This window comes from Cervus canadensis, chromosome 13 (genome assembly GCF_019320065.1).
Source record: "Cervus canadensis isolate Bull #8, Minnesota chromosome 13, ASM1932006v1, whole genome shotgun sequence".
In the NCBI taxonomy this organism is placed as follows: domain Eukaryota; kingdom Metazoa; phylum Chordata; class Mammalia; order Artiodactyla; family Cervidae; genus Cervus; species Cervus canadensis.
The window spans coordinates 49,581,067-49,652,910 of record NC_057398.1 but is presented as its reverse complement, the minus strand read 5'-3'; the positions used below and the strand labels follow the sequence as shown (position 1 = coordinate 49,652,910).

General features: G+C 46.9%; 1 protein-coding gene across 1 annotated transcript; it reads right to left on the bottom strand.

Annotated features, from left to right (window-relative positions):
• Window positions 1-24,170: 24,170 nt before the first annotated feature.
• On the bottom strand, window positions 24,171-64,547 carry PARP1 (poly(ADP-ribose) polymerase 1). The gene is made up of 23 exons (XM_043485352.1): window positions 64,232-64,547; window positions 58,612-58,777; window positions 51,748-51,872; window positions 50,022-50,236; window positions 48,453-48,552; window positions 46,580-46,696; window positions 45,809-45,985; window positions 43,091-43,235; window positions 41,148-41,288; window positions 40,274-40,516; window positions 39,910-39,978; window positions 39,661-39,793; window positions 37,327-37,522; window positions 35,228-35,356; window positions 32,258-32,341; window positions 30,461-30,583; window positions 29,794-29,922; window positions 28,230-28,328; window positions 27,576-27,728; window positions 26,523-26,650; window positions 25,697-25,758; window positions 24,984-25,098; window positions 24,171-24,706 (listed from the first exon to the last, which is right to left on the bottom strand). Exons 1-23 carry the CDS (start codon window positions 64,349-64,351, stop codon window positions 24,625-24,627), a joined length of 3,051 nt encoding a protein of 1,016 aa, XP_043341287.1. The 5' UTR covers window positions 64,352-64,547; the 3' UTR covers window positions 24,171-24,624.
• Between the last annotated feature and the right edge of the window lie 7,297 nt (window positions 64,548-71,844).

Sequence of the window (71,844 nt, the reverse complement as noted above, 5' to 3'; positions counted from 1 at the left end):
TTGATGGATTGTCCTTTTTGTCACCATGAAGAAATGTTTAAAATCTCTGGTGGTACTCCTTATTCTGGAATTTACTTTGTCTGATAGTAGTTTAGGTTGCTTATGATTGGTGTTTGCATTTTTTCCATTCATTTATTCTAGAATTGATGCTTTTGGACTGCGGTGTTGGAGAAGACTCTTGAGAGTCCCTTGGACTGCAAGGAGATCCAACCAGTCCATCCTAAAGGAGACCAGTCTTGGGTGTTCATTGGAAGGACTGATGCTGAAGCTGAAACTCCAATGCTTTGGCCACCTGATGAGAAGAGCTGACTCATTGGAAAAGATCCTGATGCTGGGAAAGATTGACGACAGGAGGAGAAGGGAACAACAGAGGATGAGATGGTTGGATTGCATCATCGACTCGATAGACATGGGTTTGGGTGGATGCCGGGGGTTGGTGATGGACAGGGAGGCCTGGCATGCTGTGGTTCATGGGGTTGCAGAGAGTCAGACACAACTGAGTGACTGAACTGAACTGGTTGACTTATTAGCTATACCTCTTTATTATTTCTTTTTTTTAGTGTTCATGCTAGAGTTTATAATGTGAAACTTAACCACATATTTTTAAATACTGTTATCCTACTTTACATACAATAACTTTTAATAGTATACCTCCACTTTCCCCTCACAAACTTTATGCCTATTGTCTTAATATATTTTATTTTTATATATGTTATAAAGCTCAAAATATATTTTTATTTTTCTTTAAGTGATCAATTGTCTTTTAAAGATTTTTTGAAACTATTTGGTATTTATCTATGTACTTATCATTTCAGCCACTCTTAATTTCTTTGGGCTGCTCTGAATTTTCTATTTGACATCATTTTCCTTCAACCTGAGGAACTGTTTTAAAAGCATTTCTTAATAATGCAATTCTGCGGGAAATTACCCTCTCAGCCTTTGCTTATCTGAAAGTATCTTTATTTCATTAGACTGGTAAGTTTTTTTCTTTCAGCATTTTATTATTATTTTTTTTTTGTAATCACTTTTTTTTATTTATTTTTTTTTAATTTTTTTATTAGTTGGAGGCTAATTACTTCACATCTTTCAGCATTTTAAAGATGGCATTTTGGGGGCGGGTGCTTGCATTGTTTCTGATGAAAACTGTTCGGTCCTCTAATATGTAACGTATCTTTGGTCTTCTTTACTTTTAAGAGCTCTATCGCTTGTTTTCAGCAATTTGATTAGAATGTCCTTTGGCATGTTGTCTATTTGAGTTTTTCCTGCTTCAGGTTCATTGAGCCTTTTGGATCTTTAGTGTACTTCTGCATTGCACCCCAAATGTGCATTTTTGGGGAGAGACCTAAGGTTGTGCAAAAAATAAGAGTCATAATCTAGACATGATCCTGTTTTGCCACATGTGCATGAGAGAGTATTCAAATCAAAATAAAGCTGGTTGACCTTAAAATGATCTCCTTAGTCTTTAAATAAACTTCAAGCAACCTACATCCCTGTTAACTCATTTACTCATTCATTCATTCAGCCAGAGTATCCTCAGTCCTGCCCTGATGTCAGCTACTTACTTGCTTAGACATGAGAGAACAAAGGTGAATCAGACGGTGCCCACTGCCCTCAAGAATCACAGAACAGGGTGAAGAGCATCACTGCCCAAGGCAGAATGACACTTCAGAGACCCCAATAATGAAGGTTTTTCTGCAACTTCAAAAACAGCTTTTCTGCAAATTCAAAAACATTATACATAACAAAGAGCTCAGAACACTGTACATGGACAGACTTAGAAATATATCATTGATTTGAAGGTGGTAAATTTTAAAGAAAAGTAGGATGCAAAATTGTACATGTAGTATGGTTACAACCAAAACATTTTATATAGAGAAAAGACTGGAAGGAAATATACCAAAATGTCAATAGTAGGTAACTTTGGTTATTTGGTGATTATTTCATAATTATTGGTCATTACTTTTATCTTTTTTCTGGCCCGCTTGATTTTAGGCCTTAGACTGTTTTTCATCCCTGTGATAATTGTTATTGTGCATTTATATAATAATTTTTTATTTTATAAAAATTTTATATAATAAGGGTAGCCATTCCCTTCTTCAGGGGATCTTCCTGACCCAGGGATTAAACCCAGGTCTCCTGCACCAAAGGCAGATTCCTTACAGTCTGAGCCATCAGGGAAGTCCTCTATAATGACTAGTAGCTCTTATTTAAGAATACTTAGTATGTACCAGTCATCAATCATCACTACCCACATTTTTCTCAGTTCATTCTCACAATCTATTGAGAGAAGCACTACTATTATCTTTATTTTACTGATGTTCCTAGAGTTTAAAAAACTTTTCATCATCACATGGCTAGCAAGAAGCAGTCAGGCAGCTTACACTCCTCACTGCAGAGTGACTATGACAGCTTCAATTTCTTAGTGACACAAGCACCAAGCTTAACAAAGACTGTCTTTCAGTTAAGCTTCTTTGTGGTGCCTGTTTATTAATTAAAAAATGTAAGAACTGCTAACATTGAAAAGAGTGGCACAAAGATTATATTAGTCACTCAAGTTTTTTCATACATTTTTCTGTTTGAATGAAATCCTTTTTACTTTTTAAGTTAAAAACAATTAGTCACACATTCAATTCTACTGCATTGATAATATGCTTGTTTCTGGATCATAACAATAGGACTTATTTAGACTGCAGCAACTGCCAGGCATTTATGACTGAGAATTTAATGACCCACCACAATATCAATAAGTATCTACACATTTTTCCATGCCCAAATAAATTCCCTATAAATTTCAAGACCCAGTTCATATATTCCATGGTCCCTTCCAGAATCACTCTAGCCACTCTGCTAATTTTCCTTTCCCTATACTCCAAAGACACAATAACCCTAACCTGACAATTTGCTTCTTGATCAAATATTGCTCCTAATTGATTCAAGCAATATTTATTGTATGCATCTTATGCGCAGGATAGAATGCTCTCCCTTGCTTTTTTGAGAGAAAATCTTGTACTTTGGCTGCAACTGTTTCTTGGATTTATTGTGTCACCTGCATGAGCAAACACAGAGTGGGTATCTAATAGGTAATTTTGCATTTGCTTCTTCTCACCTGGTCCTAGAACTGGTGCTTTCTCCTACTACCTTAGTCCTTTAATTCTCGTCTTTTCCCTGGGCCTCTGTGTTCAAAAACTATATTACCTCTCCACTAATCATCAGTATTTTAAAATTCCTGAAGTTATTTAGCACCTCCTCTTAATTTCTTCTTGTATCATTCTAATTCCTCTTCTAAACATAATCTCCTCTTCAACGATATATATGGGTTTTTGTCTATATTTAGCTCTTGACTTCTTATTCCCCTATCTTCCTCTGCCTTTCTGTTCTGTTTCATTTGTTCCTTAGATGTTGCTATTCCCTTGGGGCAAACACACACACATGCAAGCACACACACACACAACTTCCCACTCCTGAGCTTTCCCTCCAGTGAGGAATATCTTTTTAAAGTCCTTTATGTTGTTGTTGTTCAGTCACTAAGTTGTGTCCAACTCTTTGTGACTCCATGAACAGAAGCACGCTGGGCTTCCCTGTCCTTCACTATCTCCTGGAGTTTGCTCAAACTCGTGTCTGTTGACTTGGTGATACCATCCAACCACCCCATCCTCTGTCGCCCCCTTCTCCTCCTGCCTTCAATCTTTCCCAGCCTCAGGGTCTTTTCCAATGAGTTGGCTCTCTGCGTCTGGTGGCCTTTATGTAGTGAGTCCTTTATATATTGAGAATTCTTAATTGTATCAGTTAGCATCTTTGCAAGTAACAGACTACCCTCACTGGAGTGACTTTAAACAATAAAGTAGTATTGTCTCAGGTAGCGAGACTGCTGGAGGAAGGCAGCCTTGGGCTGGTGGGTGTGCAGTTTGGGGAGATTAGCAGGGCCTGGGCCCGTCTCTCTTCTTGCTCTGCCTTTCTCAGCACATCACCTTGTCCTTGAGAGAGCTCTTCTCGTGGTGATTGGCGGTTACGGCACATCTAGTCATCCAGACTCAGAGTACCCAGGGGAAGGCACTCCCTCTTCTACTTCTTTCTTCATTTATTTGTTATTTTTGGCTGTATTGGGTCTTCATTGCTGGAAGCGGGCTTTCTCTAGTTGCGATGACTCAGGGCTACTCTTTGTTGTGGTGCTGGGTTTCCCCTTGCAGTTGCTTCTCTTGTTGCAGAGCACGGGCTCTAGGGTGTGCGGGCTTCAGTAGTTGTGGCACGTGGGCTTGGTAGTTGTGGCTCCTGGGCCCTAGAGCCCAGGCTCAGTAGTTGTGGTGCATGGGCTTATTTGTTCCTCAGCACGTGGGGTCTTCCCAAACCAGCGATCAAGCCTGTGTCTCCTGCATTGGTAGGTGGATTCTTTACCACTGAGCACCCAGGGAAGCCCCTTGCCTGGCATTCTTATTCCACAAACACTACACAGAATATTCACTCTCTTTTGGAGCTGATATTTTCAGAGCAGCAAGAAACATTTTACTAGTTAACGGGGATCTTTAAAAAAATGAAGACAGGGCAGGGGAAAGCTAAATTGATAGGGATTGAGGAGCTGGGAAGGACAAATGAAAATACACAGGTCACCAGCCACACAGGCAGGAGCTCAGGTAGTAGATTTTGGCTCAGTACAAGTCACTGTTGAAAAAAAAAAAATGAACTGAGTGAAGTAGGAATACTGGAAGTATCCAAGTAGTATATGTTTGACCTACACTCAAGGATGTTTTAGAAAGGATTTTTACATAGGTTAGGAGGCTGGACTAGACCCAGGGTTCTTAAACCTTTTAGGGTCAGGTGCCGCCAGGAACCTGAAGAAAGGGAAGGACCTTTGTTTTCCTCTGAAAATTCACATGCTCACTGAACTGATTACTTATGGCTGCATAATAAATCACCCCTGAGAACTTAGTGGCTTATTATCTCAGTTTTTGTGGGTCAGGGATTCAGAAGCAGTTTAGCTGGGAGATTCTGGTTCATGAGGTTAAAGTTGAGAGGTCGACCAGGGCTGCAGTCATCTAACACTGTGGCTGTCAGCTGAGAGTGACTTTGCCCCTCAGGGGACATTTGACAATGTCTGAAGACATGTGTGATTATCACCAAGAGTGTGTTGTGTGTGCTATCAGAACCTAGGGACTGGAGGTCAGAGATGTTGCTAAACCTCCCATAGTGCACTAGAGAGCTCAACACACACAAAAAATGATCCAGCTCCAAATGTCAAGAGTGCTGAAGCTGAGAAACCCTGGTCCACAGGCCGGACCGGGTTGGGTGGACCCCATTCTGAGGTGGCTCACTCATGTGGCTGGTGAGGGCTGCCGGTGTCCTCACAATGTGGTGGCTGGCTTTCCGCAAGTGAACTGAGAGAGACGACAAGGAGGGCCTGTATGCAGCGCCTTTATGACTGAGTTTCTGGAAGCACGTCACTGAACAAGCCCACGAGGAAGGGGAGAGGAATCAACGTACACTGTTGGAGGGGAGAATTATCAAAGAATTTGTGGGCATATCTTAGAATCAATACACCCTCATACAACAACATTTTAACCTGTCAAATTTGAGGGCTCACAGATTCCCTTCATGGAATCCCTTAGTTAAAGGACCCCTCAGGTTCCCTTGAGCTCCAACAGGAAAAATCTAACAACCTATGGTCAGGAAATTGGCAAGGACAGGTAAAAACTGGCAAAACAACAAAACAAAACAAGAAAAAAAAAAAACCCTCAGTATTCTACCCCCTGTTATAGTTCAAGCCCCTGTTTTTACATTATGCCTTTTCTTACCTCCTTCTGGGTTTTTAATCCAAAGTCCTTGTAATTTACTGTCTTACATTCTATTTCATTCTAAATGTAACATCACTCAATTTCATTCTAAAGCAAAACAGAAGTACTGAGCCACTATCATTTGCAGATTGGAGAGTTGAGACTACATTTTAAGAGAAAGATTGGCTGGGATTTCAAGACCTCCCTCACCATGAGATAAAACAAGTAGGACTAGGCCTTGAGGGTTTAGTGGTTAGGACTCTGCCTCCATTGCAGGAGGTGCCAATTCGATCCCTGGTCCGGGAACTAAGATCCCACACGCTACTAGGCTGGGCCAAAAACTAAAAAACAAACAAAACCCCCCAAAACCAACTAGGACTATTAATTTTGCAAATAAAGGTAGCTCTCATTGTCTATCAGAGAAAATGAAGGACAGCAGGTTAAGTGATTCATTCATATCCATTCACTGATTTCCTGATGACTTATTTAATGTCAGCCCATAAATTTATTTGCTTTCCATTAAATAAAGCAACTTCCAAGATAGTGGTTCCAAGAGTGTTCCTTGGAATAGAACAGGATATGTTTTTCTACTTAGATTTTTAAAAGATTTTCTACAAAATAACTTTTTGGTAACTATTTTCTGCTTTCAGAACAGAGAGGCATATAGTTTTCTGGATATAAAATGACTTTCCCAATCCTGTGCTTTGATAGATGAAAGGGGAGAAGCTCTAATACACTTGGTTAATTTGCCCTTGAAATATCTCAGCTGAGCACCTTGGGGCAAATTATCAATGGAGCAAAGGCTTTTCAAAACAGGGTCCAGGTGCTTTTCCTGGCCTGGAAATGCTGCCAGCTTTGCTTCTTGCTGCTTCTTTGATCAGCTTTGGAACAAACAGGGCCTGTGACAAGAACAGTCAGACTCAGGTCAGGCCCTGTGGTTTCCTCAGAGATCTGATTTTTAATGGGAGGAGCTTGCGAAACTGCATCTGTGGGAGGGGGGCGTCCCTTCACAGGCTTCTTGAGATAGAAGTGGACATCGTTTGTGGCATGAAGGCGCCGTGGAAAATGGACAAGGAGCCCACTCCTCAGGCATCATATAACACCTGTTAATCTCCTGTCCATAGGAAGTTAAGCCTCTGTGTGTCCCTGTCATGGGGGCTCAACCTCTGCTCCCCAACTGAATGGTGGGGCACCATCCACTACCAAGCACAGCAGGGCCTGGAAGGTGAACTGGACACAGAGCATCCTAAAGGGGAGGTCCTCGCTGTTTCATATACTTCTTGAAATCTGTAGGATGATTGATAGATAAGTTGGCTGAGTTTCATGCCTAAAACAGAGAAATGCCACCTACAAAGAGACACCGTCAATCTAGTTGAAAGCACCTATGGCCTTGAATTTTGTGTAAAAGCCAGGCAAAAAAATATTTATTTTTCTCTTAAAAATTACAAAAAAATATGGAGTGAGATTTTTAAATTAATTACTTTCTAGTTTTAAGATAAAATACAGTAGTTTCAATGTATTGATCTTTTTCTGAAGGACTTAGAACAGAACCAGGCAAATAAGACATACTATAGCTAAGTGTTGGTTAAATGAATAAGTAAACAATGAAGACATCATAGACAAACTTAAAAGATGACATACTACGAAGAAGTATCTTTGGCCTCTAAAAATTCAACAAGTTACTATTAATATTTATCTGGGTTTTATTTTATTTTATTCTTTTGGCTGGGCCTCGATGCACATGGAATCTTAACTCCCCAACCACAGATGGAACCAGTGTCCACCTGCAGTGGAAGTGCAGAGTCTTACTGGACCAGGGAAGTCTCTATGTGGGTTTTAAATCAGGCTTCCTGAGCTTCACTTAGGATGTGGGATTTATAATGTGAAGGTGAGTTTTGCTGGGGGCTCCACCCTGGACTTCCCGATGCTCAGCCCAGAGTCCCCTGTATCAGGACCATCCTCCCAGAAAATCTCCCCCCTCTGCAGGAGGGCTTGACCCACCCTTCACCCTTCTACTCTTTGGATTGCTGAGGAGGGCTGCCCAGAACACCCTGCTTCCCTCTTTCTTTCTGCTATCAAAGGCAAGCACATTGACCCGTTTCCATTTCAAGAGTTTTCCTGCTAATCACTACGGAGCAGGCGACTGTTAACAGTCAAGACCCATGTGGAGAAGTTCCTGAGGTTCCAGAATTTTACCACTGTTTTACCTCCGCTCCATAGTTCCTCATTCCCTTATCCTTAACCAGCCGTCAGAGCTTACCCTCCCTTTGGAGACCACCTTGACCAAGTGGACCCTTTCCTCTGTAAAACCCAACTTCCCAGTCAGAAAAAATGGTCAGTCCCTTGGAAGTGCAGAAAAATGAGTGCCCCTTTGATTCTACCAGTGGGTGGTTATAACCCACCCAGAGGTGAAGCCTGGAAAAAGTTTTCTCAGAAACCAAGGCCAGCAGCAGTCTTGCAGGCCTGTGTTCTGGAATTGAAGGCAGGAGCATCTTGGAGATAAACAGCCCCAACTAAGGTGCCTGAAGAGATGGCTTTGGAGGGGGGCTCCAGAGAGTCAACCATCAATGCCTGTGCCCCTCTGCCACAGTGCCTTCTGTTTCCAGCTAAGGGCACCCAGGATCTCTCAAGGGGAAATCTTAGAAAAGACTTCAAGGGGACTTCCCTGGTGGTCCAATGGTTAAGACTCTGTGCCGCCAATGCAGGGTACCTGGGTCTGATCCCTGGTCAGGGAACTAGATCCCACATACTGCGGCTAAGAGATTCTGCAGGGTACCATGAAAGTGCCACCAAGTAAGACCTGGTATAGCCAAATTAATGAATTAATTAAAAAACAAAAGACCAGTGCTTATCTGTAGTAAAGAGCAGAAATAATGAGCGTGTGACAGGAAAATTGACTTTCCAACTATATTAAAAAAGATTTGCTTTTATTGCATGCATGCATACTTTGTTGCTTCGGTCATGTCCAACTCTCTGCAACCCCATGGACTGTAGCCTGCCAAGCTTCTCTGCCCATGGGATTCTCCAAGCAAGAATACTGGGGTGGGTTTCCATACCCTTCTGCAGGGTATTTTCCTGACCCAGGAATTGAATCCACGTCTCTTGGATCTCCTGCATTGCAGGCAGATTCTTTACTGCTGAGCCACTGGGGAAGCTGATTGTTTTTATTTTCTGATTGTTAAGGCTTATTGTGGGAAAATGTGAAAAACGTGAACATAAAAAGTACCTATAAGGCTACCACATAGACACTGCTACTTTTACATTTTGGGGGTTTCTTCTCAATCTTTTTTGTTTTTTCTATGCTGGTATATTTTTAATTTTTCTTATAGAATTGCTTCATGAATATAACTTTTAAATATTTAAAATATAACTTTAAAAAATTTAATTTGTTAACTAACTAAATTTTAAATCTAATTTCAACTTTAATGAGATGAATATACATAGATAGTGGGATAAGCAAGTGAAATGTAAAAACAAGTGTGTTTTAAGATCTTTCAGCAAGACTTTCATGTCTTTAAGCAAGTTGAAGTGTTTAAAATTGACAGAGGTGGCTGAGAAGAGGAGGGGTGTTTGGGCTAGGGGTGGGTAAGAAGAGCTTGGTATTGACTGTCAAGGGACTTTCTGAAGCCATGTAGTCCTTGCTGCTGTGGCCACAAAATCACACTGATTAGGCACTGATCTAAGTACTTCACATTCTAACTCATGGAAACTAAAGAAACAAAAATTGTCCCAAGCCTTCAGAACAGCTCCATGAGTAGGTGTGCTGTGATCCTCACCTACAGATGAGGAATATGAGGCAAAGAGAGGTTTAGTAACCTGTCCAAGGTCTCACAACTGGTAAAGCCAGGACTGAAGCCCAGACAGTGCATCTGGAGATCATGCTCTCCTGCCCTGGGCCTTGGCTGTGGGCTCATCACACCAGGCCCCCTCCTGTTCAAGCTACAAGGGTTCAGAACAGTCACACCAACCTCCTTCATTTGGGCAAACCAGTGCTTTCCTCATTTCAGGCATCATCGGCTCTGTCCTTCTTGTCCCCCTCACGCAGAGAGTGGGCTCAGATGCTCCCTTTGACTAATCTGCTTGGTTAGTTTCTATGGCTTCTCCCTGCCTCATTCCTCCAAGCAGGAGCCACACCAGCAGACAGCAGACTGGGTCTGGCCTCAGACAGCCCTCATACATTTCCCTGTTCATCGGCCCTTTTCCCAGAGAGGCCCTGTAGGCACTCTGTGGGGATGTGAGGGTGAGCTCATCAGGTGTCAGGGTATCTGGATGAGTATGCAGTCCCCAGAAGAAGAGGGCCAGCCCAGCAGAAACGTGGCAGTTGGGAACTCAGACAGGGATTTCGGGCCCAAGAACCTGCACTGGGGCCCCTTTGCTGCACACACTGGGGTGGAGAGTAGCCATCCACTTGGTCTGGCTCAAGAAAAAGGGAAACCTTAATGATAAAGCTACAGAGGACTTGGGAGTCCAAAGGAAGGAAACAGAAGGAAGAGGAAAGTAGAAAGTCAGGAGCTAATGTCTTCTCTTCCCTTTGAGGTGGGAGCCGAGTGACTTCTCTGGAACTCTGCTGGGCACCTCCCTTCCCCTTGATGACTTCCACTAGCTCTCCATGCAGAGTCCAGGTTGGTCCCTAGCTCCATGTCTGCATAATGACATCTCAGCTCTAGTCCCTCATCACTGAGGGATCAGAGGATATTATTATTGTTTAATTGATTGGTATTTAAAAATCAACTTCAGAGAGGTATAACTTAATAATGTACCTGTTTAAAGTGTGTAACTCAATGACTTTGACCTCACAATCAAGATATATAACCTTTCCATCACCCCCAAAGCATTCCATGGGGGAGCAATCATTTTTTTATTTCTTTGTACAGATTACTGAACATACTGATCATCAGTTGCTGGCCTTGGGTTAGGAGAAGGGGACTGTCACGTGGTCTACCCATTCAGCAGGATTTGTGTAGCGGTCAGGACTTCCACGATGGTCCAGTGAGTAAATAATCTGCCTGCAATGCAGGAGACAAAGGAGATAAAGGTTCGATTCCTGGGTTGGGAAGATCCCCTGGAGAAGGAAATGGGAACCAGCTCCAGTATTCTTGCCTTGAAAACCCCATGGACAGAGGAGCCTGGTGGACTACAGTCCAAAGGGCTGCAAAGAGTCAGATACGACTAAGCACACAGAAATGGTATGACAGGCAAAAAAAGGCATGTTGAGAACAGTCATCCATTAGCTTAGGACCTTGGACAAGTCACTTAGCCTCACTGTGCCTATTTCCCATCAGGAGAGTAAGGATAATAATGTCTACCTCACAGGGTTGTAAATAGTGTGCAAGAGGGCATTAGGACTGCAATTCTAATGGAAACTCCAAAATACAATTGACATGAACAGGAAACAGTCTGAAAAGAGTTTTAAGAATCTTAGAACCCTCAATCAGGTCAGGGATATAAAGGAAATCAGCATGTAGTGGGGGAGCATCTTATAAGAAGCTATGCTGAGAGCCCATCTTTCTCCCCCTGGAAGGGGAAGTGGGTGACTTTCTTGGAAGGCTCGTCTGGAAGCCCTCAGCCTGGGGCATGCTGGACTAGAGTCTGTCTCCCAGGCAGATTATTTCAAGGCAAGAATACTGGAGCTGGTTCCTGTTTCCTTCTCCAGGGGATCTTCCCAACCCAGGAATCGAACCTGTGTCTCCTTTGTCTCCTGCATTGCAGGCTCGAGGGGCCCAGGAGGCACTCCCTGAGAGCCGATGAAAGCACGCTAAGAAAGTCAGTGTCACAAACCTGCCAGAGACAGATCAGCCAGGTACCTGTGCAAGGGGGACCTGTCCCAGCCTCCAGCCTTTGCTTCCCTTCCTTCTCCTCTCCGGGACCCTAAAAGGGGCCAGAAACTCAGACAGGAAGAGGAGGGCCTGACAGAGAACCATCGTGTCCCTTTCCCGTCTCAGCCTCCAGCCTGAAGCCAGCCCAGTGGAGCCAAAGGAGGGAGAAATGGTAATGTTAAAACCAAGTCTGGAGATTTGATTGTCATCTTGGATTGGGCTGAGTTGAAATGGTTGAATCTTAGAGTCACCATGGGGTGTAAAAGACCATCTGCCTTTATAGAAGGGAGGTCAAGGGCCTCCCTGCAGAGTTTTTTTTTTCCCCAGTGGCAGCAGAAAAGTTCCTTCACTGAACAATTTTAAAAGGGTGTTAGGAGAAAAATATAGTAAGTCCCCTGCATACAAATCTTCAAGTTTCGAAATTTCAAAGACGTGAACAAGTGTTCCATCAACATGGTGATTTCACATGAGTGAAATTGCAGCTTGCCCTCCGTCTTCTATTGCTGATGATCCTTCTGCTCTACTGGCTCCCACCTCCTCTCCCTCCTCCAGTCAGTAACTCTTTTTGCCTGTTCACTGGATGCCACTCTCTATATGCCACCTGTTGCCCTGCACTACTGCACTTTTCAGGGTACTATTATTGTTGTTCAGTCGCTCAGTCATATCCCGACTCTTTGCGACCCCCTGGACTGCAGCACACGAGGCTTCCCTGTCCATCACCACTCCCAGAGCTTGCTCAAACTCCTGTCCATTGAGTTGGTGATGCCATCTAACCATCTCACCCTCTGTTGTCCCCTTCTCCTCCTGCCTTCCATCTTTCCCAGCATCAGGGTCTTTCTTCCCATCAGGGTCTTGATGTGAGTTGGCTCTTCACATCAGGTGGCCAAAGTATTGGAGCTTCAGCTTCAGCATCTGTCTTTCCAATGAATATTCAGGGTTGATTTCCTTTAGGATTCACTAGTTTAATCTCCTTGATCTTAGAGTACTATACTTGAAGATTAAAACGGTTTTCTTTACTTTTTGCTTTTTATGTATTATTTTTCAGAAAAGTATTATAAACCTATTATACTACAGTGGCTACCCTGTGGCTCAGACAGTAAACAATTTGCCTGCAATGCAGGAGACCTGGGTTTAATTCCTGGACCAGGAAGATCCCCTGGAGAAGGGAATGGCAACACATTCCAGAATCCTTGTCTGGAGAATCCCATGGACAGAGGACCCTGGTGAGTTACAGTTCATGGGGTCACAAAGAGTTGGACCCGACTGAGTGACTAAAACATACTACAGTACTACATAACTGATTGTGTTAGTTGGGTACTTAGGCTAATTCTGACTTACAAACAAACTTATGAATGCATTCTTAGAACAGAACTCATTTGTATATAGACTTAACTGTAAGTGGTTTCGATCACAAGTTGTGCTTGTTCAACATAATATAGACAAGATGTGTTTTGTTTGGCAGGGGTGTTAGGTGTGTTTCCACAGTTGTTGCCATAAATCAGGGCTTTCCAGAAGGGATCCCCTGCACCAGTGTTAGTGGGGGCTGGTAACCGAGACGACTAGGCTGCAGTTCACCAGGTTCGAGGCAGCTCTCGGTGCCTGTGACCCACTGGCCCTTGTCCCTGCTGCTGCTAAGTCACTTCAGTTGTGTCCGACTCTGTGCGACCCCATAGATGTCAGCCCACCAGGCTCCCCTGTCTCTGGGATTCTCCAGGCAAGAACACTGGAGTGGGTTGCCATTTCCTTCTCCAATGAGTGAAAGTGAAAAGTGAAAGTGAAGTCGCTCAGTCGTGTCAGACTCTTAGTGACCCCATGGACTGCAGCCTATCAGGCTCCTCCATCAAAGGGATTTTCCAGGCAAGAGTACTGGAGTGGGGTGCCATTGCCTTCTCTGGGCCCTTGTCCCTAGGGAGTCACTAACCCAGTGCAGCAAGATCTCCTCAGACTGGCCCAGCCAGTTGGAGCTGTTTCCTGGTGTCCTGGGCACCACAGTGGCTGCCCCGACCCAAGCGGGAATGGAATCACCACCAGTCCAATTGGAATCCAGCACCCACTCAGACAAAGGAGTTCAGCTCCAGACAAGCAGAGCGTGATCATCTTCTGGGCAAGGACCCTGGGGTTCACAGCAAAAAATAAAGCTAAAGTGGAAAAGAAGAGCTTGGCGTTCCCACGGGTTGCTGACCATGACCTCGACAGTGTCAGCCAAGCCTGACTTTGTGAGATAAGCACTGTGCTGTGCTTAGCTACTCCATCGTGTCTGACTCTCTGCAACCCCGTGGACTGTGGCCTGCCAGGAACCTCTGTCCATTCTCTAGGTAAGAATACTGAAGTGGGTTGCTGTGCCCTCCTTCAGGGTATCTTCCCAACCCAGGGATCAAACCCAGATCTCCTGCATTGCAAGCTGAGTCTTTACCATCTGAGCTACCAGGGAAGTCCAAGATGAGCACACAGTACTTCCATTTAAACTATCCCGGACAACTGTTTCTATTTCTATGATGGTCTGTATCTTTCTTCAGGAGCACCACAGAATGTGACAGCAGCTGAGTGAGGTGTAATTTCTCCACAGCTATGGTTCAGGGAAGGCCTTGCATTCATGAACTGCTGAGAATCTGATGGGTTCTATGGACCCATGAAACTAAAAGACCCTTACTCCTTGGAAGGAAAGTTATGACCAACCTAGATAGCATATTAAAAAGCAGAGACATTACTTTGCCAACAAAGGACTGTCTAGTCAAGGCTCTGGTTTTTCCAGTAGTCATGTATGGATGTGAGAGTTGGACTGTGAAGAAAGCTGAGCACCGAAGAATTGATGCTTTTGAACTGTGGTGTTGGAGAAGACTCTTGAGAGTCCCTTGGACTGCAAGGAGATCCAACCAGTCCATCCTAAAGGAGATCAGTCCTGGGTGTTCATTGGAAGGACTGATGCTGAAGCTGAAACTCCAATACTTTGGCCACCTCATGCAAAGAGTTGACCCACTGTAAAAGACCCTGATGCTGGGAGGGATTTGGGGCAGGAGGAGAAGGGGACGACGGAGGAGGAGATGGCTGGATGGCATCACTGACTCCATGGACATGCGTTTGAGTAAACTCTGGAAGTTGGTGATGGACAGAGAGGCCTGGCGTGCTGCGATTCATGGGGTCACAAAGAGTTGGACACGACTGAGCGACTGAACTGAACTGATGGACCCATTACCCAGAAAAAAGTGTGGCTGGGCCTCACCTTCCTTCCCGTCCACTTCCCAGGCACTGAGATGCACTTGACCACCATTCTTGACCCCCTTGGTCCTTGCTGGTAGAGCCCACTTCCCTCTAAACAGGCTGAAAACACCAGATATTCTGTGTCTAACTTCCCTCACAGCTGTGTCCCAGCCCTGGCCAGTGAGACCAGGTCTACTAGGAGTAATAGAGAAAAGTCTGTCTTGGGACTTCTCTGGTGGTACAGTGGATAAGAATTTGCCTGCTAATGCAGGGGACACAGGTTTGCTCCTTCGTCCGGGAAGATCCCACATGCTACAGGACAACTAAGCCCATGCGCCAAAACTACTGAGCTTTCACGCCTAGAACCTGAGCTCTATAACAAGAGAAGCTACCACAGTGAGAATCCAGCACACCTAAACTAAGAGAGTAGCCCCCACTCACTGAAACTAGAGAAAACCTGGGAGCAGCAACAAAGACCCAGCACAGAAGTAAATCAATATATTAAAAAGTGAAAAATCTTTTTAGTAAAAAGAGAAGGATGAGGGGCCAACTCTCTTCTCCTTTGGATGTTGATGCTAGGAGTCCAGCTGCCACTTTCTCACTGTCTAGAGAAATAGCTGAATTAAGCAATCCTGCCACTGTCCACTTCTGGACAGTTCAGTTCAGTCGCTCAGTCGTGTCCAACTCTTTGTAACCCCATGAACCGCAGCACGCCAGGCCTCCCTGTCCATCACCAACTCCTGGAGTTCACCCAAACTCATGTCCATTGAGTTGGTAATGCCATCCAACCATCTCATCCTCTGTCATCCCCTTCTCCTCCTGCCTTTAATCTTTCCAAGCATCAGGATCTTTTCAAATGAGTCAGCTCTTCGCATCAGGTAGCCAAAGTATTGGAGTTTCAGCTTCAACATCAGTCCTTCCAATGAACACCCAGGACTGATCTCCTTTAGGATGGACTGGTTGGATCTCCTTGCAGTCCAAGGGACTCTCAAGAGTCTTCTCTAACACCACAATTCAAAAGCATCAGTTCTCCTGCGCTCAGCTTTCATTATAATCCAAATCTCACATCCATACATGACCACTGGAAAAACCATAGCCTTGACTAGATGGACCTTTGTTGACAAAGTAATGTCTCTGCTTTTTAATATGCTATCTAGGTTGGTCATAACTTTCCTTCCAAGGAGTAAACGTCTTTTAATTTTATGGCTGCAATCACCATCTGCAGTGATTTTGGAGCCCCCCAAAAATAAAGTCTGCCACTGTTTCCCCATCTATTTGCCATGAAGTGATTGGACTGGAGAGATGACATGCATTATTATTGTTGGAACTGCTTTCCTTTTCTTTTTTTTTTTTAAAGATTTTTTTTATAGATTCAATGCAATCCCTATCAAGGTACCAATGGTATTTTTCACAGAACTAGAACAAATAATTTCACAATTTGTATGGAAATACAAAAAACCTCGAATAGCCAAAGTAATCTTGAGAAAGAAGAATGGAACTGGAGGAATCAACCTGCCTGACTTCAGACTCTACTACAAAGCCACAGTCATCAAGACAGTATGGTACTGGCACAAAGACAGAAATATAGATCAATGGAACAGAATAGAAAGCCAAGAGATAAATCCACGAACTTATGGACACCTTATCTTTGACAAAGGAGGTAAGGATATACAATGGAAAAAAGACAACCTCTTTAACAAGTGGTGCTGGGAAAGCTGGTCAACCACTTGTAAAAGAATGAAACTAGAACACTTTCTAACACCATACACAAAAATAAACTCAAAATGGATTAAAGATCTAAATGTAAGACCAGAAACTATAAAACTCCTAGAGGAGAACATAGGCAAAACACTCTCCGACATAAATCACAGCAAGATCCTCTATGACCCACCTCCCAGAATATTGGAAATAAAAGCAAAACTAAACAAATGGACCTAATGAAACTTAAAAGCTTATGCACAACAAAGGAAACTATAAGTAAGGTGAAAAGACAGCCCTCAGATTGGGAGAAAATAATAGCAAATGAAGAAACAGACAAAGGATTAATCTCAAAAATATACAAGCAACTCTTGAAGCTCAATTCCAGAAAAATAAATGACCCAATCAAAAAATGGGCCAAAGAACTAAACAGACATTTCTCCAAAGAAGACATACAGATGGCTAACAAACACATGAAAAGATGCTCAACATCACTCATTATCAGAGAAATGCAAATCAAAACCACAATGAGGTACCATTACACGCCAGTCAGGATGGCTGCTATCCAAAAGTCTACAAGCAATAAATGCTGGAGAGGGTGTGGAGAAAAGGGAACCCTCTTACACTGTTGGTGGGAATGCAAACTAGTACAAACTAGTACAGCTGCTATGGAGAACAGTGTGGAGATTTCTTAAAAAACTGGAAATAGAACTGCCATATGACCCAGCAATCCCACTTCTGGGCATACACACTGAGGAAACCAGATCTGAAAGAGACACGTGCACCCCAATGTTCATCGCAGCACTGTTTATAATAGCCAGGACATGGAAGCAACCTAGATGCCCATCAGCAGATGAATGGATAAGGAAGCTGTGGTACATATACACCATGGAATATTACTCAGCCGTTAAAAAGAATTCATTTGAACCAGTTCTAATGAGATGGATGAAACTGGAGCCCATTATACAGAGTGAAGTAAGCCAGAAAGATAAAGAACATTACAGCATACTAACACATATATATGGAATTTAGAAAGATGGTAACGACAACCCTATATGCAAAACAGAAAAAGAGACACAGAAGTACAGAACAGACTTTTGAACTCTGTGGGAGAAGGTGAGGGTGGGATGTTGCGAAAGAACAGCATGTATATTATCTATGGTGAAACAGGTCACCAGCCCAGGTGGGATGCATGAGACAAGTGCTGGGGCCTGGTGCACTGGGAAGACCCAGAGGAATCGGGTGGAGAGGGAGGTGGGAGGGGGGATCGGGATGGGGAATACGTGTAACTCTATTGCTGATTCATGTCAATGTATGACAAAACCCACTGAAAAAATAAATAAATAAATTAAAAAAAAGTTTTTTTTAATGTGGACTATTTTTAAAGTCTTTATTGAATTTATTACAATATTGCTTCTGTTCTATGTTTTAGTTTTTTTTGTCTAAAAGGCATGTGGCATCTTAGCTCCCTGACCAGGGATCGAACCCACGCCCCCTGCATTGGAAGGCAAACTCTTAACTATTGGAGCGCCAGGGAAGTCCCTGCTTTCCCTTTCTTACCGCTGAAAGCAGCTGCTGACTCAGTGGATTCCCTGATGACCATCCAGCACCTTCTAAGAGTTCACAGACCCAATGTTGGAAGCTGTGAACTAGAGCCTGGTCTCCTCATTCTAGTGATTGTCTTCTCGAGTCCTCAACTTTCTCAACTATCAGCCCCCAGAAAGGCAAAGGCAGGCTACATAAGGGGTCTCCAAGCCACACTGGGCTGTCTTAACTTTCTGAGAGAATTTGTAGGCAAAGCAGTCTTCATATATGGGAGATGATGTGTAAGAAACATCATGCTGGAAAACACAGGTTCTCAACCTGCTCAATTCCAATCTGTGGTAGGAACTTGGACAGTCTCACCTCTCTAAGACTCAGTTTCCGTATCTGCTACTTCACACTACCTTGTCTTAAGGGACTGTATGTGTGTGCGTGCTAAGTTGCTTGTCACATCTGACTCTTCGTGATGCCATGAACTGTAGCCCGCCAGACTCCTCCGTCCATTAGATTTTCCTGGCAAGAATACTGGAGTTGGTTGCCATGCCCTCCTCCAGAGGACCTTCCTTATCCAGGGATCAAATCCAAGTCTCTTATGTCTCCTGCATTGGCAAGTGGGTTCTTTACTAGCGCCACCTGGGAAGCCCATTCTTGTTTACATCTGTGGTTAATTTCTTCCTGATCACAGTCCTTCCACAGCATCAAAATACAGCCCATAACCAGAAGTGGTTCAGGAGATGAACTGGGAAGCTTAGGCTTTCTGCTTGTGTTTTGACAAAGACAACATTGAGGGGTAGGTGTGCCCCGGATACTGAGGCCCGGCCACCTGCCTGTCGCTGGGGGTGCATGGCAGGAGCCCGCACCACCGTCTGCTTCTCATGTCCCTCCATCCTCACTCAGTCTCCTGGCTAGTTCCCACCACACCGCAGGCTTGACTGCCTGCTGGTTTTTTACAGTTTGGGCTCTTGTTGGTTTAGAGAAACAAAATACTTTAAAAATTATATTTCTGGAATGCCTGTAAAGCACGAGCAGACACGGATCACAACAACTCAAAGCTCTGTTATTGGCTCCAAACCAAAGTCGCACACTGGCTTATTCAAATCTAAACAGCCCAGCCTGGTCTCTGGGTGAGCACCACATGGCTAAAATTAGACTGGCCATCTGCTGAGACAGCAGCTGGGCTATTCTGAGCCCCAGTAGGCCTGGCTGGAAGCAGGGCTGGGCCTGGGGGGAGCACTGTCCCTTTAGTAGGCGCATCTGTCCCTCTAGTTAAAAGGGTGACAGGGAGCGATGGAGAACGAAGGCACAGTGAGGGGAGGCCGTCACTGAGGTTGCACAGGAGACTGAAAATGTGGGCGTAAGGTCACCTTTATGACCTTGGGCTTTTCTTCCTGATGCCTGGGTGGGGAAGATCCCTTGGAGAAGGGAATGGCAACCCACTCCACTTTCTTGCCTGGGGAATCCCATAGACAGAGAAGCCTGGAGAGTTACAGCCCATGGGATCACAAAGAGTTAGACACGACTTTGTGACTAACACTTTCACGTTTCTTTCACTTCCTTCTGACTGTCCAATGGCTCCCAACAAGCATAGGATTTATTCCTTACTCTTGTTCCTTGGTTTCTCCTTCTTTTTTTGGTTGTACTTCATGGCATGAGAAACTTCCCCACCTGGAATCAAACCCATGCCTTCCTATAGTGGAAGGGTGGTCTTAACCACTGGACCACTAGGGAAGACCCAGTTTCTCTTTTTTTTTAAACTGGAGCTTCCTATTTCAACTTACACCCCGGGCAAAGGTATCCGTTAGGATTTCAGTGATAATGGCTGAGGTTTACTGAGGGCATATCAAGGTCAGGAACCACGCCAAGTACTTTATAGGAATTAGTACACACATTCTCAGAGCAATTCAGAGGTTGGTACCAACAGATTTCAGGCATTCAGAATGGCTATATTTTTCCTTTTTTTTTTTTGACATTCTCTTTTTAAAATTTATTTATTTATTGCTGCATTGGGTCTTGGCTGCTGTGCACAGGTGTTCTCCAGTTGTGGCGAGCGGGGGCTACTCTCTAGTTGCAGTGCACTGGCTTTTCATAGCGGTGGCTTCTCTTGTTGCAGAGCATGGGCTCTTGGTGTGCAAGCTTCAGCAGCTGTGGCTCACGGGTTTAGTTGTCCTGTGGCATGTAGAATCCTCGCAGACCAGGGACTGAACCCATGTCTCCTGCATTGGTGGGTGGATTCTTTACCACTGAGCCACCAGCAAAGCCCTGATTCATCTTTCTGCAGTCAAGAGAAAAAGCCCTGATTGAAAGGACTCACATGACCCTGGGAAGTCAGGGGTCCTCTCCTTTGGGCCCTGAACCTTGTGACCCCCAAGCTGAATCCACCACCAGTTCTCAGGCAACAGCATCCGAGTTCAGGATCTACTGAATTATGTATGGAGTGGGGAGCTTGGGGGTAAATATGTAACCTATACTGACATCTGGCTGTGCTGTGCTTAGTCGCTCAGTCGTGTCTGACTCTCTGTGACCCCGTGGACTGTAGCCCTCCAGGCTCCTCTGTCCATGGGGATTCTCCAGGCAAGAATACTAGAGTGGGTTGCCATGCCCTCCTCCAGGGAATCTTCCCAACCCAGGTCTCCCACATTGCAGGTGGATTTTTTACCATCTGAGCCACAGGGAAGCCCAAGAATACTACCCAAGAAGTGGGTAGCCTATCCCTTTTCCAGGGGACCTTCCTGACACAGGAATTGAATTGGGGTCTCCTGCATTGCAAGTGTATTCTTTACCAGCTGAGCTACCAGGGAAGCCCCATATTGACATTTATAGACAATTTATAAACAATTTTACATTTATAGCCATTCTAACCCATCATCTCAAATCCTAGGCTCAGGCCACTTAGGCCAGTTGTTTACAGCCCCCTACCTGGTTATTTCAGTTGTTTATACTCTGGTCATAAAACCACAGTTGTTACCTACAGCTTCTTCTTTCCTATTACTTCTGCCCTCAGTCTGAACCTTAGCTGAAGTTTCTGAACTGGTTTAGTGCCCAAAGCGTCGTTCCTGAGGGTCAGGTCCTCAACAGCCCCACCACTGTCATGGGCTGTCATGGACTTCCACCGACCGCAGCTCCCCCTGCCCCCCAACTACATCATGGACAAGGTGATGCTGAGAAGCCCCTGGGCTGCAGGCTGTCCTTCCACCTCCAAGGTCCAGCATCCCAATCTCCCACTGGGTAATCAGTCACACTAGCTAGTAGAGTAACCCCTTTCTCTGCTTGTGGGGATGGTGGTTTTTAGAGCCCTAAGGTGGCAGCCTTATCTTCCAACTCTGTGGAACCACTGTTGTGGCCCCTAGGGAAGCATGTCTCCCTCAGGCCTTGGACTTCCAAACCAGCAGAGCTCCAGGGGAAGTCACACGTGGCAAGAGTCAGGAGCTATGCCCACTCCCTTACTTCTAGGACCACAGGCTGGTATCTGATCTAAAGCATATTCTGGGGAACTTCCCTGGCAGTCCAATGGTTAAGACTATGCTTCTAATGCAGGGGGCGAGGGTTTGATCCCATTGGGGAACTAAGATCTCACAGGCCCTGTGATGCAGCCTCACCCTGTTTGGCACACTGGCTCAACTTTAGGAGCCATTCCACCTTCAGTGAGGCCACTTCTGGGTGAAGGGACATGTGGTAAAACCAGTTGACTTATGGGCACGAGCCCATTGCTGCAAGGTGAGACCCCCTGCCCAGAAAGGCACAGTGGTGGAATAGGGCTAATGCCCAGGTGTCCCCATCACCAGCACTGTCCCCCAGTCGGCAACCTCTTACCTGAGGAAAACGTTTGTAGGCCATTATCTTTTTATTTTCCAAAATGAGTCTCCAAAAATATACCTGCTTATAACCTAGATCCTGGCCTGGCCTTGCTCTCTAAAGCCAGAGAAATGCATATAGGAGCTGCCTGATGATCTTTCAGGCAAAGTTTAAGGGGCAGAAGTGAGGGGGGGTGGTGGGATGCTGGTCATCACTGCTCTGGACCCCACAAAACCAGCTATAAGCCCTCAGGGAGCCACAGTATGAAAAGCCTCACTTAAAACACCATTCCTTTAAAAAAACAACTCCCAGTATTTGGGGAATTGAAGAGGAAGTGATGCTACTTTGGAAATATGAAATCCTTAAAGTAGTTGGGTGTCAAGGAGAGTAATTAAAACCAGCCCAACAGGTCAGAGATAAACCTATCCCTGATATTCAGATCCTCATGGAGAGAAGACACAGGTGTCTGCAGCAGGTCAAAGGGCTTTCAGCGTGAACACTGAACACACACTCTGCATGTGTCAGGGGCCAAGCTGCCACTGGGCTCAACTCAGGGGACCCTAAAAGCACAGTGTTTTGGGGTTCACCCAGTGCGAAGCTCCAGTCATCACATCACTATAGCAGCTTCACAGGCGTGCTCTGGGTTGTTCAAGGAGCTGTTCTCAGCTTCCAAAAGGGGGTAGCAAGAGAGAACTGCCAATGCAAAACCTGTTGGTTAACACACTGGAGTAATGGGTGTGCTTCTGCTCAGAACATTTAAACCATGGGGGTGCACCACGCTGTGTGGAACAGTGTGGACTGAAATGGGAGCCAAATGCTGTTTCCGGCAGCCGCTGCCGTCCAAGGGCATTTCCCGGCAAAGGCAGGAGGGCGGGCAGCTCCCAGCAGAGGCCCAGGGCTGTACCTTGGCTCACTAGGCACTCTGTGCTTCTGTATGATTTACATTTTAAACTAACTACACACATTTTAGCTGCTAACCTGAATTTTTGTAAAGTGAAGAAAGAAAATAAAAATGAATACTGAAACATAACATGGCAAGTTCCCTCTTTTAGCAGAAAAGTATGGAATCAGAATCTCTAAGAAAGAAATCAGCTGATTATAGAAAACCCATTAAGCAATCACTCCAACCTAAAAATACTCTTGTTTAATCAGATACTGTGGTGGGGGAGGGGTGGGGGCTAGTAATTGCCCATCTCTGTGTTGATAAAAAAATGGTGAAGAATACAGAATATTCAGGATCTAGGGAACCTAAGAGCATTACTGAGTGGCCAGCTAACCAGGAGAGGGGCCTCAGGTTGATTTTGCTAAGGATTTTCATCAAAAGTTAAGGACACCAAACAAAAGATAAAGACTCTGTTATGAAGCTGGTTTGCCCGTTTCTGAAATCTGACACCCTAACGTGGGTTTGTACGGCCCTCAAATTTACTGCAGAAAGCCACAAACATGGCTACCATTCATAAACTGTACCTGCCGCTACCGTCACTTCAATGTAACCCAACTCAGAGAAAATGTGTTTTTCTTCTTTCCTCTCTGGAATGATGTCTGCTCTTTGTTTGTCTGACCCAGAACACCTGTGTAAGTCTGGGGCTGCGACAACAGCTCATTCTGAGGTGTTCTCTTGCCTGTGGCTCTACCTTCTAGCCCTCACTTCCCATTCTCTTTCTGTAGAAGGTTAAAAGTGTCATAAGATACCATCCCAGCTTTCAGGGAACTTAAATGTAAATATTTAATAAGCACCATGCTCAAACACACAGTAGTGGTAGGAGGCAATATAGTATATGTAAGACAACACTCCACAGAAAGGAAGAGCATGCTGATACGGGTTTTATCACCGCTAACCATCTGATAAACTGAAGAGAAAGAAGCATGGTCTTCTATGCTTAGCTTTCTGTTACTCAGATGGGGCTTTCCTTCTGGGCATTGCTATTATGTTGCCTGGCACATTCTGGGGCTTCATGGATACGAGTGCAAACAATCCCCCTACAATCTCTGTGGACCTTGCACTGTGAAGATTAATAGATCCATGGTCAGAATGAGACCAAACACACATAAGGACAGAAGCCATTTCCATTTTAATCCAGAATTACTATTAGCCCTTTGGTATTTTGGTGATGCTAGTCTTAATTTAGAAGACAAAATTGCTCAGAGGAAAACTGAGAATTTCAAATGCAACCTAAAACTACTACGTATTCCGAGAGCTTCCACGTTCAAGAGTCTCTAGAAAAGGAAAGTGCCTTTTGTTTCTCAGTATGAGAAATTGTTAAAGCTCCTCCCTGTGGTCTCCCAACACTTCTCACCGAAAAACAAGAGGCTGAAAGGGTGACAACAATTACAAAATAATAAAAAAAGGAAATTTAAATAGTATGAAATTAGTTTTTATTTGACTTCAAAATAAACACTTAACATTTTTCCAAAACTAAAGATGAATACTTAGAAACAAGGGTAGAAGATTATTTTTTTCCTTCCCTGGGGAAACCAGTAAGGCAGACGTTCTAACGTGGCTTGCAAGGCTCTTTCATTGGACTAATCTAGACAGTTAAGACCCTCCCCAACTTTCCCTCTATTGTCAGTTGTACCTACCAGGGTTATGGCTGGCAGGAGAAATACCCCAAAACAACCCCCCGCCCGCTCCCCCACCCAACACAATCAAGGGATTTGAAAAGCTGGGAAAATTGTTGAAACATGTGACCAAGTGTTCATATAAAATCCTTTCTAAGGAGACTGAGTGAAGCTACTATGCCTCAGCAACTCAGCTGAGGTTTCTGCCTGGTCAGTGCGAAGCACGTCAGTCAGCGGGCTGTACCCCTCACAGCTCACCACAGGGATGTCTTAAAGTTGAACTTCAGCTTCAGCAGGTACTTCAGATGGACCTGAGCAATGTCATAGACGATGTACCTGGAGGGGAAGTGTGTCAAGGTACAAACGCTTCCACAATGGAGGGCGTGCTTGCTGCCCATCAGCTGGCCTGCGGCCACACCCCACAAACCCTCCCAGGTTGGGGGCTGGGTCTCTCATCCTGACCAGGGAGACCGCTGAGCAGAACTATTCCTCGTGAGACCCACCACGGGACCGTCCTGAGCCAGCCCGCCCCCGGGTGAACGGGCTGCATTTAAGTGGCTCCACAGCCCCAGACCATTGCTCGAGGCGCACACAGCACACATGTAAAGGATACTCGTTATATAGCAGACAGGTGTCATTAACACCAGACGAAATCCCTGTCCCGAGAGGCACCTCCACACCATCCATGGTAATACTAGCCGATGGGTCAGGGGTAGTTTTGCCTAAACCTGCAGGAAAGAAGGCAGATGGGATATGATTTGTGGAAACATGCCGAAAACGCTTCAGAGAGATGAGATCTGTGTATACATAGAAAAGACATACAAAACCCAATACTGTGTCCTCCTTCCAGACATAAAGCTGTAAGTATATACCAAGTTCCAGTCTAACTGATTTTCATCAGCATAGTAGTGCCCCCACCCTGCTTTCTGTTAAGTAGAATCCCAAAGCCCTCGCTTCAACTAGGCAGAAGGAAGTCCTAAATCATTATGGGATATGAACTATAGCAATTCAAGAAGCTCCAGGTACCACTATGCCACCAGAAGGCCCTCAAATACTGAAGCTTAAAAAAAAAAAAAAATACTGAAGCTAAGAGTCAGGTTAGAACCCAAAGCCAGTGCACCTGGTTATTAGGAGTTGGAACCAGAACTCTTCTATGTGGCATTTGTAAAACCAGGGTCATTTGTGGCCAGAGTCAAACATTAAAAAAAAAAAAAAAAAAAAAGAACTTGTAACAGCTAGCCACAGAAACTATGATTTTGGGGGAAAGAAAGCCCCCTCCCTGTGCCATCTGGGGTATCTGCAGCAGCAGCTTCCGAAACACATTACCTTTGACACTGTGCTTGCCCTTGGGTAACTTGCTGATATGCGAAGCGTGTTTCAGTTCATACCTATATAAGAGAAGGTAGTTTCAGAAGAGCCTCTAAGGTCACTGGGCTCTCAGACCAACAGTACGAACAGCAGAGCAAGGCCACGGAAGCTGCTGAGACCAATACTCAGAAAGCCCAGTCCACCTTCCCTGCTAGGAGCTCCCCTCTGCTCTGGTTCTAGACATGGAAGGTGCAGCCCCCTTTGAACAGCTGGTGCCAACGATCACTGCCAGAAGGCCAATTCCAGGAAAGGGCCTGATTAGAGCTATGGTGTAGCTGCTATTCTGGAACTTTCTGTCCAGTCCATGACCCCGAGACCCCTCCTGGTCTATTACATAACCCTGCTCTCTTTGGGTTATGGTCAATAAGGCCAAGGTGGACAACCAATCCAAGCTGGGCCAATCAGTTTTCTCTGCAAGGAATCTGCAACTAGGATTAAGATTCCAATTCAACCTGAGTTGGTCTCAGACAGGAAATCTGAATATCAGTAGGGGGACAGGGGCTATGAAGTGACCACCCTCTGTGCTTCTCAGTCCACAGGAAGAACACAACTGCCAGTTCCTGAGTTCTGGCTGTCTTCCTCTCTTGGTTTCGTGAGGCATTTCTGTGCCTCCCTCATTCACTTAACTTGCACTGGTGTCTGACACCCACTGCCGAACTGGTGGGTCCTCTTAACCGTGGTGGGGAATTTCCAGGATGACCCCTAGCCAGGGGAAGCTCCTTCCTGCAGCTCACCCCATCCACCCCCACCAAGCGCCACCAGCCCCAGAGGTGGGGTTACTCACATGTTTCCAAGGGCAACTTCTCCCAACAGGATCAAGCCTATTGGGTCTCCCTGGGATGTGTGGCAGTAGTTGGCACTCTTGGAGACCATGTCGGCGAAATAGATCCCCTTACCAAACATGTAGCCTGTCTGGAAGGATGGAAAAGGGACAGCTGAAAACCTTCTCATGGGAGCGCTGACTGCGAGCCAGGCGCCAAGAAAACAGCTGTGACAGGTTACTGGCGCCCCCCACAGCGCTCCCCACAGTGGGCAGAGCCCTGCGCTCTGGACCAGGTTGTTTGGATACCAGCTCCAACTGCTGCCTAGGGGCTCTGAGAAGTCACTGGATCTCTCTGGATCCCCCTTTCTTCGCTGAACTGGGAAAAAGAACCCTATGGGACTGCTGTGAAAATTAAATGAGCTACTAACGGCTTCTTAGACCAGGGTGTGGCACATGTGAACACCTGGTAAACACGGCTATACTTTTTATTCCTTTAAGGGAAAATGGGGTTAAGAGACGTGAGAGTGTTTGCCGCCGCACAGCACAGTGGACTCTGCCACACTTGAGTCTGGTCCTCAAGCTCCTCGCTTTCTGCAGCTACAGAACAAGGGGCCTGGCAGACCCTTAAGTTCCTGCCTGGTAGGTCATGTCTGTAACTGAGCAGCTGACACAGCGGTCTGACTTGAGTCTGGGTCGGGCTCTACCGAGGCAGACTGGAGGTCCCTGGCTGGGAGGTGGGAGAGGCAGGTGGGGACTCAGCCTGGCCCGTGGCCAAAGTCTGTGCTCTCTGCCAGTCAACACACCCAACTGTCATTCACAGCAGGATCTGGAAAACACTTCACTTCCTCTGTTCCAGAAACTGTGTGCAGCCTGGTAGTCAGGCCAGGAGAGGGATGTGCAGCAACGCTCACCTCAACCACCACGGCTACACCTACGTCTTTAAACAAGGCCTCATGGTCACAGAGGCACACAGAGGCTTCCCACACAAGTACCCCCAGGACTCAAGTGGAGATGGCTGCAGAGATGGGCAGAGCCCACCCCTCTCCTGCTGTGGCTCCCAGGCCAGGCACGTACCACAGGCGCTTCAGGTGGGGCTATCCGGAGACCCTGGGATAGGATGCCTGCGAAGTTGGTGGTCCTGGACCCGTGCCACAGGAGCCTCCGGTTATGCAGCTGCTTAAAGGGCTTGTAACGCTGGCTCTCCCCTTCGCGCTCTATCTTGAAGATCTGGTCAGAGTATTAAAAGGAGAGAAGTGGAAGGAGTCACAGTTACTGTGGGGAATTGGAAGATCCGATGAGACACAGAGATAGAGCTGGGACATGTGAGGCCTTCTGCAGTATGTAAGGTGTTCCAATCAGGCTGGGATGTGGCAACAGGCCCCACTCAAGGTCTCGTACAGCAGGGACCAGCAGCTAAAATTCATACTGCGTGCAGCAGAGGCACACCTGAGGCACTTTATTTTGAATCTCTCTTAATAGTTCTGATTCCAAAGCTAGGTTAGAACTAGGTTTTTGGAATGGTAGGGAGGAAATGTCCTTTAAAACAGAATAAAAAGCTAACCTCAACCACAAGACTATGGACTTTTGTGTCCCACAAACAACTGCGTCATTTCTTCTGGTTATTTAAAGCAAAGCCAACCGCTCTTTTCTACCCAGGCCCAGGTCGGAGGAATGGGCCGGGAAGAGCTGGGAGAACACAAAGGGGGCAGAGGGAGGAGACAGCCTTACGTCGACGACTTCCAAGTCGTACGCGTTGTGTGTGGTCGCGTGAGTGTTCTTCACATACTTCCTGATGATCTCGGCTTCTTCGGAATCTTTGTCCACAACCTAGAAGTAAAGCGTCTTGGAATCAGAGCAAGGAGAACCACACAGAGGCAGGGAGAACAACGCTAGGCTCAGCTGATGCACAAGTAATACATGGCTCACGTGGAGCCCAGGTGGGAGACAGTCAGCCTGTGTTCCAGGCCCCCCACCTCCTCGGGCATCAGCTTCTTCATCACCTGTTTGCATGATCCCAGCCTCCCTCCTACTTAGAACCCTATGCTTTGGGACATCACAAAAGCTAGGAACATGGGGCTCGCTGTCTGGGAGCAGGGAACCTCTACAATGAGGAGCTGGCTGTCAGGTAATAGTCTCCCTAACCATAACTTAAGCAGGAGATCCTGGGTTCAATCCTTGGATCGGGAAAATTCCCTGGAGAAGGGAATGACAATCCACTCCAGTATTCTTGCCTGGAGAATTCCATGGGCAGAGGAGTCTGGCGGGCTACAGTTCATAGGGTCACAAAGAGTCGGAAACGACTTTGCTTGTGTGTCCTGAACTGAATCATGACTTAAACCCCGGGGGCCAGGAGACACCCTGCAGCCAAGACTTGCAACCAAAAGCAGCAAGGATACGACAGACTCTAGGGCTTTTGACGATGGTGATGGGTGCTCCATTTGAATCTTCTGGGACAGGCACATTGTGGCTCAGAGCAAATGTACACTAAATAACCGTCAAATAATGCAATCTCTGCCGAAATCTATGAGTGTGTGATGGGACTTATATTTTCACAGTCTAATCCAAAGTTCAGAGAATGCAGAAATTCTAGTTTTCCTCATTGCCTCTTAATTAAATGGCCTCACAATCATTAATGGAGACATTAACAACCCCCTTCATGAAGAACCAGGCTGTTTGATATCCTACCCTGCATACACCCACACACCACATAAAACCTATACTTTGTCCTAAGCACGGAGCAAAGGCTCTTTTTAGTTATGTAAACATAGGACACCAGGCTGAACAGATCCCAGTGTACTTGAACCTCCTCACACCGCAGGGCAGGACATGGGCTGTGAAATGAGGCACACGCGAGGTGTGAGACCAGGCTCAAATCCAGGGCAAGCTCACAGCTAAGGCAAAAATTTCTCTGGTTGGCCAAGGCAGGGTGATTTCTGCCCAAGCCTCCAACAGACCCAAGTTCAAGAACGTGCGCACCAACACAGCCACTCTGACTCCAGAGAACATGAACCTAGGCACTGCAGCTTTATTACGGCTGCCATCAGGCACTTGGAAGTGCCCTGACTTGGAAGCCTGCCTCGCAAACGAGGTGCTTCTTTACAGATGAAGGCCCTGAGGTTCTCGGAGGACCACAAGCAGAAACACCTGGGAACCTTACCAGGATGGTCAATCCTTGGACCCCGGCAATCTGTTTTAACAAGCTCTCTAGGAGATCCTGATGCATGCTTAAGTTTGGGGACCACTGTTCTTGGGACAGAGGGTCTGATGCTTCAGAAAGGGCGGGCCCTGTTACCTTAATGTCAGTTTTGAGCTTCTCATAGTTGACATCAATGGGGTCCTTGCTGCTGTCATCAGAACCACCCCTGAGTAGACTGTAGGCCACCTCAATGTCCAGCAGGTTGTCCAGCATTTCCACCTTGGCCTGGAGGAAAGGAAAACCTTGAGCTAAGTACAAGGTGAGAGAGAAAGACCCCAGAACCCAGACAACGTCCAACACAGACAGTGACGAGGTCCCTCCCAGGTGTCGAGGGACAGCCCGTTCTCTCTTCATAGGGAACACGCCTAAGGATTCTGGAATGCTAAGGAGGCTTGCTCCCTAGGGCAGAAAAGGCAGAAACCACATGGCCATATGTGTGGGGTTTCTCTACTATGCACTGGTGACTTGTGGAGACCTCTCACTGGCTCCCTAATGAAGGAGAGAGGGAAAGCAGGGACAAAGATGCTCCCCCCTCTCCTATGGTTCCTTTTCCCCAGACTGATGTGGTTCAGCAAGGGCAGGAAAACCCAACTCTCCTACCCATGGTCAGGCTCCCAATATGGGGAGAAATCCTACTTTGAAATGAGAGCCCAGCAGCTGGCCGCTGCCCTCGGGGATCACAACACAGAGGGGCAGTGATGAGGGAGTGACGCCCAACCCTGCAGAGCCCAGACCCGTGGCCACCCCTGGACCGTGGCGCTACCTGCACGCTGTCTGCATTGTTCAGGAGCGGGGGCTTCTTCATCCCGAAGTCGTGGGGGATCAGCGTGTAGAAGCGGTTGGAGAGATCCAGGATGTGGGAGTCACTGCTGCCCTGGGACAGTGCCTTTGTGGGGAGGAAACAGAGGGAACGGCCTGAGGCACTGCTGAGCTCCCAGCACCTGGCCGGGCTTTCTCCTCTGGAAGCTGGATGCTGCTGCCAAGCCTGTGTGGCCAGGCCAGGAAACCACCTTCCTGCAGTGTCTGTCACTCAGCCAGGCAGCGGCAGGATCCCATCCTCAAACTGGGTGGCTCAGGACACATGGGCTTCCTGTACACGATTTCACTTGTACAGATACTTGTGCACTTATACACCCATAAACCCTGCACCACTATGCAAAATGTTCACTGGGGCATCTTGGTGGTGGGCACGTTGGCTGTTGCTGCAGAAGTCTTTCAACTTTCTGCATGTTTGAAAAGAGTTCACAACAAACTGTTGGGGACTTCCGTGGTGGCCCAGTGGTTAAGAATCTGCTTTCTAATGCAGGGAATGTGGGTTTGTTCCCCGTTTGGGGAACTAAGATCCCACATGCCGTGGGGGCAACTAAGCCCAAGCATCACCAACTACAGAGAAGCCTGTGCACTGCCACAAAGAACCTGTATGTCACAACTAAGACCTGGCACAGTCAGAAAAAAAGTTGAGGGGGAGGAAAAAGCCCCTTGCTATAAAATCCAATCAGGCACCCTTGGCCATTGACCTTCATCTTTAAGGGGGGGTGGGGAGGAATTTGTCTTGAGCGCCACCTAGAGGGCCAGGGTCAGGCACACGAAGGCGAGCCCCTCCCCACGCCGCACTCCTAGATACTGCTCCATGCAGAAGGTGCTCAGTAAATGCACAGAGACGAGGAGCTGGACCACTGGTCAGTACATGCTTGGCCGACACTCTCAGTGCCGACAGGAGGGTAAAGGGGCAACAAGTCAGCACCTGAAGCCCTAGGTGGGCTTCTCACGGTGACACGGGCTTGTCCTCATTGTAAACCTCTGCCTGTGCTACAGGCTGGTCTGCGCAACAGGCAAAGGACACCACCCCAGCCCCTCCGCCTGGACGTTCTGGAAAGCAAAGAGCTCGGGCTGAGGAAAGCCTTTCAGGTTTCCGGCAGCGGGTAACAAGGAAAGAGGTCAACTGCTCAGGACTGGCTGTAACCGGATTTAACCGCTACGTTTCAGGGCCTCCTCTCCAGTACCAGCCAGAGTCCACTGCCCTGGCCCGACTTCAGTGTCCTGTGTGGTTTTCCTCTTTCATGTGCCACTCCCAAACACAGGTGGAACCCTCCAGCCCCATCCAGGGAAGAGGATGGAAGGCACTGGGGACTAGGGGACCTTGGGAGATGCTCAGCAAGTTGACATGGAATGAACATGAACAAGAGCAATGCAGATATTTAACTTGCTACTTGATGATTTCCTAGTAACTGCAAAATAAGCTCAGCCTCTCTTAAGGACACACAAAATAAAATCAGAATATTTTTACGAGGCAGGAGAATGAAATTCCTCATCAGGCATACAGTGTTTACTTCATATCTGACAACTGAAAACACTGCCAATTCATTAGAATTGTGTCCATCTTACTTTCTCTTACCATACCTGGTGAATTGAAAACCATCTAAATCAGCGGAAACAGTACGTCTATTTCCTTAACCTTGAGTAAATGTACTGCTGCATTGCCCACCCAAGGATGAGAGGCAGCCCAGGAGACACCCCTGCCCCCCACATTGGGCAGCTGGAGGAGAGGTTGATGTCTTACCTGCTGGACCTCGCTGAGGATGGAGTATGCAGCCTGGATCTGCCTTTTGCTCAGCTTCCCTAAGGGCATCTTCTGAAGGTCAATCTGAGGAGACAGGGGGATTTTTTTCCCTTTGAAAGTTGGGCACTGTCCGGCGCGATGACGGGAGAGCTGGGCTGAACATCACCCCAGGCCTCCTGGGCTCCCAAAGCAGCAGCCACAGTCTGGTCCTCCGAGGGCGACCTGGTGACCCAACTCCACAGGCTCTGCAGCCCCGCCCCCAGTGCAGTGAACGGGAGTCTGTGAGAGAAGATTCTTGTTCATTTCATTTATGGCAGAGACTAAGCCAAGCCCCCACCCCTGGATTGGGTTTGAAACAGTCCCACACTTCTGGAAGACACAGCAGGACTCTCATCTAATTTCCAAGTGAGACCCTCCCTGCGGTCTCAGAGCCAAGGCCATCCCCGGCCAGAAAATAACCATAAAGTGGTGAAAGTTATTTTTAGAAGGACACGCTCCTGTACATACATACTGACATCAATATAACAATGTACCCCTCAAATCAGTCACCCCGAAGGTTAAACATCTGTCCCTACAACAGTGCTGCTCACAACACCCTGGCAACCAGCAGGAAGGCAGGGAGCTGGCTGCAGTGGGAGAAGCGTGAACTCTGTGGCCAGAGGTCTGGTTACCAGCTAGCGAGCGAGGCACCCACTCCCTATGGGAGCGACCTGCCTGAATGCTGGCTAGGTCCCCTCCTCTGTCAGCCCCCCACGGAGCCCCCTGCTCTGAATCCTGAGCCGCTGTCTCTAGGGTTGTTCCCAGCAGACCCCCTGAGCTCCTGGCCCCGGGACTGCACTTAGCCCATCTTTGCGTCTCCAGCACCTGCAGGGCCTGGCACAAAGATGAAGCTGGACAAGTCCTCAAGAAGTGGAACTGCTATCTGATTAGATGAAATATTAAGAGGATGTGAATGTGCTCACAGCCCAATAGGCACCAATCAGGGACCAGTAGTGACAGCGTCTGCAGCCTCAGTACTGTCCGTCCATCCCCAGGGAGAGCTGGTTTCTGGGAAGAGTTAAACAGTTGGAGTGCAGTCCAGACAAGAAGGTGGATAATATATTCTGAGCCAAGGACACAGTACAGTAAAAGAGCAGAGTGACCCGAGCATGGACTGTGAGTTGGCTCTAACGCAATTCTAGAGAGGGAACTCCAGAAGATGCTCCAAGAGCAGAGTGACCAGAGTGAGAGCAGAGACTCTGAGGGAAGCGTCTCCCGGAGCTGGGTAATTCTGGTGCTGGTTTTAAGAAGACCTGGTCTCTCTAACCTACACCCTACTGCACAGACACAGCCCACAAGAACAAGAGAAGGGCTCAACCAGACCAAGCCACCCCCACTCCTGACTGTGGGCTGCAGAGGGGAGGAGGCTGCAAAGCTGGAGCGCGGGCTCTGGACTCAGCGCACACCCTCCCCGCCCCAGCTGGGACTCTGCTCTGGGCTCAGGGCTCACACAGTGAGGGAGCACACAGTGCCCCTGGTTACTACGTTTCCTTACCTACCTGGCCACCCGACCCCACGTGGAGTCCACTGGGCTGGGAGTGGGTGCCCCACTCTCCACATGCTCAACCCACTTAGTTCCCTGTCTCTAGGTTGTTTTATAGTGTGTGTGCGCGCTTAGCTGCTCAGTCGTGTCTGACCCTTTGCAACCCCATGGACGACAGCCCACCAGGCTCCATTGTGCATGGGGGTTTTCCAAGGCAAGAATACTAGAGTGGGGTTGCTATGCCTTCCTCCAGGGCATCTTCCCAACCCAGGGATTGAACCCAGGTTTCAGGCATTGCAGGCGAATTCTTTACTGTCTGACCACCAGGGAAAGCCCATTTTAGAGTGTAAGACAATCTTAAAAAAAAAATTCATTTCACAGAAAGAGACTGGGTCTGATGACAGCTGAGAAATTGTATGAATCACAGAGAAGCCAGAAAGGATATATGCAACCTTTCTTTTAAAAGATTCATGAAATGAAGATGCCCCTGCCCGCCCCAGCACACCTCTTCTCTAGGCATTCTTGCTGAGCCTGCCCATAAGCTGTTCAAACTTGTCAGACCTCCCAGCCAGAAGCCTGGTTGTATATCTACTTGAATAAGATATCTGCACAAGCCCTAGCTATCGTCACATCTGTTAGGGGTTGTCTAAGACATGACCCAACAGTGTAACAACAGCAGAGCCCGAGCAGTCCTGCCAGGCTGGGCTCAAGACAGGGAGATGCAGGGCTGAGGAAGAGAAGCTGCTAGTGGTCTCTACAACCCAGATTTGTCTTGTCTTCTCCAAGGCTGGCTGGCAGCCTCTAGGAAGGCCCTGGGAAGAAGCAGAGAGGAAGCAAGCTGGTGAAGGGGCGGAATGGTCAAGGCTAACAATCTGCAACTCTTGCACTCAGTGGGTCCCTGCTTCTTTTTCAAAGCAGCCCAAAGGTTCGAGGCAGCAAGAACAAGGAGCCCTTCTACATCCATCTCCCAGGGGAACAAACAGAGAATACCTGTCCCTGGCTGGTGGTCCCCACCACTCTTCCTTGGACAGAAACATGACTGATCCACTCATCACTTCCCACTGCCCTCCACCCCTATAATTGGCTGGTATGAATTTTATCTGATGAAGCAAGTGTCAGAAGCTCTCTGCTGATCACAGCAGCTCTTTCACTGTAAATGGGCTCCATCTTGGACTTCCCATGACAACTCTGAGTGGCCTATTTGGTTGAGCCACAAAAGAACCATGCCCCACACTCCATTATGGCAACTTCAAGGGAAAAAGTGCAACGGGGACAACATACCATCTATTTCACAACAGGCCAATGATTCTCTGTGAAAGTTAGGTACCTGAGGCCTCAGCGCTCCTGTGTGTCTCAGGCTGAACACCAGCCACTGAACTCGTTGCCAACTCAGCACTCCAATCATCCACCCCAACAAATGTTCACAAATATAACAAAAGTGCAATAACCTCATACTCCACCATGGCTTTCTTCATACTTTCCACATCAAAGATCATTTTAATGAGGTTCTGCACTGGCTTGGGGAGCTTGGACTTGGTGCCAGGGTTTACCGTCAACTTCTTCACCGCCTCTTCATCCTGTAGGGAAAATCAGGAAGAGACCCAATTAAACCACAAAAGCAAAGTTGCGGCAGTGTCACCTGGCAGAGAAAGGATATAGGATGGAGTGCCACCAGCAAAAAAAGAACTAAAAAAGAAAAGGTTGTGTGTTCTTCAAAAAGGTTTAGCGTTAGTTGCCAGGAGGAACATGTAGAGTATGGACAGGATGAGACTGCCTGTGCACCCCAGGTCCTCGTGGCTGCTCCCAATTCTTATTCCAGACACCGCCGAAGCAGACAGTTCTGTATAGGCAGACCTGCAGGCACCCACACTCTCTTCATGCCCGCATGCCTCCCACACTGGGGGGGTTGCTGGTGCCCTGTGCCTGGGAACCTGCCCAGAGCCCATTCATGCCCCACGTGGACGTGCTGGCAGCTACAAGGGCAAACCGTGGACCCAAGGGACACTGGACTGATGGACAAATTCTGCCTCCTTTCTTCTTACACTGCCTCACCCAAGACTGAATTCACACAGCCTTCTCTATAGTGCCAAAGGATCAAGCAACCAGTCCCACTTCCTGCAGGCAGCTTGAGAATGTTAAAGCACATACAAGCATCATCCCTACCCCTCACCCCTGCTCCCTGGGATTGCTCTTCCTAATATACTAACAACTGCCAGCTGGGGATCCCAGGCTGAGCCAAGACCCTGCTTGAATGAAGGTGACTGGCGCTGGGCCTTGCTCCCGGAATCTGCCTGGCTTAACGAAGCAGCAGAGAAGAACCCGTGTGCTAGTTTTCAGGGCTCACAGTGGCTCTGCTCTCAATGCTGAGACACAAGTCTTCACATGCTTTCTCATCTCCTAGCTGTAACTTTACTTGAAGGCAAACTATTAATACGTTAGAAAGCCTTATTTATATGCATATACTATAACCAAGTATGTCCAACACTCAAGTCCAAATTCTCTACCCCAACATTAAACAAGAGTTAATTTCTGTTTTTAATGGTAAAGTTCATGACACTCTATAAACTAGAGAACTTACAGTTTATAAATTCTTCAAATCCCCCTTTGAGACATGTTAGACCTCAAAGATTTGGATTAAAACCTGTACCACTACAATAAACCTCTTTCCCTCTGCATAATAAATGTGCACCACCCCTCATTATAAAAGCAACAGGTTTTCATACAGAAACAATGTAAGAATTTTGTCAAAACAAATGGCCTCAACAGTATCAGTCAAGAGACACTGGAAGGTTGCCTGGTAATATACAGGGAGACGATCAAGCTACAAATAAAAATAATGGGAAATTATCAGGAAATAATTTAGGACTAAAAACTGTGACCCAGTGGATCATGTAGCCACTATAATTCTATCTTGATGATAAAGCAAGTCATGTGACCTTCAGATAAGAAACCTCACTATGAATCTATGAATTCCTCCTTTGTGTTTAAGGAGCAACTTCAAAGACCGCTCCTTTGTGACAGTCTTAAAAATGCTCACACTGTTCTTACAAGCTTCACTTCACACTTCATGGAACAGATTTTATTCATGAAAGGGCATGGTAAATGCTTTTCCCGTGTTCATTAGGATGACTGTGTAGCTTCTATCCTTTTTTCTACTCATGTTATATTACACTGATTTGATTTTTGCATGTTGAACCAACCTTGCATTCCTGGGATAAACCCTACTCAATCATCGTGTCTAAATCCTCGTGTGCTGCTAGATTCAGTTTGCTAGTATTGCGTCGAAGGTTCTGCATTTATATTCATAACTATATTGGTCTGTGGTTTTCCTGTGATGTCTTTATCCATCTTTGGTTATCAGGATACTGGCCTTGTATAATGAGTTGAAAAGTGTTCCTTCCTCATCTGTTTTTTGGAAGAGTTTACGAAGGACCAGTATTAACTGTTTAAATATTTGGTGGAATTCATCAATGATGTCATCTGATTCATGGCAGGTTTTTAAAAGAAAACCTTTTACTAGCACGAGCAAGTGCCGGAGCATGATTACCTGGCCATAGTCAATCTCCAGAGGGTAGAACTTTTTGGGATGCTTCGTAAAGGTTTTGGAGTGCCAGGCATTTCCGGTTTTCTCTTCATATAATTTCATAAAATGCTCAATGGCATCCTCCTTGGATGGCATCTGCTCCAGTTTGTTACTACCAATCACCGTGCCCACACGGCCCCAGGACCTGAATATCCAGTACCTGTGGGAAGAGAAGAGTAGCATCAGATACAATTTCACGGGTCGGCCAGTCATATTTCAGGATGAGCTTCCTCTCCCTGCCATTTCCCTTGAGGGAGAAGAGTTGCAAACACTCCGAAATGACGGTGACTGACAAACAGGGACAAGAGGAACCAGTATTAAACCTTTATTTTAATTTCTATTAAACTGAGAGTTGTTAAGTTTAAAGTAATTTAAAAATGCCCTTCCATATCATAGTGGCAAGTGAGCTATTAAAAGTACCAAAGAACAGTTTAACCCTGGATCTGGCAGCTGAACTTGAGGAGTAAATCCTGAGGCCTTTATGTGGTGGTGGTGTAGTCACTAAGTCATGTCCGACTCTTGCAACTCCATGGACCGTAGCTAGCCAGGCTCCTCCGCCCATGGCATTCTCCAGGTAAGAATACTGGAGTGGGTTGCCATTTCCTTCTCCAGAGGCCTTTACATAAAAACATCCAATTCCTTTTCCCAAATAAACACAGCAAGTATTGCCTGGAAGTCATGCATTCATTAACGACAGGTACTAAAAAGAATGAAGAACCTTTGGCTCAGATCAGAGGCTGAGATACCATGAAATGGGAAGGGGCAGGAGAGTGGTCCACAAGGTCAGCCACCTACAGACCTAGGCTAACATCCTCAGTTTCCATCTCAAGCTAGAGCTAAGTCCCAGGTACTCTAGGGGCAGGGCTGCCTAGCTTTGGGGGAGTCCATTTTTCTTAGTGAAAATCACGCAGAAGTTAAATCTCACACCACAATAAGTACAGATACAGCAGTAAAATCGGAGATTTCAAAGAAAAGCTGGTGCTTCCTGCTGGTTTTCTGGGCTACTGCCCAGAGGCATAAAAGTTCATTCTCTGTTGGTTTTTTTCCCCTCTGGAAATGTTTGGAAGATACCACATAGACCTAGCTTGAAAAAAAATCTTCTAACAACCCATAATGTCCTTTCCCTATAAAAACCAATAAATCGAGGCCACCAGGATAAGCCACCCATGTGAAATCACCAGTGTAACTTCCTGTGTGTTGGTGGTAGACAGCTCTGTTCTCACTGCCTGTGGTCAACGAACTACAGCACTCAGAGTGTTTTTACAAAAACCCTCCTCCTCCTCCTGCACTAATACACAGCTAGCTTTTGGAAGGTTATGTTAACAAGCAAGAAACCCTATCTTCAAACCTCCAAGAGTCGCCAGTAAACTAATGATATAGGATTTTATTTCTTTACAAGCTTTAAATAGCCACATGGATGTTATGTGCCCTTGTAAGGTCAATTTTGAGGTTCACGTTTTAAAACCTTGTTTTATTCAAATGGATAGACATGGCAGTCTTTTGCCTTTTGGTTGTGTTGTGTGGCATATGGGATCTTAGTTCCTTGATCGGGGATGGACCCTACATCCTCTGCATTGGAAGCATGGGGTCTCAATGACTGGACCACCAGGGAAGTCTCTGAGGTTCACGTTTTAAATGACAGGTTTGTGAGAAGCTGAAGAAATGGGAAGAGCCTGAGCCTGCCAGTGCCCACAACTTGCAGCTGCCGAGATTCGCCAGGTGCTGACGCCTCTCCCCGGGGCTGCCCCTCTCTCAGGGGTCTGCCTTTCAATGAGTAAAGCTCTTTGAATCTCTTGGACTTCAACGGGTAAACTGTTTCCATTTGCTAAGAAGAAAAGGTCAAGTTCAAAATACAAAGTGCTTTTCTGCCACCATAGGGTTTAGCAAGAATTCCTTTCACAGCTCTCCCACTTACACATAGCTCCCATTCCACAGTGGCTGTAACAAGGGCCCATCCGCTCAGCGGAGGACCACTCCGACTAGATAAGTACGGGCAGTCAAGCCAGCCCAGTCTCTCAGCACCCCAGGACTGGCTCTTACCTGGCTCTATGACGTTGAAAATAAAAAATAAGCAAAGAAGCAAACGCCTTTGGTAACCAGGTAGCCTGAGGCGACACGGATGACCGAGGACAGCAAGGCTGTGCAGGGGCCACGGCCTCTTCCCTCCCTCACTGAAGACCTCACCGCACACCTATGACTGAGCGGCGGCTGGTCCCCAGGTGCGTGGACGGCCCAGCTCCGAGGGGCCTTGCTCTCAGGAGCGTGCTCCTCTGGACACTTCCCCACCCCCAGGCGCACCTGCTCTCTTTGTCATCCTCCAGGAGCTGCAGCTTGTAATACGAGTTGGTCCCTTTGACGATGTCCACGAGCCCGAGGGTGGCGCTGAAGACCTTCCCACCTTTCTCGAGGACGTGTGCGTTGTGTTCCAGACCTGTCAGGACAGAGCTCCTGGGAGTCTGCCCCCATGGTGGGGGAGGGAGGGGACCCTGCTGGTTCCGCAGGACCAGGGAGCCCTGCAGCCTGCTCTGTTCACTCCCATTTCCTCACCTGAATCAGGGTCGACGGCTGCGCCTCCTTTAAGAGTTAATTTCATCCTCTTTTCAGATTTGTTGGTACCTTGGAAGGAAACAGAGAAATGCAAACATTAAAAATAAACCAGAAAGGGGAAGGTGGCAGGCAGGGCAAATAAGTCATCTTTGCCTGTATCAGAGTCAACAGGAGATGTGTGCGTTTCCTCCCACCACCCAAAGTTGCTGCCATTCTGGGTCAAGGGAAAACGAACTGAGGAGGCTGGTGTGGGCAGCACTCATCAGACCACAGCACTCATCAGACCGTCGGCGCACAGAGGGAGAGGCTCTGCACCGGTGGACCCGATGGGGCCACAGGAGGGCGGGGCTGCCTAGGGCCTCACCTTCCTCCTTGACGGGGCCCTTGCTCTTCTTGCAGGGCGCGGCCCCTGACTTCCCTCTCGGGGCCACTGCTTCAACAGGCTCCACCTTCACCTCAGCCCCCCAGGGGGACAAGAGGTGGGTGGAGAGCAACTCCTGAAGGCTTTTGGTGGAGGCAGAGATGTCCTGGAGGAAGTCCTCAGACACGACGCGGATGTTGGCTTCTTTTACTTCCTCCATCTTTTTATTCATCTTGTCCACCTCCTCTGTTCAAATTGGAAGGAACAAAACGTGAAATCTCAAATTATTCCAGGGTGGTTACTTACTCAGTACTTTCCTCACCACTCAGTTTTCTTTTCCTTCAAAATCTAGCGCTCAGGAACTTTGCTCACTTTGCCACTGGCAACAACTCTCCTTTTCTAAGGTGTGATGAATGAGAGCTGCTTTCTCCAAACCCTTCTACAGAACAAGATGTCAACAAGGATTTCACAGAGAAGGCGAGTCAGGTTTGTATGGGAAAAGTGGTGTAGTGCTCTCCACTCTTGGAGACTTAAGACGGTCATCGGTATAATAAGCCTGCAAGAAATCTGTGGACCTTGAACTCTGCATTTCAAGCCTGCTTAAGCTGTGAACTTTTGTTCTGGTGGAAGATCTACCAACATCTTGTGAACCATGTTAAGCGACAAGAAGAGTGGGCTGGTCTTCAGACACGTGAGCACAGACCAAAACAGGGAGCAAGGCCAAGTTATGAGAGCCCAGGCCCCTTCACAGAGAACCTGAACCATGCCCGCAATGAGAGACACACTCCTAGGGTCCCCCTGTGTGTCAGACACTGGGCTCAACACAATCACGAGAGACAGACAGGGTCCCCCTGGTTCTCAGGCCAGTGAGACTTACTTTTGGTGCTGATACACAGGGAGGCCTTGTTGGCCGTCCCTGTCAATTTCCCCCCGAGTTTCTCGATCGTGGCCTTCACTTCATCCTTGTTCTGGGAGAGCTTCCCAAGAGTCAGGATCTTCATGTTGGATAATGGCTTGTCTGGAACGGAAAACAGGATCATGAGACAGGGCTGCTGCCTGTGGTGGGGGAGAGTAGAAAACTAGGCAGCAGCTCCCAGGGAAAAGTCAGACAGGCTGCAAGGCCCCTGAATGGCCTCAGCACCTTCTCTGATCAGGGAGAAATGGGTCTCCTCAGGGAAAAGGCCACGTAAACAGCAAAGAGCAACAGGAAAGCAGAGGACAGGACAGCAAACCACACCAGTCCTCGGCACAGAAAGGGCCAGCTGGTAATGAGCCATGCACTGACACTGTTCTACGATTAGGCCATGAGCAGGGATGTCTGGGGGCGTCTGGGTCTGCACCACAGATAAGGAAGGACCAGGGGTCTGGGCAGTGGTGGGCAGCCAGAGTCATCATATTAACTCACAATTCCTTCTGTTATTTTTTTCCCCCCATTCTACAATTAAAAACAAACTACAATCCTCAGAGGATACTTATTAATCAACCCCATTTAAAAAAATCAGTCTTGTCCATGACAACCACAGGAAGCTCTGGTCAGCAGGACCACACTGAGTTGAGATGGATTCAGGCACCAAGAACCCTGGCGTTTCAGGGGTTCAGCACTAATGCCCGGCCAGGAAGACCTGGATCAGGAGTGTGCCTTCTATCTGTTGCAAATGGAGACATATAGAGCTGGTGACACATTTCCACAAGTGATGCTGTGGAATCCTTTAAGCCACCCCTGTGAGAGTCCCTTGGAATGCATGGAGATCAAACGAGTCAATCCTAAAGGAAATCAGTCCTGAATATTCATTGGAAGGACTGATGCTGAAGGTGAAGCTTTAATACTTTGGCCATTTGATGTGAAGAACTGACTCATTGGAAAAGACCCTGATGCTGGGAAAGATTGAAGGCAGGAAGAGAAGGGGACAGCAGAATGAGATGGTTGGATGGCATCACTGACTCAATGCACATGAGTTTGAGCAAGCTCCGGCACTTGTCGAAGGACAGGAAAGCCTGGCGTGCTGCAGTCCGTGGGGTCGCAAAGAGTTGGACACAACTGAGCGACTCAACCGAACTGTGAGGGGGGAACAACCAGAGACACCCACAGGGTTTAACTGAAAGCTGGCCGAGGTTGCCACAGGGAACAGAACCACTGAGCTGTGAACTGCGAGTGAGGGGGAAGCGGAGGGCACGCTCAGCGCGGCGCCCGGATGCCGACCCCGCCCAGCCCACAGCACATGCTCCTGAACCCAGCTGCAAACGGCAGGGTGACTGGGGATGACCACACGACCTCTCCCCAGGGGACAGAGGGAGGGCACTAGTGGGCTCACATTCACAGATGAATCCTCACCCTCCACCTGCCACACGGTGGTCACAACCATGCCACGTGTCTCTTGAGTAAACAGACAGCGGCCCCTTTCTGCCAGGAACACACAGACTGATCTCACTGTCTTTGCTGGTGTGGAATACCTCTCATGTCGACCACAGTGTGTACAGCGGGTCTCTGAGGGGACAGAGCCCCAGTGTCACATTAGGCTTGGGATGAATGGTGGGGGTGGAGGTGGGGGGCTGCTCGGAGGCGGAAAGGTGAGACCTGGACTGACTCTGCCTAGCAGTGCAGACTCAGGCAGGCAGGACAATGTCCCCACCGGTAACCGTCTCCCTGATCCTACTCAGAAGCCCCTCCCCAGCCTTTCTCCTCCTGCTGGGGGTGGGGTGGGGACACAAGGGCAGAGTTTGCCCATGGGATCGGCCAACAGGAGAACCCAGCCGGATCCCCTCTCCCCGCTAAGCTCAGGGCCCCAGCCCTCCCCACCCAGGCTGCGCCCGGAGCTGTACCTGAGGGGCCGGAGGGCACAGCGGCAGGCGCTGAAGCTGCGGAGGGCAGGGGTGCCGCCCCCACCGGGGCGCTGCTCTCTGGGGGGAATATGCGGTCCTGCTTTTTGATCTTCAGTTTCTTGAAGTAAGAGATTTCTCGGAATTCCTAAAAAACGTAAGTTGTAGTTAAGAAACCAGTTCTCCCTTGAAATGACCAACTGACAAAGCAAAGAATTTGAGAATCTTTTTCTTCTCACAATAAAGAATAACAAAATAGGAAAACTAGAGGCCTTTAGTATGAAATACAGTTGATACAGTATTTCAACAACAACAGTTGGAATACTGTTAATATAGTACTTATTACCAGCACTTCTATATTTATAATAGAACTGGTACTATGACGCTTTAAGAGGAAAAATATTTTTCTTAAAAAACAAAACACAAAACAAAAAACCCTGCTGATTATCTGGTCAGGGGACCCCTGCTGGAACCTGATTACAACCCTCGGGCCTCACTCTTGAGTTACAATCCTAAGGGTCAAGAGGCATCTTCCTAGGGTCATATGTCCTTTCCATGACCAAAAGCCCCCCCGACTCTCCATACCCTGGGAGAGAGGTTATTACCTGGAAGGAAATCAAGGCAATTCTCTCTCCTTCCTAGAAGTGACCATGGATGCAGGCGGCCTGACAATGGTCAGCGTGCAGCAAAGTCCCCCTGCACCCCAGGTGACCCCTGTGGGCTCTGCTCTAAGTAGTCACGCAATAAACATCACATGCATGCGGCTCAGGGGTACCGGGTCCCTACTCTCCTAAGTCTCCATCCCATTAACAAACAGTCCTTCCTCACTGTATCGCACACGGACCTCTGCTCAATGTTATGTGGCAGCCTGGATGGGAGGGGAGTTTGGGATAGAATGGATACGTACATATGTATGGTTGAGTCCCTTCACTGTTTATAACATTGTTAACCGGCTATACTCCAATACAAAATAAAAAGTTAAAAAAAAGAGAAACGGTCCTTCCCTGCTAGATCCATGGTCAATGACCATCCAGTGGATAAAACACATGCTGGGCATCTAACATGTACCACACGTCACAGTGGGTTTAAAAGAGTTTTGGTCTTTGAGAAACAAACTCAGCCTTGACTGAGAGTCAGACATGAGAAGGTAACCTCCATATAGGAGCTGGCTTCTAAACCAGAGGCGTGCTAAAGTGATGCAATGCTGGGAACGTTGGGAGGGCTCCTCAGAGGCAGTGACCTGCTCAGCTGGCTGGAAGCAGACAAGTAGGCAGTTAAGTAAATGCATCGGACGGGTATTGTGATGTATTGGGAACACACAACTGTAGTTGGTTCCCCACTGCTGAGTGTGTAATGAAAGAGATACAGATGAGGATGGACTGGGGAAGGGGTAAGACGGTGACAGAGAGAACGTGTATGTCAAGTGGTGAGAGTAATATATGAAGAGGAATAAAAGAGCCAAAAGAGGGGCTGCAGAAGGCAGCTGGAGTCAGATCATGGAGGGCTTTGGAAAAGGGGGGTTCAAGTTAAGGAGATGCCCTTGATTCTGTGATCCAAGCCCCTGGTGGCAGCCCAGTCCCTACACAGGGCCTGTAAGTCCATGAGTTCGCCTGGGCAGCAAGCACTGTTGACCTGACAAAATGTCTTTGCACACCCAGGTATCCTTTTATAACAACCTTTAAAAAACTACACATAAAAAAAAAAAAAAAACTACACATAGATGCAGCGCAACCGACATATCAAGAACAAAACAGTTCATGCAACAATCTTATCTTTTCCCCAACCTAAGATACTGAAAGGGATACAAATACCACAAATGGGCTCAGTTACATTGACATTCTCAGAAGAAATGGGAAATATTTCTAGAAGAAATGGGGAATCACTGTGAGGTTTTAAGGGTGGGGCAGCAACAAAGTCAGATTTGTTTCAGAGCAGCTGCACAAGAGGTATTCAGTAATTACGGTAGGAGACAGAGAAGGCAGGAAAAGAATGTGTGCAAAAGGGGAAATGTGGGAAAGTGGCGATCAGCCCCGATGCAGCTGACAGTTACACACGCTGCTGGTCCAAACGCTCCACCCCAGGGAGAAGACACAGGCAGTGAGGGAACTTGACAGACACCGACCCCAAAGCCCGGTGAGTGGCAGGGCCACCGACCCAGGGGGTGCTGGGTCCTTCCAGCAGCCAGCCCCCTGACATTGCTGGTTCCCCAGCAGCACGGCTCCTGACAAGGTGCCCCAACTGAGGCTTTCTGCATTCTGAGAACTCAGCAGAGAGAAGGTGACAGGGGACACGTGAACCCTGGGTCCTACTCCTCCTCCAGCACCTAGGCAAGGAAATGTCTTTGAGAAGCACCCTCCTGTCATAAAGGCAGGAATTGCCACTGGTTCACCACTGTGTCCCGTGTGCCTAGAACAGCGCCTGGCAGAGGGTAGGCACTTGAGAAACAGAAATTAAAAATGACTCACAGTCTTCACAGTTCACACCAGCTAGACAAACCTGTGCTCCAGCTGGAACTGCACTGGTTCTCCATCTGTGTAGTTTGCAAATGTACAGAACCAGTGACATAATTTTGTATTCCGATTATGAGGAAGGCCCCAATGTAAAGAGGTCTGAGACACTGTACTCTGCAGTCGTGGTGGCCTCGAGTGTGGACAAGCACGCACACACTGCGTTTTTCTGTAAAAAAATCCCAGGATTGCTCCTACCTCCCACCTCACTTACCTTTGGGGTCACCCACTCCTTCCGGTTGGGTGTCTGTGTCTTGACCATACACTTGGTCCAGGCAGTCACGTCCCCGGTACAGTAATAGGCGTCGCCCTTGAAGACCAGCTGGCCTGAGCATTCCTCACATGGAAGCAGGGCGCCAAACACCAAACCGTCGGCCACTCGGTCCAAGATCTGAAGCCAGTGAAGAAACACGTCAGGGAGGAAAGGAGGGGGGCCGTGAGAGGACATTTGCCAATGTGGGATGAAGAGTTTGCACAGACTTCACTTGCTAAAAAAGGGAGTGCCCTGAGGCTCCCTAACATTCCCCAGGGGAGGCGGTTCATGGTTGGAGCTTGGATCTTAAGTCCACGCACAAAGTGTTCCTGCAGCTACCCCTTCCCTCGGTGACTTAGAAATAGAGGGAGAGCCCAGAGCACCCACTATTTCTGAGTGCACTGGAGTGACGGCAGGGCCTGCTGGGGAAACAGCCCCCGTGGCCCCTGGGGAGTCCGGGAGGAAGGCAGCGGAGAGCTCCTCGGGCCCCAGTATGCGGCATGAACACATGAGGCAGACGTGCGGCCCACCTCAGTGCTTCAGCGCCTGCCCCTTCCTGCCCCCGAAATGGCGACCTCGATGGGGATGACCATGCAACACGACTGTGGAATGTCGCTCCCAATTAATACCGGCAGGTGCTCAACCGGAGGGCCTCCCACATTCCACCGGGACAGTCACCGCACACGGCCTGGCCGCCTGGCTCGCGACTCCCGAAACACAAGGGCAGCTCACCGCCGACTCCCCGGAGGGCACTTGCTGCTTGTTGAAGATGAGCAGCTCTTTCAGGTCGTTTGTCGAGCACGCTTTCTTTAGCTCGTCCTTGACGTTCCAGATCAGGTCGTTCTGGGCCTGCGAGCGACAGTCAGCAGCTGAGAGATCGGCTCTTCTCAGAGAAAGAAGCCCAACCAGAGGAAGGGTCCACCCTGGCCCTGATTCACAGCCCTGCACTGAGCAGAGCTGCCCTATCCCAGGACTCTGCTCCCTGGGGTGTTCCAGAGTCCCTGGAACCAGCCCCTCAGAGACAAATCCCAGGACATGCACGCAGGAAGGTTTACCTGTCCAGCACCGAAGGGAGGAGGGACGGCTCCCCAACTACCTGCGATCAAGTGGGGGCAAGCCCCAAACACCCCAACCTCCTCAATCGTGAGTTATACTTGCTCACTATCGTGAACAGACTTCAGCTCTTCTGAAAACAGAACTGTAAATCTCTGTGGTAATATTTATGCAGTGCTTACTCTTCGTGGGCACTTTTCCCGTCACTATTTATTCTCACATCTGCTTTGCTTAGGAAGGCAGTGGCCTCCCCACAGCAGGGGAGCACTTCCTTCCGCTTTAGGGGACTGGGCGAGTCATGCTCGGTTAGGCCTGAGACCCCACCTCTGCAAGACAGATGGAAATGCCAGCCCTCTCAGCACCGGGTGAGGAGGACTTTAACGTGACAAAGCTGCATCACACACACAGGTGGGACTGGTTCCCCTGCCCCATGTCCGTAAGGGCCTCTCAGTAATACTGACCGCTGGGACTTCCATGGTGGTACAGTGGCTAAGAATCCGTGCCTCCACTGCAAGGGGCACAGGTTCAATGCCTAGGTTGGGGAGTTAAGATCCCACATGCTGCACAGTGTGGTCCAAAAAAAAAAAGTAAAAATAAATATAAATATGCATCACTTTTTAAAAATAAAATACACAACTAAAAATATCCACGCCTGCAGGACCACGTAGTGAGCCTGGAACGAGAGAGGACGAGGAAGAAGTCTAAGGGTGCATGGTGAGAAGGAAGCAGCAGAAGGATGTCACCTACGTGACCAAGGACGGGAAGCCAGCACAAACGGATGTGCCGGGTTGGGGAGCGCGTGGAGCACGGAAGGAAGAACACCAAACCCACCGCAGGGGCCCTGAAGCCAGGGATGGCACAGAACAGACACGTTTTAAACTGAAGGACAACTCACACCGAATCTGTGATTCATATTAAGCATGGAAACCACATCCCCAAAAAGAAACTGACTGCGCCCTCCTAGTTTCCCAAACACTCGCCATTTCCTGGTTGATAATTCTCACTTTGCTTTGATACACGTTTACCAACACGGTAATGAATATCTCTGGTCAATGACCACTGATCTAATGGGCAGTTTTCTCCTTTTACTATATGCCTTCTATTTTTTTCCCCCAAGAAGAGATTTTCAATTAAAAAAAAAAAAGCCGAATTTTATTTCTTTCAGCCATTCTCTGTGCCAAGAACCTTGAGTATCCTTGAACTCAATACCCAGTTTCCAACGTGCTCTCGGTCTGGGATGCAGTGATGCACTGTGTGGCTGAGGCATGACACGCCTATCCCAGCAAGAGGCCAAGTGGGAAGCGACAGCTCGGCGCCCACCAGCCTGGCCACTGGTCTGACGCTGAGAGCCCACTGTGGATGCTTTCACGTTGCTTTGGGAAGAGGGAAGAATGTCTCGGGGGAAAGCCAGGCTATTGAACAACAGCTATCGATTTGGGAGTTTTAAAAGCTCTTACAAAGCACGACACCCGCACCTCCTTGAACTTTCTCCCCAGCATGAGGAAGAGAATTAGACTCAACGGCGAGAGGAGACATGCAGCTTGGGACTCACCTTGAGGGCCTTTTCAAGCTTAATCTCCTTGTCTTTTTCTTTTTTAGATTTCTTCTTGGCCACTTCATCTAGTCCATCCACCTCATCGCCTTTTCTCTTTCTGAAAGAGACGAAGGATGTGAGAAAAGAACCAGAACCACTGAAACCCTGAAAGCCAATGCCTCGGGTGACGCAGCATCCTCTAACACCATCTTCACGCCACTCTAACGCGGCTCGGCCAGGTGCTGCCCACTCAGGAGCTCGCCATCTGCTCAGGCCTGCAGCTGCCACTTCACGACATACTCCGCTGCAAGGACGGGCCAGCAGTCGCTCCAGAGCCTTGGAACAATCCGGCGCAGCACCCAGGGCTTAGGCCCCATCAGACATCAAAATGCTACCCATCTCCGGGCATAGACACGATGGCCTGGAAGGTCTGGCAGGGACTATGCTAGAGGTTAAGGCCACGGCTGAGGGCAGCAACCGCAGAAGACAAAGGACCAGGGTCAGGCACTGAGTCTTCAAGCTAAGACACGGGGCTGCTCCTGAGGCCAAGAGGCTGTTCTCAGATGTGGGAGGCTGTGCTATCATTTAAAGCCCAACAAGAAGCAGCAGTCTAGGTGCTGCCAGCTGGCCTGCCCCAGCCAGGTCAGCAAACGCTGCTGACCACGTCCAAGAGCATCACCCCTGACTTGACAGAGGGCCCCGAGGGTCATCAGTAGCCCCCAGAAACAGGGCAGGTCAGCCACGGTGGTTAATGCTTTCAGCTCTCACAATGGCCTGAGATGGAACGCCTGCATTTCCCCTCATTCATTAAAGTGGGAAAAAGTATACCCTCTACTTTGTAGGATCGTGGTGATGGTTAAATGAATTATCCTGCAAGAGGCTTAGCACAGTGCCCAGCACACCAGAAGTGCTCAACCAATTCTGGTGGTTACGGCATAAATGGAAGCTTATACATTCTTCTTACACCTATACCGAGTGTCAAAGCACTCTTGAGGACTCTAAAATCCATGCCTTTGACTTTCTAGTTTTCTTTAACATTCCAGAGCCACATGTGCTGTACAAAAAACTTGTGCACTTATTTCATTTTTAAAATTTACTATTGCTTATATGGCTGCTCAGGGTCTTTGTTGCTGCATGCAGGCTTTCTCTAGTTGCGGTGCGAGGACTTCTTTATTGTGGTGGATTCTCTTGTGGCAGAGCATGGGCTCTAGGGCACACGGGCTGCAGTAGTTGTGGCACACAGGCTTAGCTGCCCTGCGGCACGTCGAATCTTCCCAGACCAGGGACTGAACCCGTGTCCCCAGCATTGCAAGGCAGACTCTCGACCACTGGACCACCAGGACGTCCTAAACGCGCGCATTTAGAACTGAGATAGTGCTTGAAGGCTGCGTCTACACTTGAGGATGCCACAGGGACGTGAGAGTGGGTCATGGATTGGTGAGAGGAAAGGTGGTGGTGGACTCCAGTCAGGGGAATGCTCAGACGGGCTAGTCAGGAGGGTGCAGCGGTCTGATACAGACTCTGGGCCTGTGTGAAGCTCTTCCCTGAAGCCCCATGGACACCCCCCACCCCCAGCCCTCTACCCACCTTTCACCCTTGATTTCCGGGAGCTGCTTCTTGAGGGTTTCTTGGTCCTCTGCAGTGAGGCAGCTGAAGCCCATGAGCTGGCTTGCACTGAACTCAGGACGGAAGCCCAGCTCCTCCCGTTTCTGAACAAAACACTTTGGGTGGTACCAGCAGTCAACCATGCCCAGCTGGGGCTTATCGGGGTACACCACCTTCTTGGACAGGCGCACCTGGCCCTGTAGGAGAATCCACACGTGTTACCAGAGAGAGATAAGGAAGGGTGGTCAAACATCGGGGCAGCCCAGGGGCGACCAGGTTCACACTGAAGGTGATGGGAGGGCTGCTGGAAGGTTTTGGCTGTTTTATGCCATTAAGGATTGTGTTACCCTAAAGTCTCTGCTCCCCATTTTTAAATAAAGTTAAGTCCAACTAGCTACCTACCCACCCAGCTGCCTGGGCAAGTGACAAAGTGGTAACATCACCCTGAGGATGCTCTGCAGACCCCGGTGTAGAGGTAAGCACAATGCCTGGGACGCTATACTGCAGGCTTGAGGGAGCCAGAAGTGGAAGTGTTAGTCACTCAGTCATGTCTGATTCTGCAATCCCATTGACTGTAGCCCGCTAGGCTCCTCTGTCCAAGGAATTCTCCAGGCAAGAATACTGGAGCGGGTTGCCATTTCCTCCTCCGGGGGATCTTCCCGACCCAGGGATCGAACCTGGGTCTCCAGTATTGCAGGCAGATTCCTTATCATCTGAGCCACCAGGGAAGCCCCCTGAGGGATGCAGAGCAGGCCCCAATCCTAGCAGGGATCTTCTGCAACCTCCTCCCCAGTCTCCTCAGTCTTTTTATGCAGATGAAGGCTCCCTAAAATGCGGTAGCAAACCCGTAAGCCAGCATCCAGTCCTGCCATCCTGCCCAGGTCTGACATCCCCACTGAGTTTCAGGCCCGTGGGCCCCAGATGGGGAGGCTTGGACCAAGTGGCACTGATACAACGCCATCTCAGGCCTGGCCACGCTCTGTGACAGACGGCCTTGGGCGCCCTGTGACACTTTTAACTTCTGCCTCAAATTCTTGTGGGAGAAGGCAGCTGGAGAAGATCCAGCAATTTCATGTTTTTCCTTTCTGAACACTCACTGACTCGCCTTAATTTCCTGTACAATACTGAGGAGGTAGAAACTTTCTCATCAGTGCCTTGAATTAATCAACCAGCATGTTTGCCCAAGATGAGAGGATCTCGGGTAACAAGGCTAAAGGGCACAGGCCGACCCCTCGACCTGCGTCTGAGCTACTCAAGACAGCCGTCACTCCACCCGACCAGCTGTCATCCTACAGGGGTGAGAGCTGGAAAGGAAGGAGGGTGGACGAAGTGCCCGACTAAGTGGAAGAAAGCCTGGACGCTGACGCTAGGGAACAAACGCACTCCTTAAACTGAGTCTACCATAAAACACAACCAACAGCTTCCTGCAGCCCTGTGGGGGTCCAGAAGAGACCCATTGTGTACATGTTTTCCAAACTCTCCCAGGTTTCCTAAGAGCAGGTTCAGAGACACACACAAGGATGGCACTGTGGATAACCAGGGCTAGATCTGCCCACAGGAAAAGTCATTGTTATCTCCTGTCTCCACTAAGATGATTCACTTTATTTTTACCTAACACCTAAAGCCCTATTCTCTTTTTTTGAAATATCCAGTGACATCCTACGCGAGAAATCCTGAAAGTCAGACAGACCAGGCCCCAAGCTCTCACCTTTTCTATCTTCTCCATGCAGCTCTTGCACGTGCTTCTGTTGGATTTGGCGTACCCTGCCCCAAAGTCAATCAGCGTCTTCTCTGTCTTGCTGCCAACTCCATCTTGGCCTTTGCCTGAAACATCTAACAGAGCCACACTCATTTCAACAGCCTTAGTGTAGTTCCAGAGAGCCCTGTCCTCCTCCTCTACCTCTTGGGATTTCTCTACCAGGACACCTTGTGTTTTGGGCAACCACAGGTGGTCCATCTCATCTACGTTTGCTTCTAACTACTGTGGTTGGTTAACAGTTTCTCCTCTGGCAATAAAATTAAAAAATTTTCTCAGGCTCCTAGAAACAGCACAATGTTAGCTGGTGCTGGTCTTACCACCCCCACCCCCCGGCTCCTCCTCTGCAGCCCCCTTCCTCACTTTGGAAAGAACTTAGTAAGTGCTTACTATGACGTATAATAGTAGATCAACAGGAGATTGAATGAACAAACTGAGACACTCTTCAGTAATTAAAAAAAAGAATTGATGACACACAAGACAACCTGGATGAGTCTCACAGACATGCTGAACAAAAGCAGCTTTCAAGAGAATAAGATACTGTTCTTTTTTCTCTGAAATGTTAAATCACACAAAATTAATTCAAAGGGACAGAAATCAGAACAGTGGTTACCTTGATGAGAGAAAGGATAACTTGGAAAGGGCATAAGCGACCTTTCTGGGGGCTACTTATTGACGGGTAAATGTTAGATGTGTGCATGCATTTGTCAAAATTCACTGAATTGTACATGTAAAGTCTGTGCATATAACTGTGTATTATTTTAAAAATTCTGGATGAAAAATTTCCAAATACCAAAAACAGGTACTGTGAGAAAACAGATATTATCACAAGAACACTGACTCAAAGATGAAGCCTCATTATGATGAAACATGTGTCCAGCAAAATGAAAAGTAATGAAAGTACTTAGGGATGGTGTGGAAGTGGAGAAATGAGTACATTACACATTGCTGGTACAGGTAGAACTGATACAATCTTTCTGTAAGGCAGGTTGGCACACACACCTTGAAACAGTTCATCTCTTTCAGCAGCATTTCCTCCTCTTAGAATTAAAGAAATAACTGGACAGATGCCCAGGATATATGAGAAATTTGTTGACAGTTCTGTTTGTAACAGAGCTAAATAGTTTACAGCCTCATTTCAAAAGCAAAAGAGTCTGGACTTGAATCTCGCCTCGGGCGTTCACCACCATGCTAACCTTGGGCTACTCAACTAACCTCCAGGTGTCTCAACTCAATTGGAAAAACTGATAAAGCAATGGGGCAAAGATTCAAACTACCATAATATATGCCAAATACTTGAATGATGCACAAAATTTAGCACGATCTGAATAAATGAATTCAACATTATCTTAAACAATAATGATGGAAATGTGTAACTTTTAATGTGAGAAGAGTAAATATTAAACTGTAAAATGCAATGTGTAGACCACAGGGAAATACAAATCAAGATTATGAGGTATCACTTCAAAACATTAAGAAGGATATTATTTATAAAAATCCTGAAAAACCAAAAAATCCAGAACACAAAAGTGTTGATAAGGGTGTGGAGAAATAAAAAACCCGTGTGTTTTTGGGGGGATGAGTAATCCCACAGCTGCTGTGGCAAACAGTACTGCAATTTACACAAAAAACTGAACGTAGAGTATTGATATAATTCCACTTATGATAATTCCACTCGTAACTCCACTTATGAGTATATAGATAAGAGAACAGAAAACAGGGTCTGGATCAGATAAATGCATACCAATATTGACCAATTACCAAAGGTAGAAACAACCCAAATGGCCACCGATGAATGAACAGATAAATGATATGTGGAACAGCCATATTACAGAATTCTTATCCGGCCTTTAAAAGGAAGGAAATTCCGACAGATGCTACATGAATGAACCCTGAAGACATGATGCGGAGTAAAATAAGTCAGACACAGGTGGACAAATACAGTATAGGCCAAACACAAAAGGATAAATACTGTGTGATTCCACTGTATGGGGTACTTAGAAGTAATCAAACTCACAGAGACAGAAATAGTGGTTGTCAGAGGGTAGGGGGAGGAAAAAAGAGGAGTTAATGTTTAATGGGTATGAAGTAATAGTTTAGGAAGATGAAAAAGTTTTGAAGAAGGATGATGGTGATGGCTGCATGGCAGTGTGAATTGCACTTAACGCCACTGAAATGTACACTTAAAGTGGTAAGCACTGTGTTATGTTTATTTTATCACAAAGAAAAGGTGATAGAATATTAAAAAAGAAGTTAGTATTATACTTAAGGTAGAATCCTTTTTCTGCAGGAGTAAAAACACATAAACACACAAGCATCAATATCTGAATAGAAAACATTTTCTAATAGGACACCCTGCAATATTAATGATAGTTCTTTCCGAATTACAGGATCTGGGACAATTTAAAACTTCTTGTTCTCAACAACAGCCTGGAGTCACAATCATAAGTTAAACTGGGCCAGTTCACAGGAAGGCAGAGAAATGAGAATACAGTCTCAGGAGATCGCCTTCAAAGGATGATTAAAAAAAAAAAAAGAATCAACCATTTAAAATTTAAAGGCATCTTTATGGAGAGGCAGGAGACCCAGAATAGCCAACACAATATTGAAGAGGAACAAAGTCAGGGAACTGACACTGCGTAACAAGACTCATTATAAAGCTATATAGTCAAGCCAGTGTGATACTGGTGAAATACACAAATCGATAAATATGCCAGAACACAGTCCAGAAGCCACACAGATACAGTCACTTGATGTTTGGTAAAGGAGCAAATTAACACAGCGGAGGACAGCTTTTTCAACAAGTGGTGCTGGGACAATAGGACATATACGTGCAAAAAAAATTTAATCTAGACAGATTACACCTGTCACAAATATTAACTCAAAATGGATCACAGATTTAAATGTATTGATTAAACATAAAACTATAAAACTTCTAGAAAATAACATGGGAGAAAATCTAGATGACCTTGGGTATGGTGCTAAGCTGCTTCAGTCGTGGCTGACTCTGTGTGACCTTATGGACTTCCAGGAGCCTGCCAGGGCTCCTCTGTCCATGGGATTCACCAGGCAAGAATACTGGAGTGGGTTGCCATTTCCTCCTCCAGGGGATCTTCCCGACCCAGGGACTGAACCTGTGTTTCTTAAGTCTCCTGCATTGGAGTCTCAACCACTGTACTGCCAGGGAAGCCCCTGGTGTAACTTTTTAGACTGTACCAGACCCAGTACATAAAATAAATCATTGATAAGCTAGACTTTATTAAAAACAAAAATGTCTACTCTGTGAAAGATAGCACCAAGAGAATAAAAAATATAAGCCACCGACTGAGAGGAAATATTTGCAAAAGACATATCTGATAAAGGACTGCTGTCCAAACTATACGATGAACTCAATAAAACAAAGTGCAAAGATGCTCAAAATCACATGGTACTTCTTGTTATTCAGTTGCCAAGTTGTTTCTGATTCTCTGTGACCCCATGGGCTGCAGCATGCCAGGCCTCCCTGTCTCTCATCATCTCCTGGAGTTTTCCCAAGTTCATGTCCATTGAATCAGTGATGCCATCCAACCATCTCATCCGCTGTTGCCCTCTTCTCCTGCTGCCTTCAATTTTTCCCAGCATCAGGGATCTTTCCAATGAGTCGGCTCTTTGCATCAGGTAGCCAAAGTAATGGAGCTTCAGCTTCAGCATCAGTCCTTCCAATGAGTACTCAGGGTTGATTTCCTTTAGGATTGAATGGTTTGACCTTCCTGTTGTCCAAGGGACTCTCAAGAATATTCTCCAGCATCAACTTGAAAGCATCAATTCTTCGGCACTCTGCTTTCTTTATGGCCCAACTCTCGCATACATACACGGCTACTAAAAAAAGACTACAGCTTTGACTATACAAACTTTTGTTGGCAAAGTGATGTCTTTGCTTTTTAATACACTGTCTACGTTTGCTGTAACTTTCCTGTCTTCAAGAAGCAACTGTTTTCTAATTTCATGGCTACAGTCACCGTCCACAGTGATTTTGAAGCCCAAGAAAAGGAAATCTGTCACTGCTTCCACCTTGTCCCCTTCTATTTGCCATGAAGTGATGGGACTGGATGCCATGATCTTTGTTTCTGAATGTTGAGTTTTAAGCCAGCCTTTTCACTCACCTCTTTTACCCTCAAAAGGCTGAGTTTCTTTTCGCTTTCTGCCATTAAAGTGGTATCATCTACATATCTGAGGTTGTTGATATTTCTCCCGGCAATCTTGATTCCAGTTTATAACTCATCCACTCTGGCATTTTGCATGCTGTGCTCTGGATATAAGTTAAACAAACAGGGAGATAATAACCAGACTTATCATACTGCTTTCTCAATTTTGAACCAGTCAGTTGTTCCATATAAGATTCTAACTGTTGCTTCTTGACCTGCATAGAGGTTTCTCAGGAGACAGGTAAGATGGTCTGGTATTCCCACCTCTTTAAGAGTTTTCCACAGTTATGAACCACAAAGTCAATGGCTTTAGCATAGCCAGTGAAACAGAGGTAGATTTATTTTGGAACTCCCTCGCTTTCTCTATGATCCATGAGTGCTGGCATTTTAACCTCTGGTTCCTCTGCCTTTTCTAAACCCAACTTGAACATCTGGACGTTCTCGGTTCACGTAATGTGGAAGGTTGAAGGATTTTGAGCATAACCTTACTAGCATGGGAGATGTGTGCAACTGTCCAGTAGTTGCAACATTCTTTAGTACTGTCCTTCTTGGGAATTGGGTCAGTCCTGAGGTCACTGTTGGGTTTTCCAAATTTGCTGACATACTGGGTGCAGCACTTTAACAGCATCATCTTTTAGGATTTTAAACAGCTCTGCTGGAATTCTATCACCTCCACTAGCTTTACTGGCAGCAGTGCTTCCTAACGCCCACTTGACTGTACACTCCAGAATGTCTGGCTCTGGGTGAGTGACCACACCATTGTGGTTATCCAGGTCATTAAGATCTTTTTTGTCCAGTTCTTCTGTGTATTCTTGCCATCTCTTCTTGATCTCTTATGCTTCTATTAGGTCTTTATGTTTCTGTCCATTATTGTGCCCATCTTTGGATGAAATGTTCCATTGCTATTTCCAATTTTCTTGAGGGGCACTCTAGTCTTTTCTCTTCTGTTGTTTTCTTCTATTTCTTTGCACTGTTCACTGAAGAAGGCCCTCTGATCTCTCCCTGCTATTCTCTTGAACTCTACACTCAGTTGGGTATACCGTTCCCCTTCTCCCTTGCTTTTCGCTTCTCTTCTTTCCTCAGCTATTTGTAAAGCCTTCTGAGAAAACCACTGTGCCGTCTTGCATTTCTTTTTCTTTGGGATGGTTTTGTTCACTGCCTCCTGTACAATATTATGAACCTCTGTCCATAGTTCTTCAGGCACTCTGTTTACTAGATCTAATCCCTTGAATCTATTCATCACCTCCACTATATAATCATAGGAGATTTGATTTAGATTGTACTGGCCTAGTGGTTTTTCTCGCTTTAATTTAAGCCTGAATTTTGCTATAAGGAGCTGATGATCTGAGCCACAGTCAGCTCCAGGTCTCATTTTTGCTGACATATACAGCTTCTCCATCTTTGGCCACAAAGAATGTAATCAATCTGATTTTGGTTTTGACCATTTGGTGTTACCCATGTGTAAAGTGTCTCTTATGTTGTTGAAAAAGAGTGTCTGCTATGACCAGTGCATTCTCTTAGCAGAACTGTGTTAGCTTTGCCCATATGGTACTAGGGAATTGCAAATTAAAACAAGATACCACTACAAACCTATTAGCTTGCCAAAATCCAAAACACTGGTAACAAACATTGGTAAGGACATGGAGTAACAGGAACTCTTGCTCATTACTGGTAGGAATGTAATGGTCTGGCCACTTTGGAAGAAGCTTGCTGTCTAAAGATACTCTTAACCATACAATCCAGCAACTGTGTGCCTTGATATTTAGTATTTATCCAACCAATTAAAAAACTTATGTCCACACAGAACCCTGCATGGGGACATTTATAGTAGTTTTATTCATAATTGCCAGAACTGGAAGCACCTGGGGTGTCCTTCAGTAGGTGAAGGGATAAACTGTGGTACTTCCAGACATTTAGTGCCCCAGTACTTCCAGAATATTTAGTGCCCCTAAGAAATGTTATCAACCTGTGACAAGATATGCAGGAACCTTAAATGTATACTACTGAGTGATAAGCTAATTTGAAAAGGTTACATACTGTATGATTCTAATGACACAATATTCTAGAAAAGATGAAACTATGGAGATAGGAAAAATATTAGTGGTTGCCAGGGGTTGGGAGATGGAGGGATGAACAGGTAGAATGCAGAGGAATTTTACAGAGGGATGGAAATACTCTGAATGACATTATAATGAAGGATATAAGTCATTATACATTTGCCCAAACCCTTACAGGAAAGATGTACACCACCACGACTGATGGCTAATATAAACTCTGGACTTTGGATGAACCGATGTGTCAACGTAGCTTCAGCTGCTGGGAGAAGCTGATGGTGGCAGAGGTCATGCCTCTGTGGAAACTCTCCACGTTCCATACTTTTTGCTTAATTGTGCTGTGAACCTGAAACTACGCTAAAAGAGGGGCTAGTAAATAACAACCACAGCAAATTTAAAGGCTACATGTCAAGCATCTGGAAGTAACATACCCTGCACCCAACAGGACAACTCTGGGTCACCGAGATGCTGCTGGAGTAACGGGAGAGTGAGCCGAAGGGCCTACTCTCTGCTCTCACAGAACGGGCCCCTGGCTCCAGGGTTGGGGCGACCCCCGCGCCTCCCCACTGCGCACACACCTGTTGCTCCTCCAGTCTCGGCCATCTTCTTGATCTTCTGCTGGTCATCCCAGCGGAGCTCGGAGAACCCATCCACCTCGACATCAGGGTGCCAGATGGAGTGGCCGACCTTCCAGAAGCAGGAGAGGTGGTGCCAATGCGGGATTTTCCCATCGAACATGGGCGACTAGAAGGGCGGAATCAAAGGCGGAAAAAGAGCTGTGAGCCTCAGGCGTGGCCCTCAGCACCAGACATCCCAAACCGCCCTGCTTATCTGTAAACAGAGGACGCCACCCACCCCTCAAGTGAGGAAGCTGCCTTGCCTGCCCTGGGGACGGGCACCAGGACATCCCGGGGGGCTGACCGGCACTTCAGCTTTTAGCTCAGCCCTGAGCGTGGTCACCAAACTTGCCACTGCATTTCAGTCGCAGACTCAGCTCAGAGCTGGTGAGGGTACAGGAGATGCCAGTCCTGCTTCCCGTGGCCCCCCAAGCAGAAGAGACCCCACCATTGCCAGGACCCGCATGGCCCCCAGGGCTCTGTGCACTTAGGACAATGGGGAATGAGTCCCCGATAAGCGCCGGGCTGAGCAGATGTCAGAGAAGTGTCATGCTGGCAGCAGCCACGCAGATGTGCACGGAATGAAGGACTTCGATGAGGGACCGGCAGGGGGGCGCCCCACCCCCAGGAGCTGGAGGGACCCTGCTGCCCACCAGCCACCATGGGACTCCCCGCAGCTGTCTCTGAGGAGCCAGCACCCCCATTTCGCGGTCTCATGGGGGTGGGGTCAGACAGATGACTCAGCCCCAGGTCTTTCCACTACACTGCTCTACGTCGCTCGGCAGGAAGAGGTACTTAAAAATATACGAACGGTTCTGACTGAAGGCCCCAAACATCTGCTTTGATAGGACAGAAATCTAAATGTCAAGCAGATGGCATAAAACTGCGTTAAAAATAAACACCAAACAGAACGTTGAGGATGGAGTCATGCAGACTCGGAAAGTGCTCAGGAAAAGCAGGGACAAGCTCTCCCAACCGGCCTCTCCTACTAGGTGAGCAGCCTCTCTCTGGGTTCTATCGACAGCACTGAATAAAACACAGTTAACGGCTGGGGCACAGAAGCTATGGCTGTCCCCTGGGATCCCCAGCTCTAACCAGAGCCAACAGCACTTCCTCAGGTCCCATGACAGACGCCCCTTCCCATAGCTCCCCAGAGTTAAGAAGATCCATTTGGGTTATTATTTGATCAAGATCTGTGTCCTGCATCAGGTCTGGAGCTGCCAGAGAGGCGCCAAGCGATGCCTGTCTTGCCAGCACAGTCACGGCAGGCACTCAGAGCATTTGTGGGGTGCCCCAGGTCTGGAGGGAAGAGGAAGAAAGGAAGGATGGAGGGACTCCTGCTGTGGGAAAGATGCTCCCTCCAAGACAGCCCTCCCCACCCACAACCAGACAACAAATGGCATTCAAGAACAGACTTGTGTCCTGGCTTTCAAATGTTCACCAAGGCAGCCAATATATCCTTAAGCACCTGGACGTCTTGTGACAGCATCTGCAGTGGCCTTGACCTGGCTCTGCCTGCCCTGGAAACCCTCGCTAAGCCTCCTCTAGGTGCAGAGAGGGGGCCTCTGGCTCATGGCTCTACCCCCACCCCCACCGGAACCTACGGCCACAATTTCTTCTGGCTCTCTGAGGCCCCCACACTTGCTCCTTTTAACTTTGGCCTGAGTGCTGTGTCTCCAACCACCGGCACAGTGCCAAACATGCAAAGCCTCCACCAGGGTATACTCAGCACAAACTCCGGGACTGTCGAGGCCGCTGGTCTCCCTCCAGAGGAAAGAACCCTTGATCAACGCAAAGCCTTATACTTAAGAACTCAGGACTGAGGATGAGATGGCAGGAAAGTAACCAGACCAAGGTCACAAGACTACTGCCTCACCAGGCAGCCGCCCAGCTCCAGTAAGGAGTAAAATCCTTGGCTGGAGACTCAGCAAACATGAGTGCCCACCATGCACCAGGGTCCTTACCCAGCCACTCTCAGGCTGCTTCCTGAGAAATGGGCCATAAAAAGAGGCGACACCAGGGCCAGCCTAGCCCACAGAATGCAAAACAACTGTTACCGTGAGGAAAGTCACCAAGCTGTTTCCTGCAGGCCCTTCCAAGAACACCAAGGTTGGGTTCATTTCCCTCCAGGCTGTCCCAGGGCCTGCCAGCTAAAGTATCAGGTATTTGATACTCTGAGAACAATCCTCCCACACAAATGTAAAAGAAGGTATTTAAATCCAAAGCGGGTGGGGGAAGAACCAGCTCAGCCTACAGGACCTACAAAACGTTTGTGTTAAAACTCCACCCTCAATTACCATTAGAGAAAAATCACACTTAATTTTAATAACAAAAATTTCCTTCACTACCAAGTAAGCAGAAGGAGAGCCCAGAATGTTAGACTTTGTTTAGTTTAGGAAGCGATTACTCAGTGCAACTGCCTGGACTAGAGCCAACCAGCCTCTTCACTGCTCACCCGCGTCCCAGGAGAACAGGGTCCTCTCTGACTGTCCAGTGAAGCCTATGGATGACGTCCCTTTCTCAGAGTAACATTTTTAAATGCACAATAAAATACGTAAGTTCACAAAGGAAATCAATGGTATTGAAATAATTATGAAAACATTAAAAAAGTTTGCTGGGATACAGTAATCTACAAGTCGCTCAGTCTGACTCTTTGCAACCCCATGGACTGCAGCACGCCAGGCTTCCCTGCCCTTCACTCCAAACTTTAAAGCATTAAATAACAAGATACAGTACCCACTTCAATAACTACTATAATCTTATTGCTAACAACTACTGTAATCTTTCTGGAGAAGGAAATGGCAACCCACTCCAGTACTCTTGCCTAGAAAATTCCATGGGTGGAGAAGCCTGGTGGGCTACAGTCCACGGGGTCGCAAAGAGTCGGACACGACTCTTTCACTTTAATATTGTTGCCACGTCATGCCATGCTTAGTTGTTCAGTCATGCCCGATCCTTTGTGACCCGAGAGGCTGTAGGCTGCCAGGCTCCTCTGTCCATGAGGATTCTCCAGGCAGGAATACTGGAATGGGTTGCCATGCCCTCCTCCAGGGGATCTTCCCGACCCACGGATTGAACCCAGGTCTCCCACACTGAAGGGGGATTCTTTGCCATCTGAGCTACCAGGGAAGCCCACAGTCTTGTTGAGATGAGTATAAATGGTTATTTAAAAAATCCCCAACAACTATAAATGATATGAAAATAACTACTACTGATGACAAAAACTGCAGTTACTGTTAATGTGCCTTTGCTTTGTGGCTTACATTCATAACTGTAGGAAGTAATGAATTGTAACCGAAGTCCAGGGAAGACAGGAATCTTTTCTCATTGAAACTCATGGACCTCTCGAGTTCTATGTGCCATCCCACAGACTCCAGGTTAAGAGCCCCTGCACTAATGGGGACTTCATGAGATCAGCCAGCCACCCAAACGTTAGGATGAAATGAAAAGACGCTTCTGGGGGCGATAAGGCTCCTCAAATAGTAGGCCTCGTCTACTCCTCCATCCTTAACTTTCTGCCACTTCTGTGGTGAGCTCCAATTTGGCACCCACCATGCCAAGGGCACAGCTCCATCAGGTGGCACCCACCCCAGCAGAGCAATGTTTACCAGTCATCACCCCTTTAACCAAATTGGGAGCTCCCAGAAATGGAGTCTGTCCTTGCACCCCTGGTACCTAACACCATGCCTAGAACCTAACTGGTGTTCAGTGAGTGTTTACTAAGTGATAAGTGTTGGGTAGTGAGCTAGGTGACCCTGAGAATGATACTAAGATGACAATGCCAATCCCTGTCATATTGTTGGAGCCCGCCAGGCTCCTCTGTCCACGTAATTTCCCAGGCAAAAATACTGGAGTGTGTTGCCATTTCCTTCTCCAGGGGATCTTCCCAACCCAGGGATCAAACCTGCATCTCTCAGGTCTCCTGCATTGGCAGACAGGTTCTTTACCACTAGTGCCACCTAAGAAGTGACAAACTGTTGCTAATTCTAACTCCCAGATGGATCAGGATCTGTTTATTGGACTTTAACCTTTGTTTTTCATTGCTCTTGTTATTGTAACCATATATAATAACCTGCCTCTGGGCACCCTACCTCTCTGTCTAAAGAGATTAACATACATATCCCCTCTCTGAGGGCTTCCCTGGTGGATCAGATGGTAAAGAATCTGCCTGCAGTGCGGGGGACCCGGTTTCGATCCCTGGGTTGGGAAGATCCCCTGGAGAAGGAAATGGCAACCCACTCCAGTATTCTTGCCTGGAAAATCCCATGGACGGAGGAGCCTGGCACATTACAGTACATGGGGTTTCAGAGTTCGACACGACTAAGCAACTTCAGTTTCTTTCTTTCCCCTCCCTAAGGTTGGCCATTTTGGGAGAGATTTGCAAGAAAATGATCTTTACTTTCTCAACTCCTTCCCCTCTGTGTCCTATAAAAGAAGCGGGCATCCAGATCCCAACAAGACAGCTGATTTAAAGACAACAGTCTGCCATTTTCTCGGTCAGTTGGCTTTCCAAATAATAAAGTTAGTATTCCTTGCTTCAATTAGCCTGTCGGGCAGTAAGCAGATTGAGCTGGGACTCGGTAACAATATTATGAAATGAGATAGCCTAAGTACACACTAGTACCCATTCCCCTCCACCACCTAACTACCGCAAATGCAGCAATACCATCTAGTCATTCCTAAAATACCTTACCGCTTCACCCGTGGAGGGAAAATTAAGCCATCTTGACCATGAGCACTAAGCTTGGACAAAAGCTTTACCTTGGTTGGGGTGGGGAGGACAGGGCAGGTGGGAACTAGAATTACACAGACAGACGGGAGCTTTTGGAAGCTGAAAGAGGCAGGAATCTCTCTGCCCTGGGAGGGTTCTCCAGACACACCACCTCACTCCAACACCCCTCTGGCCTGCTCGGAAGCCTCCGGGACCACCGGAGAGAATCTTGACCCTATTAAGAAGCCCAGATGAGAATCCCCAGGAACCACTCTTACTCAAACCAGAAAGCTAAAAAGACAACGTTCTGTGAACTTGAAAAGTTTGGGGGAAAATGTTAAACCATAGCGTAAGCCAAAAGTGAACGCACTGTACTGAAATGACATCGACTTGCATAGTTTTGCATAATTTAAAAAAATGAGCGGTTGTTGAAATGATAGCCAAAAATAGATTAAAAAAAAAAATCCAAATCGTCACTTGCCAGTGGCCACCGTCAATGTAGGACAAATATCTTCCAAAACAAGGTAGGTCAAAACCAGACTAGCTTCAAAAAACCACGAGTCAGTTTCCTTCCCGAAGCGAACGGCAATAAAAATAAACCCAGAAAAGGATAGAAGTGGCTCATTTTCACAAAGTAAAAGGTCCCACCGGCTGCAGACCGTATTTCCCGGGCTTTTCCTGCAAGATCAGCAAAACCTGACGGAAGAAGGGTCCTCCCGGCGGGCTCGTCCCGCGATAGCAGCTGTGCCCGCAGGCCCCGCGCTGGCTGGGAGCGGTCGGCCAGGCCCATGGCTCCGGGCCGGCCCTCCCCCCACCCTCCTCGGACGCGCGAAGGCCCGGCTGCGCACAAAGCGCCCCTTCCGCCCGCACCTGCACCATGAAGGCCATCCGGATCGAGTCCTTGGGGATGCTCTCTTTGCATTTCTTGCAAGACGCGCGCCCGCTCTTGGCGTACTCGACCCGGTAGACCTTGTCTGAAGACTCCGCCATCCTTTTCCTGCCGCTTACTGCTCCGGGAGCCCGACGCCGCGACCTGGAGACCCGCTTCTGCTACTGCCGCCTCACCCACCGATCCGCTAGCCACAGGCGGCTAAGCGCCTAGAACCGTCGCCGCCGCCGCCTCCGAACACGCCGCGCAGGCCACCCGCCGCTCCCGATAGATTGCTGATGCCTGGCGGCGGGCACGCCCCGGCGCCAGTGCGCACGGGGCGGGGCCGCCGGCGCGCGCGCGCGCCCCCTGCCGGCCGGGGGCGGGGCGGTAGCTCCCCGACGCCTGCGGCTGCGCGACCTCCCTCCGGGATGCTGAGGGCAGAAGTCAGGCTCACCCCTTGCCTGCAGCTCTGGGAAGGACGGGGTTTCACCATTTGTCCCCTTTAACTGTTTGTCCCCAGGAAGGCTTAAGTGTTCTCACAACTGATTCCACCCTTGTCGCTTTTTAATGCATGTGTTCCCTCTCCGTTGAGGGCTTCCAGATCTGGAAGGGACTGGACTGGCTGGGGAAAGGCCTTTGGCAGCCAAAGGACCTGGGCAGGCTCTCGGCCCAGGTTTGACTGCAGTCCGCGGACCATTGGAACCGAATACTAACTGAAATCTAGCATCGCCTTCATATGAATTTTAATGCATGGATACAAACTTTGGGAGTCTCAGCAATAGTTATCACAGCACTTTAATATCACTTTACAGTTGTTTGGGATGTAAATTACAAATTGGCACTTACCAAGAGCATTGCCAGTGACAACAACAAAGGCATTTGCCATCTGCCTCTACAGAGATTGAAGCCCATGCTGCTAAAGCTGTTGACCTTCAACAACCCTGAGGGAGTGCAGGGTGGAGTGAGGGGCACTCTGTGCTCCAGGGACTCTGATGGGACAAGTCTTTAGATAGTTGGATGTGTTTAGGAACAGATTTTATGATCTCAATTCTTACATCTCCTCATATCTAGAGACGCACTAAATCCCTTCATGGTGACATCAGATCCTCATGACTAACAAAAACCTTTTGTAAGTTGAGTGTTTCATGGCAGTGAACTCCTCCTTCACCAAAACCTTATATATTGACTTTCCCCCACTGCTGCTTTGGAGCAGTGGCTCAGACCTAGCTGAGATGCTGCCTCCCAGCCTGCAGTCCTCATTTTGCCCCAAATAAAATGTAACTCAAAACTCTTAAGTTGTACATCTTTTTTTAGTCAACAGGAAGAACTCAGTATTAAGCTCATCACTACTTAAATTTTGGTCATTGAAAGACCTGCCGCCCTGGGTCTTGTTATTTAATGTGGAACTGTATATACTTGGTTTCTTTTAAAATTCTATGCATTTTATTTTATTCATCTAAAACATGATTATAATGGAATATGCTCTATTTGAGAATATTCCATTCTATTGAGGAAAAGAAAAATAAACAGGATGAATGAAACAAAACTTGGTAAACATAGAGAAGGAAAAAGCTAGAAGTTTTTGAGATGAGGATGTTGAGTAGGCTAGTAGGTTGTGAGACAGACCTAGGCAAGCAGCTTAAGTAGTGACCTGTTTGATATGTTGCATGTGAATAGAGTAAGTGGAATATACAATGCAACAAATAAAAGAATTTTACTTGGAGGGTAACCAACTCAACAGGCATCATCATTTGACCTCTGGGTTGACAACTGTGTCATCCCTAATAGCCACTCACTGGTGATAATATTGTGATCCCATTCTGGCTTCCATGCGCTCTGCTCAAGAACTGCAGATAAAATCTGCTCAGCAGATTATTGGCGAGCTACATCTGTGCCCAGGTGTGCTTGCCCCTGTGTCTTTCTGATAGGTGACTGTGAGTTGGCTCCAGGTACTTACTCTCTGTTGAATAACTTTGAGCATCCTCAGTTCCAGTCTTCATAACCCCACTGTCAGTCTCAAAGGGACAGAACAAATGAACATTGCAGGACCCCAGGTTTAGATGGTGTGCCCCACGTCTCCTCCAGCCTGTCCTGGGTATGTTATCCACCCCATGTTGTTCTCCTTGCTGCAGGAGATGCCAATCAGGTGTTTCAAATTGATTTAATAAGCCCTGCAATTCAAGCATCTTAGTCTGTGGAGCTTTCTGTTTTGTGACTTCTCAGATAACTTGCCTGATAGTGTATCTGGAAGCTACCATTGCATTAGAGGCTCATAGACTTCACTGGATTGACAAATGGGCCCTGGGTGCACACACAAAGGTTAAGAATCCCTGCCCTACATATATCTGAATGAAACTATAATTTGAAAAGATACATGCTCTCCAATATTCATAGCAGAACTGTATACGATAGTCAAGATGTCGAAACAACCCAAATGTCCATTGACAGATGAATGGAATGGAGTATAAGCCATAAAAAAGGATGAAATAATGCCATTTACAGCTACGTGAATGGGCCTAGAGATTATTATACTAAGTGAAGTGAGAGACAAATACCATATGATATCACTTACATGTGGAATCTTAACATATGACGCAAATGAACTTATCTATGGAACAGACTCACAAACATAGAGAAGGGATTATGCTTGCCAAGTGGGAGGTTGGATTGGAAGTTGGAAATGCAAACTGTTATATATAGATTGAATAAATAGCAAGATTTTATTGGATAGCTCAGGGAACAATATTCAATATCCTGTAATAAACCCTAATGGAAAAGAATATGAAAAAAATTTGTATAACTGAATCACTTTGCTATACAGTGGAAATGAGCACAACCTTGTAAATCAACTATAGTTCAATTAAAAAAAAGGTGGGGGGAATTCCTGCCCCAGAACACCAACGAAAGCCAGGTATATTCTACCCCTCTACTTGATATTTCTGTTTGGATATCTTACATGGACATCCAGTAATGTCCAAAACCTCTCCCAGTGCTTTCTACCTCAGCAAATGGTCCATGGTTCTCTGCATTGCTTGGGCTAAATGCTTTGTAGTCAGACTTGACTTTTTTTTCTATTCCAAATTCGATCCATCGCTGAATGCTGACCTCCTGACCTCCACGGTCTCTCAGTATCTTCCCATCAACATAGCACTGGTTTCGGGACCACCTGCCTATTTGGCAGTTCTGGGAGTTGTCTCCTTCCATGCTGGCCCTTTTACATTCTTTTCTCCCCACGAAAGCATGTGAGGTCATTTTAGATCTCAACCTATGTTACTTCCATGTCCAAAACCTAAAGGCTTTTCATCACACTTGGAATAAAATCCAGAGTTCTTCCTATGGCTGAATCTGAGCTCTGGCTGCTTCCCTGACTTTGTTGCCATCATCTCCTGAGGGCTCCCGCTGTCCCAGCCACATTGGCTTCCTGCATGTTCCTCAAGGCCACTCCCACCCTGGAGATTTGCATTTACAACCCCCGCCCCACCCAATAGTCTTTACCAGTGAGCACAAGCCTCACTCCCTCTCTTAATTCAGCCTCTGCTCACACGTCTCTGTGACCACCCCAGCTAAGATGCTTCATCTGTACGCCATCTTCATCTTCTTGCCCTGCTTATGTTCTTCTTTGCACTTACTATTTCTAAGCAGATTTCATATACATGTATATGTTTATTGTCTGTCTCCTTTACCAAAATGTAAGCTCCACTAGGGCAGCGGTTTTGCCTGTTGTTAATATCCTGAGTGCACAAGCACTCAAAATACTGGTTGAGTGAATGAATGAATCCGCATTTGGTACTTCCTCTGCACTGCCCACCTGTTTAATAATAATGTTCCTTTACACTTATACAGATTTTCATGTTTTACAAAGCATCTTCCCAAACAATTTTTTTTTGCTCCTCATTATAATGCCATATGAACTGTGAACTTTCAGGTGTTCAAGCTGGTTTTAGAAAAGGCATAGGAACCAGAGGTCAAATTGCCAAAATCCCCTGGATCATCAAAAAAGCAAGAGAGTTCCAGAAAACCATCTATTTCTGCTTTATTGACTATGCCAAAGCCTTTGACTGTGTGGATCACAACAAACTGTGGAATACTCTTAAAGAGATAGGAATACCAGACCACCTCACCTGCCTCTTGAGAAATCTGTATGCTGGTCAGCAAGCAACAGTTAGAACTGGACATGGAACAACAGACTGGTTCCAAATAGAGAAAGGAGTACATCAAGGCTGTATATTGTCACCGTGCTTATTTAACTTATATGCAGAGTACATCATGAGAAATGCTGAGTTGGATGAAGCACAAGCTGGAATGAAGATTGCTGGGAAAAATATCAATAATCTCAGATATGCAGATGACACCACCCTTATGGCAAAAGGCGAAGAACTAAAGAGCCTCATGATGAAAGTGAAAGAGGAGAATGAAAAAGTTGGCTTAAAACTCATCATTCAGAAAACTAAGATCATGGCATCCGGTCCCATCACTTCATGGCAAATAGACGGGGAAACAGTGGAAACAGTGGCGGACTTTATTTGGGGGGGCTCCAAAATCACTGCAGATGGTGACTGCAGCCATGAAATTAAAAGACACTTACTCCTTGGAAGGAAAGTTATGACCAACCTAGACAGCATATTAAAAAGCAGAGACATTACTTTGCCAACAAAGGTCCATCTCGTCAAGGCTATGGTTTTTCCAGTAATGATGTATGGATGTGAGAGTTGGACCATACAGAAATCTGAGCGCCAAAGAACTGATGCTTTTGAACTGTGGTGTTGGAGAAAATTCTTGAGAGTCCCTTGGACTGCAAGGAGATCCAACCAGTCCATCCTAAAGGAAATCAGTCCTGAATATTTATAGGAAGGACTGATGCTGAAGCTGAAACTCCAGTAATTTGGCCACCTGATTCGAAGAACTGAGTCATTGGAAAAGACCCTGATGCTGGGAAAGACTGAAGGTAGGAGGAGAAGGGGGCGAGAGTATGAGATGGTTGGATGGCATCACCAACATGAGTTTGAGTAAACTCCAGGAGTTGACGATGGACAGGGAGGCCTGGTGTGCTGCAGTTCATGGGGTTGCAAAGAGTTGGACACAACTGAGTGACTGAACTGAACTGATAATGCTTTAAAAGTTTTTTTTTTAAACTAATACACTATTATATTTACTTAGAAGCATTTAGACTGTCATGAAACTGTTATAACTCCCCCTACCTCCAATTACAGGGGACAATTCAGTAACAGAACAATTATTTCCTATAAGCTTCATGAGACAACTGAGAAAACGACCATGCACCTATATTAATTTGTCCTGTGTGCCAACACGAAGCTGCTTTGAATTCCCATGCTGATTTACAACCAAAAACAATACCAGGTGAGGTTGGTGGCCATGAAAAATATCACCAGTACAGGGTTGTCTAAAAATTTATTTGGGAATTCTTGTTAACAATAATCCCCCACCCCCAAAAGGGGCAGTTTAAAAGAAAATCTTACACAGTTTTACATTTCAATTTTTTTTTTTTAATTTAAAAGGAATGAATTGTGTCCAAGAGGTTAAATGTTTGACAGACAAGAAAGAAAGAAAGAAAGAGAGAAAGAAAGAAAGAAAGAAAAAATGCTGCCCTAGAACTACTTCATTCATCACTAATCATTATCTTCAACTTTGTTGTCTTTGTTTTCCTCCTCTTCACTTATCTCTCCTTCTTTGTCTTTCTCCTCTTTTTTTTCCCTCTTGTTTGGATCAGCCTTGACATCATCTTTTTTTTTTTTTTTTTTTGCCATATCAGCCTTCCTTTGGCTCAGGATGCAGCAAGATCCTTTTGGTACTTTTCCTTCCACAGTACAGTCTTCTTTTCAGGCTGCCTGCCATCTGCAGTGCTGTCGCTCACATCTCTCCCAGTTTCTTTGCGTCATTGCCAATAGACAGACCAGGATCTTCTTTGGTTTTGGGATGGTACATCTAACACAAGAAACGGGCCAAAGGAGGCTTTTTGGGTGGTTGGAAACCCTGAACTTCTTTTTGTTTCTGTTTTGGGAGAAATAAAAGTTTTCATTTCTGTTTTATAAGGGGCCTTGTCCAGTCTTGACATTTTCCTTTCTCTTCATCAGAGAAGGCTTTCCACCTTTCTGAGCATTTTATACGATTTTTTTTCCCCTTGGTGTGGACCATTTTTAAAGTCTTTATTGAATTTGTTACAATATTGCTTCTGTTTTATGTTTTGGTTTCTTGGGCAATGAGTTGTGTGGGATCTTAGCTCCCCAACCAGGGATAGAACCTACACCCCCTGCATTGGAAGGTGAAGTCTTAACCACGTGACTGCCAGGGACATCCCCTTTCTGAGCATTTAAAGAATAACTTAAGAATGATTGAAGCATCTGAATGGATTTTCCTGGGCTCCTTCTGGCAAGTTTATGCAAACAGCCTATGACGACATTTGACCTCAGGCTTCTCAGGGCCGCCTCTGTCTTGCCGGTGTTTAGTTACTTTTCCTCAGAGAGGCACAGAGTTGCTCAGCGCCCCTTGCTCTCACTTGCCTCAACAGTGTCTCCAGGGGTTTCTGAATCCCAGTTTTCACGTAAGAGGGTGAACCTGAAAGGCCTGAAGTGAAGTGAAGTTGCTCAGTCGTGTCCGACTCTTTGTGACCCCATGGACTGTAGCCCACCAGGCTCCTCCATCCTGGAATTTTCTAGGCAAGAGTACTGGAGTGGGTTGCCATTTCTCTGAAAGGCCTAGTGACAGCTCATTCCTTGATCCTTTAAGCCTTGCCTGCTGCCTCCCTGGCCCTTCCTCTCTCTCCCTCTGCCAACGTTTCCACCACCTCACCCCTCAGGTTATCCTGCCCACCCTCTTCCAATACATCCGTTGCCAAAACTATCTTTCTTTATTTTTTTAAAATTGATTTATTTTTAATTGAAGGATAATGGCTTTACAGAATTGTGTTGGTTTCCACAAAACATCAACATGAATCAGCCATAGCTATACATATGTCCCCTCCCTCTCTTTTTTTGAATTGGCATTTTTAAAGAATTTATTTATTTTTTATTGAAGGATAATTGCTTTACAGAATTTTGCTGTTTTCTGTCAAAGCTCCAAAGTTAACTTTTTAAAAAAATAAAGTTGATCATGAGGTCTACTGTGCTCAAAACCCTCTCTTGAATTTCTGTATCAAAACGTTGACAACCAACACAATATTGTAAAGCAGTTATCTTCTAATTAAAAATACATTTTTTAAAAAAGGGAAAAAAATTATTTTTTCGACTCTAGGACTTCCATGGTGGTCCAGTGGTTAAGAATCTGCCTGCCCAAGAGGTGCACATGGTTTCAATCCCTGGTCCTGGAAGATCCCACAGATCTCAGGGGAGATAAGCCCGTGATCCACGACAAGAGAAGCCACTGCAATGAGAAGCTGGCACATTGCAACTAGAGAAAGCCTGCACACAGCAATGAAGACCCCGCATAGCCAAAAGTAAATAGTGAAATTTAAAAAAAAATACGTTTTGATTATACATGACAGAAATCTGGCTAGAAAGAAGATGGATCAGAAGGGCAACTTAGGGAGAGAATACTGAAGTAGCTGTATAAGAGAAGGAAAGTCAAAGTTAGTTGCTCAGTCATGTCCGACTCTTGT

Bases quoted from the DNA above. Each gene is read 5' to 3' on its own strand.
- PARP1 (XM_043485352.1), bottom strand. From the start codon at position 64,351: ATGGCGGAGTCTTCAGACAAGGTCTACCGGGTCGAGTACGCCAAGAGC. The intron at 29,923-30,460 runs GTAGCGCCACGG...CCTTTCCTCCAG, and splicing joins ACAATGCAGACAGCGTGCAG to GCCAAGGTGGAAATGCTGGA. The intron at 28,329-29,793 runs GTAACAGGGCCC...CTTTACTTCTAG, and splicing joins AGCTCAAAACTGACATTAAG to GTTGTGGACAAAGATTCCGA.